Source organism: Mobula birostris, chromosome 9 (assembly GCF_030028105.1).
Source record: "Mobula birostris isolate sMobBir1 chromosome 9, sMobBir1.hap1, whole genome shotgun sequence".
Taxonomy (NCBI): Eukaryota; Metazoa; Chordata; class Chondrichthyes; order Myliobatiformes; family Myliobatidae; genus Mobula; species Mobula birostris.
Window position 1 is genome coordinate 15,864,559 of NC_092378.1, and position 54,734 is coordinate 15,919,292.

Below are 54,734 nucleotides of genomic sequence, written 5' to 3' on the forward strand. Positions count from 1 at the left end.
AGATTAACTAAAGTCAATTCAATGAATGGAACAAGATGCTATCAAGATATAGATAGCAAGATAAAAGGCCTAAGGTTCGTCTAAAACTTTGCAATTAGCCAAGGAAAAGGGCGGGGGGATGGGGCCTACCTTCTCTTAGAGATTATTATTTTTCAGCACAGTTGAGAGCCGTGATATGCTGGTGCAACCTATCATATGACGCTCAATGGAAAAACATTGAGGAGAGGATACTTTCCATCCCCATACAGGCAATTTTGGCTGATAACAACCTACAAAGTTACATAAATAATATTGACAACCTGTGGGTGAAATGGACTCTTAAAATATGGAAAACTATTATAAAAGAATATAAACTAGAGCGAGACATTGCAATTCTTAAATGGTGTGTATATGACTCGGATTTTATGCCGAATAAACTGGATGCTAGATTTAAGGACTGGACAGCTAAAGGAATAACAGCTATTTGCAATATAATGAAAGAAGGAACACTGTTCAGCTTTGAAATGTTCAAAGAGAAACACGTTAGAAAAGCAAGACTTTTACTGGTATTCACAGATGTGACAGTATGTTAATAGGATGGTTAAAAATGTAACCAAGGCTAGTACATGTCTGATAGAGCTATTTAGAAAAGCATATAATTCAGACAACAGTAGTAGAATAATTTCAAGCATGTATAAGGGTTTGTCAAATCTTAAAACATATTCGACTTCATACATTAAAACAAAATGGGAGAAGGAAGGAGAGATAATAATATGAGGAAGACTGGACAATAATATGGAGGTATCAATGGAAGTGTACCAGTTCACAGAAATGGAGTGAGTTCGGGTGGAAAAACTTGATAAGATATTTTATTACACCCTTTCAGAAATCCCATTATGATAGTAACCCCCCTGCTTGCTGGAGAAATTGTGGAAATCAAAATGCAAATCATTACCATATTTTCTGGGAATGCCCCATTATCAGAGACTATTAGAGTGGGATACATAACACCCTACAAGACATCTTTAAATGTGAAATACCCTTAAAGAGTAAGACCATATATTTTGGGTATATACCTCAAGAATGGTTGAAAAGAGATAAATATTTAATGAATGTACTGCTGGTGGCTGGTAAAAAGACCCTTACCAGGAAATGTTTATCACAGGAGAACCTAACTTTAAATGTATGGATGGAAATTACAATGGACATTTACAAAATGGAGAAGATAACAGCATCTGTTAATCATAAGTTGGAACAATTTTATTCATACTGGAAAAAATGGTTTAACTACATAACACCTCATAGGCCTGATTTTATTCTCACAAGTCAATGAATATGTTGTAAAAAAAAGATCACTCCCTACTCCGTACATAATTTTCTTCTTTCGATTAATCTTTCTTTCCTCTCCTTTCTATGGGTGTATGCCTCAGGTAAATATTATGTGGAGATTTGTGACAAATATGATTATATGATATATATATGTACAATATCTGAAATACATCTTATGGAAATGTTTGATGATGAAATTCAATAAAAAATAAATCACAAAAAAAAAGGAAAAGTGATTAAGACAATCACTCACTGTTTGACTGCATACCGCCTTTCTGCACCATCTTTGACACCTCTCTACAGCAGACAGCAACACAATCCACGCCAAGCCCAACTCCTTCAGTTTCTTCACCAATGAGCTGATGGGGTAGACTTGCAGTACTTTAAGTTCTTAACGTCCAGCAGCATTTTGCGATCGTAAGATAAAAGTTTGAAGAAGACAATACCACCTTTGTTTACAACGGGAAGCAAGGGAAGAGATTGTTGCATCATTGATGGTGATTTTTGTATCCTCACAAGCCACAGGAGTAGTAGAAGAAGATTGGAGGATGGTAACTGTTATTCCTTTTGTTACGTACCCCGTAACTGGGTTGCCAAACCAGCAGAAATGGACCACTTAGTTGGAGTCTGGATTACTGGAACTAAGAAAGTTTTATTAAAGAAACAAGTAACACAGTACTCTAATCGTAAGGATATAAATGCAACAGATTAGCAATGATAAAACACACGTACACAGAACTAGGATAATAGGAATCAATCAAGCTCTATCGCAGACTAGGGGTAAAATGATCAGTCTCAAGTGATGCAGAGTTCAGTTCAGCTTAGTACAGTTCGCAGCAATCGCTGTTGTGCCGTTGCAGAGAGAGAGAGAGAGCGAATATGCAAATTCTGATTCAAACAGACCTTTGATGTTCCTCACAGTTAGCTTTCGGGCGAGCCCTTTTAATGTCTTTTGAGGTCATCAACTGTGACCCCTCCATTCCGGATACGATCGTTCTTGCGCAGTGAACCCGGCACCCAGGCAAGGGCGGAAACACACACCAGGTTCCCGCCGATCGTACCTTTTTACCCTGTGCGTCTATGGTCAGTCCTGCGATCAGACCTCTAAACTCCCACCAACTTGTGGGGGCACACCGCACTTCCAGGGTCTCGTTATCTCATGATCTCATGGTGTCTGCCTTGCCTTAGTGAACCTGTTCCTTTTATCCCCCTGCTGGGGTATCGCCTGTCCATCAAACTTCAAACAGTTCAGGTTCAAAGCAACCGGTCTGTCAATACTCGGAACTCTGTCTCTTTTCATTAATCTCTCTCCTCTCTCATTAACATTTTGAACGCTTCTCCCTTTGTCTCTCTTATCTCTCTCATCAGCATCAATCTTCTGATAACTTGGTTTTTTGTCACACTTTGTTCAAGAAAGGTAATAGAAATCATTCTGGGAATTATCAGTGGTGGGCAAACTACTAACGCAGATTTTTAGAGACAATATGAACATTTATGAGGGATGATCTTGCTGAAAACTCTGCCATGGAAAGTCCTGAGGCTGGCTGCAGGGGTTGGGCATGGGGCTAGCAAACCCATTCCTTAAAACCCCAGTCTTACAGAAACACCCACAGAAGCTCTATAGAGCTCATCTCTAAACGTACATTAATACAATTTAAAGTAGTACACAGAGCTCATATGTCCAAAGATAAACTAGCTTGTTTTTATTCCCATATAAACCCTACTTGTGATAGATGTCACTCTGAAGTGGCTTCTTTAACTCTTATGTTTTGGTCCTGTCCTCTTTTGGAAAAATATTGGAAAGACATTTTTGATATTATTTCAACAGTTCTATGCTTCGATTTAAAACCCCATCCTATTACGGCAATCTCTGGATTGCCAATGGTAGAACATAAATCTTTGTCTTCTTCAGCCTGTCGAATGATAGCATTTGTTACTTTAATGGCGAGAAAATCTATTTTGTTGAACTGGAAGGAAACTAATCCTCCAACTACATTCTAATGGTTTTCTCAAACTATATTAAGTTTAAATTTGGAAAAAATTAGAAGTGATATTTTTGACCCTTTGGTTAAATTTGAAGAAACTTGGAAACCTTATACGCAACATTTTCATATGATGTAATCTGACCTTTCAGAATCTTTTTTCTAAACTTAAATTATGTGATGAGAGGAGCGGAGTTAACAACATTACTGAATGTGTCTGATACAAGCTATTGGTCTAGCCCTGTTTTGCTTTTTTTTGGGGGGGGGGTTCTCTTCTTCTTTTGGGTTTTCTTTTGTTTATATGTTTTTTCTTTTTATTTCTTTTTTAATGACTAATTTCATTCTGAGTTTGGAAGTCTTTTATATCTATGTTACTTAAAAATCATTTTATATATGCTAATTAACGTTATTCCAATCTCTTTGTACCGACTTTTTTATTGAGTTTATAATTTTGAAAATTAATAAAAAGATTTAAAAAGAAAGAGCTCATCTCTCAGAGAGGAAGCATACACCAAGAAAATGGGCTACACCTGGGGACAACGTGAAAGACTGGCCCAGGACAGAACACTCACACGAGCTATTGTCAGCAGCCTATGCCGCAGTAGGGGTGATGGAGCTCAAACTAAAAAAAAATCTCATCTCGAATATTGAAAGGCCTGGATAGAGTGGATGTTCCCGATTGTGGCAGAGTCTAACACCAGAGGACACAGCCTCAGAATAGAGGGACGTCCCTTTAGAATGGAGATGAGCAGGACTTTCTTTAGCCTGAGGGTAGTGAATTTGTGGAATTCATTGCCACAGATGGCTGTGGAGGCCAAGTCATTAGGTATATTTAAAGTGGAGGTTGATAGGTTCAATCGTTCAATAGTTCCATTTAGTATCACAGAAATGTATGCAATATACATCCTGAAATTCTTATTCTTCACAGACATCCATGAAAACAGAAGAGTGCCCCAAAGAATGAGTGCCAGTAAAAATGTTAGAACCCCAAAGCCCCCTACTCCTCCCTCCCATGCACTAGCAGCAGCAAAGCAACAATCCTCTCCTTCCCTACTTACTTCAGCAAAAAAAAGCATCAGCACCCTCCACCCATCAAACAAGCTGTAGCAAAGCCCCCAAGAAAGACCATGATCTGTTGTTCAAGAAAAACTAATCGTTCATCAGGGAATTCAACATACACAGGCTCTCTTTCTCCCAAAAAAAAAGGGACAGAGAGGTTATGGGGAAAAGGCAGGAGAATGGGGTTGAGCAGGATCATAAATGAACTATGATAGAATGATTGTACAGACTTGATGCGCTGAATGACCTAATTCTGCTCCTATGCCTTACGGTCTTATTTGGAGAAGCATAGTCTGATTAGGGATAGTTAGGCTTTGCGAGCCTGATGGACATTTATGAGGAAGTGACAAAATGAATTGAAGGCAGAGTATTGGATATGGTATACATGGATATAGTGCATAAGTTGTTCAACAAGGTTCATTGTGGTAGGCTCAATCAGAAAGTGATGAGGCTTTGCAATCTGTCAATGTGCTGATGTAACCTATGATAACTTCCTACACTATCCACAAGACCACCAATGCTTCATTTCATCTGCAAACTTTCCCTGAATGATAGGTCAGAGGGTGGAGCAGTTGGTGTAAAGAGATATGCAACATGTAGAGAAACTGTAGGCAGGATAGGCAGTGGATTATATGCAGTTAGTTGGATCGGTTGAAATATGTCTACTTTAATGCAAGAAGCATCAACCACAAGGGTGGCTGGATCAGTACATAGAACTGCTGCACTGTTGCCATTACAGAGACTTGGCTGCGCCGTGGGAAAGGAATGGCTGCTGGACATCCCAGTGTGTAGGTATTTCAAAAAGGATCTAAGAAAACTTCTATAGAATACTTTCAATAGAATGATTTCTCACTTTCTATTTCTGACTTCCACCCACGTTGATTCAGTAGACAATGGCTCCATGACATTCTCGCTTTCTGCAGCTGTGATAATACACCTGATTGGCAATGCCACTCCCCGCATTTCTTTTACCTCCCTCCCTGTCCCTTTTGATTATTAAGGTTGTCAAAGGTTACAGAGGGAAAGCAGAAGAGAGTTGAGAGGGAGATAAAAGTCAGACTTGATCGAAATGCAGAGTAGACAATAGGCTGAATGGTCTATTTCTGCTTCTATATTCCACGGTCTTATCATGGAATGGGTATAGATGACTTTCTGCTTCTATGTTCTACGGTTTTATCATGGAATGGGTATAGATGATTTTTTATTATTATGCTTCATATTATGCACCTGAAAACTGTCATATTTAATGGACTTGCTTATGCCTGAATTTGATGTACTACCTCTTTAGGGACTCTTCAGATTCAGCTAACTTGCTTAATTTTCCTATTTCCCCCTAGCAGATCGTTAAATTGCACATTGAGGAACATGTTTTGCTCTGGCAGTTTGTTATTATTGACCTTCCATGACACTGCATGGTAAAGCTAAATGCTATCCGCACAAAACCATGGGTGGATACTTGGAGGACATTTTGATGATGCAGCTAACCGAGCTGGTGCTTCACAACTCTGCAGCCCAGGTTCAATCCTGACCTTGGATTCTGTCTGCATGAAGTTTGCACAACTTCTGTGTAACTGTGTGGATATCCACAGGCGGTCTGGTTTCGCTGCACATTCCAACGATGCGTGGGTTCAGAGGTTAATTGATGATTGTAGACTGTCTCTGGTATCTAACTGAGTAGCAGTTTTAGGAAAGTGGGAGAGGAGTAGAAAACTGATGAGTACATGGGACGAATAAAATGGGATTAGTGTGAAAGCAGGGGTTCCTGACCTTTTTTATGTCATGGACCAATACCATTAATCAAGGTGTCCATGAACCCCAGGTTAGGAACCCTGTGTGAAAGGATGATTGTTGGCTAGCATGGACTTGTTAGGCTGAAGAACCTGTTTTCCTTCTGAACAGTACTATGAGAGTATAGATTGCTCAAATTGTGTAATGATAGCCTTTTCTTCTTCTTCTTCTTCTTCTTCAGCCATTCACCCCTACTGAGGCACAGGCTGCCAACAGCAGTCCTCTATCCTGGGCCATTCTTTCAAATTTTCCCAGGTGTAGCCCATCTTCTTGGTGTGTCTTTCTTCGACCATGGACAAGGTGCTTGGAGCTTCTTTTGGCGTCACTGTAGCAGTGTTTTTATGGGATAGGGTTGCTAGCCCCATGCCCAACCATGCCCTTTCGCAGCCAGGCTTGGGACTGTCCATGGCAAAGTTAATAATAGCTTTGTAACTGGTGAGAAAACATGGAGCTTAAAGCACTCAATCACAAACGTGAAAGCATCAAAATTTCTCAGCTACTTAAGACATAATAATGTGTCTCAGCCATCTAAATATAAATCTATATCTGCTTCTGCTGTGCCATTTAAAATTGATCAATATTAGAGAGAACCTTAATTTGTCTTGTCCTTTGCAAAACCTTAATGCGTCAAGGGTTTCGCAGCCAATGACAATGTTCGAAGTGTAGTCACTGTAATAAAGTAGAAAATGTGCCAGCCAATTTGTGCACTGTGAAGCCCTCCAACAGCTGTGAAATCTTAATAATACTGTGTTGTTTTGTTAAGCTGTATTGGTTAATGGATAAATATTGGTTTTGATTCTGGGAAGAGTTTTCTTCCTGTACTTCAGACAACTCTCTAATTTATGCTTCCTCTAAGATTGAGAAATTCATATTGTACATCTAAAGTTATTATTTTAAATTTGTCATTCTTGTTTCTCTGTTCTTTTTAATCTTTGGCAGACAGAAAGAAATCTCCTGTAAATAAAGCAGGAACCTAAAAAGGATACATTTAGAGAAAAATCGGTATAAATATGTGGATTACTGACTGCTGTGGTGGCGGGGTGGAGATGCATCTCTACCAAAGGAGGTGTGAGGTGCTCCTTCTCTCTACTAACCTGTGGGTCACCCTTGGCAAAGTGTAGCATCCGCTTAGCCCTCTGATCAGGGTCACATGAAGCCATTGGAGCAGGAGATGGATGGCTGTATGAGCAGCTTGTGCATATCACAGGTCTTGGTTGTGCAACCACTGATGTCAGGCACAGTCTCTGAAGTGTATTGATAATGACTGGGGTCACCTGCTTTGTAAAGACACTGACCAGAAGAGGGCAAAAGCAAACCACTTCTGTAGAAACATTTGCCAAGGACAATCATGGCCATGAGACCATGATCATCCACGTCATATGACACAGCACATAGTGAAAATAGAAACAATTGCAAGTAGCAACTCTAACTGATTGGATTTAAAGATTGGTTCACATCTGTAGGGATAGTGGTGATGTAACGTTTAATCTATCAAATCTTTGTTCGAAAACATTTGTAGAATTCTAATGTATTTCTGGAATCTACCATAAATTTACTGATGCAATGTGGGAAGTGCTTAGAAGATTTGGATTTTAGATGAGATTAGATTAGATTATGAGGACACTCAGTCCTCGTTTATTGTCATTTAGAAATGCATGCATGCATTAAGAAATCATACAACATTCCTCCAGAGTGATATCACAAAAAAAAACAAGACAAACCAAAGACTAACACTGACAAGACCACATAATTATAACATATAGTTACAGCAGTGCAAAGCAATACCATAATTTGATAAAGAGAAGACCATGGGAATGGTAAAAAAAAAGTCTCAAAGTTCCGATCGACTCCCGATAGTCCCCGATAGCAGGCGGCAGAAGGGAGAAACTCTCTCTGCCATAAACCTTCAGGCACCGACAACTGTTGATGATGCATTGGAAGCAGTCTGAAAACTTCGAGCCTCCGACCAGCCCTTCAATACCGAGCACCGAGCACCATCTCTGCCGAGCGCTTTGACCCCGTCCCGGCCGCTGAGCAACAAGCAAATCCAAGAATTCGGGGCCTTCCCCTCCGGAGATCCTGGATCACACAGTAACAGCGGCAGCGAAAAAGGCATTTCAGAAGTTACTCCAGATGTTCTTGCTAGAATTGAAATAGTTTTATATTAAGAAAACTGAAGCAGCCTTGCTAGTCTCTGAGAAAGAGAAAGCAGAGACCCTTATCAAGAAGGGTGATTAAGTGGCTGTGGAAGAACCATTTCCAAATGTGAATACTTATAACAAGGGGTCCCACTACTACAGCAGGGGTTCCCAGGTATTGTCCATGTAATAATAAGGGTTGGGAAGCCCTGTATTGCAGGTACTTTGATTAAATACCACAGCTCATTTATTTTTGCACTCAGGGTTGATGCGGGATTTGATGCCTTGTGAAGAGTTTGATGCTTTGAAAGGATGAAATATTGAGGGCGAAGAGAATGGAAGTGCAGATTGGGAAAATTCCAGCCATTTTCTGTTCCTATGGAGTATATGCATCTACGTAAGCATTGTTATGGCATGTTTGATTACAGACTGCAAAATTCTGGCAAGAAATTAAAAGCAATTAAGCTGTTGGATAACTGATAGATAATTTTGGGAACACACACCACATTATACTATAGGTCTCTGCTGATCTCAATGTTTGTATAAATACAGAATGCTGTCATGTTATTTTAGCAATATGCAGCATATTTAAAGATGACCTTAAATGATTGGGATTTATTGTAAAAGAGCAAAACATCATAGAAATAGATATCATAAAGTCTGTCAATTCGAGGCCTAGTGTTCAGTGATTGACGCAGACATCCCACCTCTCCCGGAAGTTCTGGGAGTCTCTTGCATATTAATAGTGGCTCCCTGATGCCCGCAAGTTATATATAATATCCTGGAAATCGATTTTTTTGAGAGCCAGCGAGAGAACGAGAGAGAGAGAGAGAGAGAGAGAGAGAACGAACGCGCCATGGCAGAATGTCCCAAAAAAGGAACATATAAAACGTACATCACCCCAGACTACCCTAAAGTGTACCCCTGCCTAATAGGGGTCAAAAATAATTTCAGTGTTGCTCGCTGCACTGTTTGCAACAGTGACTTTTCCATTGCCCATGATGGTTTAAGACTGTAAAAGACATGTTGAGGTGAGTTTAACAGGTGTCATTTGTTCATTAGCATAGCTAACGTTATTTAAACTAGCTCTGTCCCTCTGACTATACCCCTTGCCCATCCTCTGGGTTTTTCCCCTCTCCCCCTTTTCTTTCTCCTCGGGCCTCCTGTCCCATGATCCTCTCATATCCCTTTTGCCAATCACCTGTCCAGCTCTTGGTCCCATCCCTCCCCCTCCTGTCTTCTCCTATCATTTTGGATCTCCCCCTCCCCCTCCCACTTTCAAATCCCTTACTCACTCTTCCTTCAGTTAGTCCTGACGAAGGGTCTCGGCCTGAAACGTCGACTGTACCTCTTCCTAGAGCTGCTAAGGAGCTACTCTATTGCAGACATTCCACCTCTCCTGGAAGTTCCAGGAGTCTCCCACAGGTTCCGGGAGTCTCCCGCAAATTGATGTTGCTACCTCCTTGAAATGAGTTTTTGCAGGGTGGGATGCCTGTTGACGTGTCCTGGGTTTGATGCTGGGACCGAAGCCCAAGGATCAAATCGGAGTACGAAAGTCGAGGGCCGTTGACTGGAACCAAGTCTGCGAATCTCTACCAGCCCACCGGGGAGGTTGACACCTGGTGTCTGAAAGCCAGAGTCTGCTGGAGGCCTGTCCTGAGGTGAAAGGACTGTGTATGTGAGGGGCCGGGAGGGAGGAATGGGGCTTGCTTTGCTGTTATTGCTTGGTTGTTTGTTGTATTCTGTGTTGTTTTGCCTAGCACTGTGGACATGCTAATTTGGCACTGGATGTGTAATGTATGGCGACATTTCTGGGTTGCTCCCAGCATAGCCTCCGGTGTGCTGGTTGTTAATGCAAGTGGTGCCTTTTTACTGTACGTTTCGATGTACATGTGACAACTAAACTTGAATCTTGAACTGACGTCTATCCTGATGCATTCATTGTACATTCTGAGTGAAGGATATCTCCCTGTTAGAATACTTTAGTGTGCCTGCCTTTAGTCCAAGTATTTCTAACCTGTATTGTGTTTGATTCTGCCATCCAAAAATGATCAAACAGTCCCTGGACTGCCTTTACGAGAAACATTCAGTACCTTCCCTCATTCATGTCAAATCAAGTTCATTGTAATTCCAAGCAAGCTCGTCTCCAAACTCCTGGGACTCAACCTCAACTTCCTGACCAACAGACTGCAGCCAGTAAGGATGAGCAGTGACACATCTGCCATCGTTATTCTCACCACTCTTGTCCCACAAGGCTGTGTCTTCAGCCCCTCCTCATCCACTCTCTGCATCTCCTTGACAGTGTGGCCAGATCCTACTCTAACTCCATTTGCAGGTGATACCTGATGCACTATCAATTACTCCAAAAGACTGGAAGTAGAGTAAATACTGAAAGGCTTTTATTAGCAGTAAAGTGTGACCTCGACCATGCTGAGTATCTGCCCTGGACTGAGAGGAGGAGCAGTGACACAATCGCCTTTATTCAGGGGTCTGTGGGAGGAGCCACAGGAGCAGTCAGCAGAGGGGCGTGTCCAGTCAGGTAACCCAGTTACAACATATATATAAGCAACACACATCAAAGTTGCTGGTGAACACATGATCAAAAGATCCCACCCACACCCACCCAGGACGTTTTCTCCTCTCATTGCCCCCCCCACCCCACTGCCTTTGGGGGGGGGGGTCAGATACAACTCATGCAAAATGCTGGAGGAACTCAGCAGGCAGACAGCATCTATGGAAACGAATAAACAGTCGATATTTTGGGCCGAGACCCACTTCAGGACTGAAAAGGAAGGGGGAAGATGCCAGAATAAAAAGGAGGGGGGAGGGGAAGGGAAAGAGGCTAGCTGAGAGTAATAGGTGAAGCCAGGTGGGTGAGAAAGACCAAGAGCTGGAGAAGACGGTATCCGATAGGAGGGAAGAATGAATTATAAGAGAAAGGGAAGGAGGAGCGGACCCAGGGGGAAGTCATAGGCAGGTGAGAAGAGGTAAAATGTCAGAGGGGGGAATAGAGGGACAGGGAGGGGAAGGGAGAAATCGATATATATGAAAGAGGCTTACTTCCGTCTCGCTTTTATGAGCCTATTGAACAGTCCCCTAGTACTAGAGGATGGTTTCTTGTTCTCACAATCTACCTTACACTTTACTTACCTGCACTGTACTTTCCTGTAACTGTAACACAATTTTGCACTCTTGTACGACCCCAGTGTATGGTTGTGATGATTTGAGCTGTATAAACAGTATGTAAGACAAGCTTTTCCACTGCACCTCAGTGAATGTGGCAATGATAAACCTAAAAGGATCCAGTGCTTTCCCAGTGTATAGCAAAGGTCCAGTTATTATCAAAGTATACAACTCCGACATTCTTCAATTCTCCGGGTAGCCATGAAACCAAGAAAGAAATGAGCGGCAGCACAATCATCAAGCCCCAAATCCTACCTCCCCGCAAAAAAAAGATGGTTCAGGCATATTACCCCCAAATCCCTCCTCCCGCACAAACAAACAAAATGGAACAGGCACATTGATTCCCAAGTCGCTCTTCCCACACAAAAAAAAATGAATAAAACAGAACAGGCACATCAACCCCTTTATCCTCCTCCTCAGACAAAAAACTGAGAAGATTGGGCAAAGAAAACACCGAGTATAAAAACTGAAGGACTGAGAAAAAGTGTCTATTGTCCAAATCCACATCCAAAACGCAGGAAAAAACTATCAGAAGGGACGGTTGAGGAAGGTATAAATGCCACCAGCCTAGACATGCCCAGGCATCATCCCTGTTGAAGATGGCAGAGTCTGTCATTGAAACGTTGGTAAAAATTGATACTTGTACCGGGCTGGAAGCCCAAGAAGAGTTTATTCTTTATAATAAACCAATTATTAAGCAGCATCCATTATTAAGGACCTCCAGTGCCCAGGACATGCCCTTTTCTCACTGCTACCATCAGGTAGGAGGTACAGAAGCCTGAAGGCACACACTCAGCGATTCAGGAACAGCTTCTTCTCCTCTGCCATCCAATTCCTAAATGCACATTGAAGCTTTGGACGCTACTTCACTTTTTTTAAAAAATATACAGTATTTCTGTTTTTGCACATTAAAAATGATTTCATTATATGTAATTGACTTATTTGTTTATTTATTTTTATTTTATTTATTATTATTTTCTCCCTGTGCTAGATTATGTATCACCGGCATGTGACGTGATTTGTTAATTTAGCAGCAGCAGTTCAATGCAATAATAAACCTGATTCTGATTTACCAATACGCACGGTACAATGAGGTACGGTGAAAATTTTGCTTGCAGATGCATCACGGACACTTAGGAACAGACAACACGCAGTATACCTATTATATAAAACAGTGCGTAGGGAGGGAGAAAATGTCTGCAAGAACAAAACAAGGGGTCTCGGATCTGAAACTTTGTTTCCATTCGCAAGTTTGCTCCCTCACTTTCTGTATTTGTCAATATTTTTACCACTTTATTACATATTTTCAGCATCTATGGTGCTTTTAATTCCCTTGTGCAGATTTTCTCCCTATTTCTTTTTAATTTGTTTCCCCACACTCTCCAACACGCCGGAGTAGTTTCGCGCGAGCGATTGAAATCAGCTGGCGGCGACAGTGCGCAGGCGCGAGAATGCAAATGGCGCATGCGTGGTGACCCACGACCCCTCGGCGGGGGTTGCGCCAAACTCCTGCAGACGCGCGTTGGCGGCGGGTTTGCTGCTGTGGAGGGAGTAGAGCGCTCCGCCGACGCCGGTGTGGCCACACAGCTGCGCGCCACTGCCGCCCCTTCCTCTCTTTCCTCCCTCTCTCCCTCCCGTCCGTGAAGCCGGACAGCCGGGGCCGCAGTCGGAGCTGAAGGAAGCGTCAAGCGTGGCCGCAAGGCGCTGGGGTGAAGGCCGCAACATGGCGAGCGCCTCCTACCACATCTCCAACCTGCTGGAGAAGATGACGTCCAGCGACAAGGACTTCAGGTGACGGCCTGATGCTGCCGCTTTGTCTCCTTGCCATCGAAGTTTGCGCCAGGCTCCGTTTATTAGTTAGAGTCACAGTCTCCCTTCCCCGCCCCTCCCTTTCCGCGCCTCCCCTGCCCCCTTCCTTCCCTCCCAACCTTGCTCTCGCTTTCCCCGACCTCTCGAATGAAGTAATTGCCCATGGGTACAGCGACTACTACAGAGGCTGTAATGGCCCCCCCGGCCAGCCTCTTTTGCTCAGTTCCTAGGTCATCTACCTTTAAGCCTGTTCTTTAATGGTAAACTCCAATTTTTATGTTGATGATCAGGGTGGTGATTGAAATGGTTACATCGTTTTTTAAAAATATACCCGTCATTCCTAAATAAAAGCAATGACGCTGGAAAGTTCTGGAGGATGATTTTGTAGGAGCTGGGATTAAATAGTGATGCAGTTGTAAGTGCAGAGAGGAAAGATCTGTGACAGAATAAACTGGAGAGGTTAGAGCTATATAAATAAATAGAGTTTGTGTAAATAGATAGTAATCAGAAGTCGTCAAAGGAGTGGGAAGAATATCGGAAATCTGAAAAATAAAAATTGTATTTGAAAGATGCTGAACACAATGTTGACCTAGGAAGGTTATAATGTGACTAATTAGAAAATGAGATAATATTTCATGTGTTTGCATGAGCTTCGTTGCAGTGGTTTATCAACTGATGAAGAGTGATTGAGTGAGGGCAGATTTAAGTGAAGCAAAAAAAAATAGCTTGGGGTCAGGCCTGCAGAATTAATTGCCTATTTGGTATACAATCTTGTTAGGGACATCATATCTGATGGAATCATAAATAAAAATAAAGCTCTTTATGTGGAAATCTTGTTTAGAGCCCTGAATGATTTGTAGGTGAAGACAGAAGTACATTTATTTGCATTTCTTCTGGTTGTCCAGGAAGGTGCTCTAATGTGCGTGTATATGTAGCGCAAAAAGAGGGTGGTGAAAAAAGTGAGGTAGTGTACACGGGTTCATTGTCCATTCAGAAACCTCATGGCAGAGGGGAGGAAGGTGTTCCTAAAATGTTGAGTCTCTCTTCAGTCTCCTGTACATTCTTGATGGTAGGTTTGATAAATAATGGAAGAATAAACACGTGCTAGAAGGAACGATTCCTTTGGAAAGCAGAAAAGGCATCTGATGGTCACGTCACATTGGAGGCATTGAAAACTGTGGCCAAAAAAAAATCCCTTACTCACTGTTCCTTCAGTTAGTCCTGACGAAGGGTCTCGGCCTGAAACGTCGACTGCACCTCTTCCTAGAGATGCTGCCTGGCCTGCTGCGTTCACCAGCAACTTTGATGTGTGTTGCCAAAACCTGTTGAATGTGATGGCTGATAAATTAGGTTTTAAGTTACATTTTTGGACCAGAGCTGTGTTGCTGATGCTTCAAAATCAATTGCACATAAACAGCAGTGTTTCAGTAATGTGGTCCTTTCAGCTTGACCTGTCAAGTCATTGTGTTTTCCATTTCCCACTGCTTTTACCTACTAGAGGCAGCTCAGTATTCCATGTCTCATTGGTGGATCAATCCTGACTGCATAATCTTCACAGTAAGTGCAAGCAATCTGATTCATGGAGGGTTTTGCACCTAGCTGCATCAGTATTCTAAACTAATCTGTTCAAACATTGAAGAGGGGTAGATATGAAATTATTTGGAAGTTGAAACTGTCCTGAATGCACAATTTCACATACTGCAGTCAGTTTTATTATTGTTGCTGTGGTCCTGAGTAAACATGGGAATGATAAGGATACCTCTGGAAAAATTAGTTATTCTGGATGTAGGCAACACTTTCGTAGAGTTGTAGAATAATACAGCATGGAATTAAGTTCTTGAACCCAAATCATCCATGCTGAGACATATGCCATTCTGAACTAGTCCCATTTGTCTGTGTTTGACCCATATCCCTCAAAATCATTCCGAACTATATACCAGTCCAAATGTCTGAAAAGTTGCTATGCTCCTTGCTTCAATCACTTCCCCCGGCAGCTCATTCCATATATGCATCACCCTCTGTGTGAAAGTTTGCCCCTCAGGTTCCTTTTAAATCTTTTCCTCTCTGACCTGAAACTTACGCCCTCTGTGTTTCCTACCCCACCCCCCACTTCCCTGGGAAATACAGTGCATACACCTTATCTAAGCCTCTCATGATTGTATACACCTCTATAAGGTCACTGGTAGTGCTGTTGGTTTGCTCTTTAAGTATGTTTGTCTGGTTGCTTCATCATCATCATGTGTCGTGTCATATGACATTGGCGATCATGGACTTATCCATGACCATGATTGTGATTTTACAGTTTGGGTGACCTCAGCCATTATCAGTGCTTTTCATTGATTGCCTGGCATCAGTGGTCACATAACCAGGACTTGCGATATGCACCAGCTGCTCATACAACCATCCACCACTTGCTCCCATGGCTCCACCTGACCTGATCAGTGCTATACCTCGCCCAAGGGTGATCTGTGGATTAGCAGACAGAAGGAGCACCTTACACCACCTTTGGTAAAGATGCACCTCCACCCTGCCATCAGCACATCCAGTATAAAGAAAGATGTCATAGCTGTGCTATCTCAGGGATGGTATTGAATTGTTATGAAACAGCAACTGATGAGAGGAAAGTGGAAGCCCATGCGACAGAGGTCACAAGTTGTTTGTGCATTGTTTATTATAGAGTTCCTTTGCTCAGAGCATCATCTTGTTTAGTGTGTATTTTGAGGCGAGATAAATGGTGCATATTTAAAGGGTAATAGAACGAAGATTAAAGCTACAGGCTAAGTTAGAATTTATAGATTTACAGAACTAAGCACTACTTTCAAGTCTTTAAACCTCTGCCTTAATCTGAGCCAAAATTATGTCTAGTTCTGACATTGTTCTATGGGATGGATTCGAAAGACTGTGTGAAGGGGAATGCAGTTGATGAGGATTCAATTTAAACACTGAAAATGGAAAAGCTGGATTCAGTTCCCGGGCTGTCAGGAGAGCTTTAAAAATGCAGTGGGATGCACTAGAAATAATACACTTTGGCCCAATTAAGCAGCTGCCCCAATTAGCCAAAGTTTTATGGAAATATTCAAAGTATGTAGAAAGACAAATTATTGTTTAACTGAGTAAAACATTATGTATTTAAATGAAATGCAGGCAAATTAGACCATTACCCTTACTACAGTGCATCAGAATTGTATATAGTTCCCAATGGCATACAAGAAAAAAATCTGCAGATGCTGGAAATCCAAACAACACGCAAACTGCTGGAGGAGCTCAGCAGATAAGGCAGCATCTATGGAAAAGAGTAAACAGTTGACCTTTCGGGCTGAGACCCTTCATCAATCAGTCCTGATGAAGGGTCTCAGCCTGAAACATTGACTACTCTTTTCCATAGATGATACCTGGCCTGCTGAGTTCTTCCTATGAGTGTGCTTATAGTTCCTGATAGTTATTGGAGGAATTCATCCAGTGTGTGCCGCTGTGTTCTTTTGATTGACTGTAGATGAACAAAATCAGCGCAGGCACCTATTGCAGATAATGGACTGCCTTCATACAATGGTTTCGACGATGCATCCTCCAAATCTTCATTTTAATTGTTATATTCAAGATGATTGTTAGTTCCTCCAATTTCTTTGTAGTTCCTAACATGTTGAAGTTTAATTTTCATTTCTGGCATCTCTGAACCTGAATGCTTGAATCCGCAGTGAAAACAGTTCCAAATTGTCTTTCTGTTTACTTCTTGCCAACTATCAGTAATAAAAAAAGACTGCTTTCTGAGCAGGATGGTGTGTTTACAGACATTTAAAATCTCTCCCTCTCCCAGTGTGTCATGCGCTCCTGTTCCAAATCATCTATCATTGTCCCTGTACATAAGAAAACCAAGGTAGCATGTCTGAACGATTAGCACCCTGTTGCACCCACCTCAATTATAAGCAAATGCTTTTAGAGGCTGGTGAAAGTTTACATCTGCAGCATGTTGCTGCTCACATGGATCCCCTACAATCGGCCAACCGACGGAACTGCTCTACTGATGATGCCATGGCCACAGCATTACACACTGTCTTCATTCAGCTTGAGAATAGTGATGTATATGTTAGAATGCTGTTTCTGGACTACAGTTAAGCATTCAACACCATAATTCCCTCCAGATTTGACAGGAAGCTCAGAGACCTTGGCTGGCACCTCACCTTGTGACTTCCCCTAGACTTCCTATTGGATCACTGACAGGTGGTAAGGATGGGCTCCCTCACCTCTGACCCTCAACAGAGGATCCCCCCCACCCACCCACCCAGGGTTGTGTCCTGAGTCCCCTCCCCTACTTCCTTTACACCCACAACTGTACTGTCGCACACAGCTCCAACCTGCTGATCAGATTCGCAGATGACACAACTTTGATCAGCCTTATTTCTAGTAGTAATGAGACAGCCTACAGAAGAGAGGTTGACACCCTGACACAGTGGTGCCAAGATAACAACCTCTCTCTCAATGTCCAAAAGAGGTAATTATGGATTATAGGAGGAATGGAAACAGGCTCACCCTGATCAGCATAAATGGGTCTGCAGTTGAGAGGGTGAGTAGTTTCAAGTTCTTCGGTATACACATCTCCGAAAATCTCACCTGGGTTGTTCATGCCAGCTGTGTGGCAAAAAAGCACAACAGTGTCTCTTCCACCTCAGGTGACAAGAAGTTCAGCATGAGCCCCTAAATCCTCAAGACCTTCCACAGGGGCACCATTGAAAGCATCCTGACTGGCTGTATCATCGCCTGGTACGGGAACTGTACTGACCTTGATTGCTGGGCACTGCAGAGAGTGGTACAGACAGCCCAGCGCATCTGTGGGTGTGAACTTCCCTCCACTGAGGACGTTTACAGCAGCACATGCAGAAAGAAGACCTGGAAGATCACGCAGCATTAAAGCCAGGACCAACAGGCTACAGAACAGCTTTCTGCAAGCCATTAGCCTTATAAATTCACATGTCTGTACAATTGTGTTGGGAGTCATAACACAAAGATTTTTACTCCCTCACATTGTGGGATGGATGTAAGATGTAAATAAATTCTTAAAAAATTCTAATAGAAACACACAACTAATGCTATTTAGGAACTGTTTGCACTAAGCACAATGTAGTGTGGCTGCCACACAAGTACATGTGACTTTCACTATTTAGTAACTTCGGCAACAGTCTCCTGTCCGAATTATGTGACATAGTATCCCAAATAAATGAAGAGAATCTGCTCTTTTCTGGATTTGTTTTTGTTTGTTAAGAGTTGTCACAAATAAATGGCTCCCCTGATTAACTGATGGTTCAATTAACTGAAATCAACTGTATTAAGATTACTTGGAGTTTCATTAGATTAAACATGAAAGCGGGAGAAAACGGTGAGGTAATTGACAACTAGCAGGCAGTGAAAGGTGAGAAATCTGAATGCAGCCTTGAACTCTGGTACCAATATTCTGGCACAGAGATTTGCTGCCAGTAATCACTCATTTGCCATTAGTGTTTGCCTCTGATCCCCATGAGCTTTACTTGGGGTTTTTGGTGTAACACATATAGGAGTGCAGTTTTTGATGTCAAAACACTTTCCCCATAACTTGAAGTAGGACCAGAAGATTTCAAAAGAATATGGAAGGAACTTTGTTACTTTAGTTGATAGTTTAATTTTAAGTTTTTGTATTAATAATTTTGGTGTCATGCATTATTTAGAGAACTATTATGCAGAGAACTATTCTGGGGTATCATTTGTTTTCACTTGATTTTAAATGCCTTGTGGTTGTAAAATATCTCAATAGTAGGTTTAAGACCATAAGGTATGGAAGCAGAATCAGGTGATTTAGTCCATGGAGTCTGCTATGCCATTTCATAATGGCTGATCAATTTTTCCCGTCAGCACCAATCTCCTACTTCTTCCATATCCCTTCATATCCTGACTCCCTTTGCGTCTCAGTTTTTTGTATTTTCTCTCCACTTAGAAAATAGTCAACCCTTTCATTTCTTCTACTGAAGTGTATGATTATACACTTCCCGACACTATATTCCATCTGCCTCTTCTTTGCTTATTCTCCTAATCTACCTAAGTCTGTAGCTTCTCTACTTCCTCAAAACTACCTGCCCTTATACCTATCCTTGTATTGTCTGCAAACTTTCCATCAAAGCCATCAATTCCATTACCCAAATCATTAACATATAGTGTACAAAGAATTGGTCCCAAGAAAGACCCCTGTGGAACATCAATAGTCACTGGCATCCAACCAGAAAAGACTCCCTTTATTTCAGCCCTTCCTGCCAGTCAGCCATTGCGTTATCCATGGTAAAATCTTTCCAGTAATACCATGCGCTCGTAGCTTGTTAAGCAGTTTCATGTGTGGCGCCTTGTCAAAGGCCTAAAAATCCAAGTACACAGCATCAACTGGTTCTCCTTTCTCTATCATGCTTATTTCTTCAAATAATTCCAACAGATTTGTCAGGCAAGATCTTCCCGTGAGGAAATCATGCTGACTATGCCTATTTTATCAGGTGCCACTAAGTACCTTGAGACTTCTTCATTAATAATTGACTCCAATATCTTCCCAACCACTGAGGTCAGACTAACTGACCGATAATTTCCTTCCTTCTGCCTCTCTCCCGTCTTGAAGAATGGAGTGGCAGTTGCAATTTTCCAGTCTTCCAGAATGATTCCAGAATCTAGTGATTCTTGAAAGATCATTACTAATACATCCATAATCTCCTTAGCTGCCTCTTTCAGAACTCTGGGGTGTACTTACCTACCTTCAGATCTCTGTTTCCCATGTACCTTCTCTCTAGTAATAGTATCTTAACACATCATGACCCCTGACAACTGGAACTTCCACAGCACTGCTAGTATCTTCCACGGTCAAGACCGATGCAAAATACTTGCTCAGTCTGCCTGCCATTTCCTTGCTTCCCATTACTACCTCTCCAGTGTTGACTTCCAGCGGTCCAATATCCACTTTTGTCTCTCTTTTATACTTTATTTATCTGAAGAAACGTGATACCATCTTTAATATTATTGACTGGCTTATTTTCATATTGCATCTTTACGTTTGTGATGACTTTATTAGTTGCTTTCTGTTGATTTTAAGTCTCCCAATCTTCTAACTTACCTTAACTTTTGCTCTGTTATATGCCCACTTTGACTTCTATGTTGGCTTTGACTTCTCTTAGCCACGGTTGTGTCATCTTGCCTTTAGAATTCCTTTTTGTTATGTATATCTCCTGTATCTTCAGAATTGTTTCCAGGAATTCCACGCATTGCTGCTCTGCTGTCATCGCCGCCGGTGTTCTTTTCCAATCAATTCTGGCCAACTCCTCTCTCATGCCCCTACACCCTTTACTGTAATTCCGATACATCTGACTTGAGCTTCTCCTTATCAAATTTAAGAGTGAATTCGATCTTACTATGATCACTTGCCCCTAAGGTTTCCTTTATCTTAATCTCTCTTATCAATACCGATTCATTGCACAACACCCAATCCAGAATAGCTAGCTGATCCCCTAGTGGGCTCAACCACAGGCTGCTTTAAAAAGCCAGTTTGTAGGCATTCTAGAAATTCTCCCTCTTGGAATTCAGCACCAACCTGTTTTTATCCCAATATACCTGCATATTGAAACACCCCATGATTTCAATGTTGACCAGATTCTGGCATGCATTTTCTGTCTCTTGTTGTAACTTGTAGACTACATCCTTACTACTGTTTGGGAGTCTGTATATAATTTCCATTAGGGTCTTTTTACCCTTGCAGTTCCTTAGCTCTACCCACAATGATTCAACACCTTCTGACCCTATGTCACCTCTTTCTAGTGATTTGATATCATTTTTTACCAACAGACCAACGCCACCCACTCTGCCTTCCTGCCTGTCCTTTTGGTACATTGTGTATCTTTGGACGTTAAACTCTCAGCTATAATCTTCTTTCAGCCATAATTCAGTGATGCCTACAACATCATACATGCCAATCTATAACTCTTCTACAAGTTCATCCACCTTATTCCATACACTCTGTGCATTCAAATATAATACCTTCAGTCCTGTATTCACCATTTTCGATTTTTATTCACCTTTTATGTTGCAGCTCATCCTGTTGACTGCAATTTTGTCATATCATCAGCCTTGTTTATCGTTTCACTGCTCATTACTTCTGTTTGTAAACCAACTACCTCATCTTCAGCGCTATCTCTCCGGTTCCCATCCCCTTTACAAATTAGTTTAAACCCACCCAAACAACTTCAGCCAACTGACCTGAAAGGATATTAGATGCCCTTGGGTTCAGGTGTAACCTGTCCCTTTTGTACAGCTCGTACCTTCCCCAGCAAGAGAGGGTGAATAGTTTCAAGTTCTTTGGTATACACACTACCGAAGATCTCACTTGGACTGTGTACACAGGTTTTGTAGCAAAAAAAAAAGCACAACAGCGTCTTTTCTACCTCCAGCAACTGAAGTTTGGCAGGGCTCCCAAATTCTCATAATTCTCATACCATCTACAGATGCACCACTGAGAGCATACCGACTGGCTGTATCACCGCCTGGTATGGGAACTGCACCAACCTTGATCGCTGGGCACTGCAGAAAGTGGTACGGGCAGCCCAGTGCATCTGTGGACATGCAGAATGAAGGCCTGAAAGATCATCAGGGACACCAGTCACCCTGGCAAATGCTACCGCAGCATTAAACCCAGAGCCAATAGTCTACAGGACAGCTTCTTTCTACAAGCCATTAAACTTTTAAATTCACATGTCAGTATATTGCAGCAGAGTCATAAGGCAAAGAGTTTTACTCCAATCACTTTGTGGGATGGATGTCAGATTTAAATTAATTCAAATTCACAGAAGAGATCCCAATGATGAACTCCTGCCCCCTGCACCAGTTCCTCAGCCATGCACTCACCTGCCAATTCATTCTAGTTTTGCCTCTCTGCCATGTGGCATAGGCAGCAATGTGGGTTTACTACCCTGGAGGTCCTGTTTCTCAACTTTCTGTTTTCAGGACCTCCTCACCTTTCATTGGTGCCAATATGCATCAAGACTTCTGGCTGCTCACCCTCGCCTTGAGAATATCTTGGACCTGATCTGAGACCTTCCTGATCCTGGCACCAGCGAGGCAGAATACTATCCGGGTGCCTTTCATGCGTCCACTGAAGCTTGTTTCAGTTCCTCTGACTAAGGAATCTCCTATCAACACTACAGTCCTTTTCACCTCTGTTTCTCTGAGCCACAGTACCAGAGACCCAGTCACTGTTGCTCCCTCCTGGTAGGTCATTCCCCTCATTAGTATCCAAAGTTCTATCATTATTATTGAGGAGAATGGCCACAGGTGTTGTCCGGTGGGGCGGCATGGCTTATTGTGCCTGTCAAAAGTCGCTTTGTCTTGATTGGTTAGTTTAGAAACTGCGGCTCCTTTCCCATTGGTTAGCTTCCTGGTGTCCAGTTTCAAATATCCCAGGTATAAAATAGCATGTGGAAGGGCTTGCTCTCTCTTTCTTTGTTTAAGACAAGTGCACATAGCCATTGGGAAAGTGTGCTCTGCATGCACTTTTAACTAAGTATATTTTGTTGAATATTCTGCTTGTAGTTTCTGTAACTTGGGGAACATGAATGTTTGATCAAATTTTTACTGTTGGTAAATATACTTATTCACAACCAATGTTTTCTGTCTCACTCACCAAACTTGCAAATTTGATTCAATGTTACAGGTGTACTCTGCACTGGCTGTGCATTTCCCCTCTTTGTCTTGACATTCACCTAGTTACCTGTCCTGTGCAATCTAAGGGTGACTACTTCCCTATAGCTCCTGTCTGTCTCCACCTCATTCTCCCATATGAATCGACGGTCATCAGTTCCTTAATGCATTCTCACAGGAGGTTTATTTGTTCTAAAATTTAAAGCAGCTGAAACACCATTACAAATGCATTTTAGCTGCTGTTTGCTAGTCAATGAAAAATGTGCAATATTCAAATTTGCCATGGTATTTGTAGTCAGTGTTAATAGAAAATTAAACATGTAATTGTGTTTTATTTGTATGATTTTTAGATTCATGGCAACCAATGATTTGATGACAGAATTGCAAAAAGATTCCATTAAATTAGATGATGACAGTGAACGAAAAGTGGTCAAAATGATCTTGAAGTTACTGGAAGACAAGAATGGTGAAGTACAGAATCTTGCTGTTAAATGGTAAAAGATCATTCTCAATTCAGAAAACAAAGTTGCATGAATCATTATTTTATACTTGCTTGAATAGTTGGTTATTTTAGAAGTATTTCCTGTGAGGCCTTTATATAATATCTGGTATGATACAATGGATTCTGGACCTTAGTCTACCATATAATGATTTGGCAAGTTATTACTTTCCTGCACTTTATTTGTGGCTGTTACATTTTATTCTGCATTCTGTTCTTGTTTTACATTGTACTACCTCAAAGCACAGTTTAATGAATTGATTTGTATAAACAGTATGCAAAGCAAGCTTTTTACTGTACCTGGGCACATATGACAATAATAAACTAGTTCCCTTTCCAATATGCCATACTATTACGATGGGGTGTGTATGACCTATACCCTTACCTAGAATTGCAGTCCTCAGTTTAGGCAAATTTCTGCCAGGACTTGAATTATGCAGCTATTTCTTTGTTAGTTTGTGTCCTGGGAATGGGTGTTATTGAATAAATCATCACTGAGTAGTTTTATGTTTTGTTTGGGCTCTGCTCAAGAAGGCTTGCTATTCATTTCTGCAATCGGGTGCCTGAGATTGCTCAACTTTAAATGCTAGATGATAGTGTTGAGGAGTGGGTGCATTCTTCTGTGCCATTAGTAGGTATTTTATTCGGCTCTATTACTTGTGTATGCTTATCCCACAAACAACTGATCCTGATTCTTTCCGATAAGACTGAGTAATTCCAGAATAATTTTGAAACTTATAGCATTAGGATCTCTAATATTATGGGAAGGATCAAAACTAAATAACTAGCCATCATATTTAGCTGGAAGAATTAATTTGTCTGAAGTGTTCATATTTTTATATTGTCTTAAGCAATTTTATTAAGACATATTTCACAATGTTCTATTTTTGTGGATATATATTGATAATATTTCCTTATATCTTAATCTCTACTTGCAGTTTTTATTGGACCCACTTTATTACTAATGGAATATTTGTACCAAGCCATTAAAAAGGCCTAACTACATAGTAATTGTATAGAAACAGAAAGCAGATATCTTAATACCAACTTAAGGCCATTGGCAAAATAACCAGAGTTTGGCATGAAGATTTTAGTGCACAACATATTACTATTTTCAAATTATTACCCTTAAAGCATATTGGAAGCAGCCTTAAACTCCAGAAAAAAAGGAACGATCAAATTTGTCCAATCTCTTTAAAGCTAATGCCCTCTAATCCTGGCAGTCTCTTCTGAACCCTTTCCAAGGCTTCCACATCCTTTCTGCAATGGTCACCTCCTCACTTGCCAATGGGCATGTGGCCAAGTGGTTAAGGCATTTGTCTAGTGATCTGAAGGTCACCAGTTCGAGCCTTATCTGAGGCAGCCTGTTATGTCATTGAGCAAGGTACTTAACCACACATTGCTCACTCTGTGTGAGGAGTGGCGCGCCACACAGTCTTTCGTCCTGTGCCTTGTAAGGCATGAAAATGCCCAATGCTGGCCTCTTAGGCCTGAGTCGACGATCCCTCCCCCCTCCCCCCCACCTCCTCAAATAATCAACTTTGTAAGCCATGACTTGCCCCAAGAATCTGTGTTGATTGACCCTAATTAACCATGTTCTTCCATTGCTTCCCTACCATTGATGTCAGGCTCTTTGGTCTTTAACTTCCTGGACTGAACTAGAACTGCACATACTACTCTGTAACTGTTATACGCTGTGCTCCTCGTGGTAAAGGCAAGCGTACCATGCACAACTTTTACCACTCTGTCTGCTTGTGTTGTAATTTTCAGGCAAGTATGGATTTGGATCCCACTGCTGTCAATGGTGCTGCTGTTAATTATTCTTTTTAAATATATTTTGGCGATTATTTATTTGATTGCCCTAAGTGCCACATCTCGCACTTAACCAGATTAAACTCCGATCTGACATTTTCCCACCCATAACTGTATCCATTTGCTTCCTTTGACGATTTTCTTCACTGTCTGCAACTCGACCACTTTTTGTGTTTGTCTGCAAATTTACCAGCTCATCTAGATTTTCATCCATTCCACTTGTTTATGTCATAAGCAGTAGGTGTCCCAGCACTGATCCTGTGGTGCACCTTTGGTAACAGACCTCCAGTCAGGATAACACCTTCAGCACTATCCTCCTGTCTTTTATAAGCAAGTCACTTCTGGATCCAAACTACCAATTCACCGTGGATCGTATGCATCTTCCGGATCAACTTACCCTGAGGATCGTTGTCAAACATCATACTGAAATCTATGTATACAACAATCACTTCTCTACCTTATCATTCATTTTGGTCATTTCAAAAAATACAAAGCCGTGCTAACTGACCCCAATTAGTCCATATTCTTCCAAATATGAGTAAATCATATCCTTAAAAATTTTCTCCAAGCCGTTCCCTATCATTGAAGTCAGGCTCTTTGGCCTGTAATTTCCTGAATTATCCCTATTTTCTTTAAGCAACGAAACATCATTGGCTACTTTCCAGACCTCTGGGACCTCCCTGTGGCTAGAGAGGATGCAGTCCACGGAGTCTGAAATCCCAGGCTTCTGCATTTGACAGTGCACTTGGAAGTCTACTTTCAGTTCAGAACCATAGTCAAGCAGATATACTCTGTCCATTGCTATAGCTGTGATCCCCTGGTGGTCACCCATTTCGGTTCCTCTTGCCGTTCCTACACTGACATGCCTGTCCACTCAGCCTGACAGCATGCAAATTGATTTTTCTAAGTTCCAGTAACCACTCTCCTATTTTCCCCCAAGCCACGCCTCCTCATCCCATTTATTCCCCCTTATTCTAGTGGCCCTTTTACCCTGTCTCTTCCCCTGCCCTACCTTCTGATCCCCCACTTCTTTCCCTTTATTCCTTCTTCAGCCCTTTACCTCTTCCACCTATCACCTAGCTTCTCACATTCCCTTTCTCACCCATGTGCCTTCAACCCTCCCCCCCCCGCCACATTTTATTCTGGTTTCTTCCTCCTTCCTTTCCAGCCCAGATGAATGGTCTCAGCTTGGAACTTCCAATTTCATTTCCCTCCACAGATGCTGCTTGATCTGCTAAGTTCCCCCAGAATTTTGTATTGTTGCTCAGAACCACAGAACTTGTGGAATCAGTCCCAATATATTTAGTTCAGTATGTCTTCTTGCTCTTCATGTGTGCAAGTACATTTCACTTATTATCTTTTGACAATCTGTAAATTTAAATCATGTTGTATATCACAGATGGTTGTTTTATGTATTAAACCATAGTGCATTCTTTGTGACTGCTTGCTCCAAATCAGTAATCTTAACTCTTGCATTAATGGACAAAATTTTGGGAATAAGGGAATTCATTGATCTATTATTTAATGATTTACTACTGGCTGTGTTTTGACGAGACTTTTATAGTCATTGAAACAAGTGTAATTTTTACTTTACAAATCTTTTAATTTAGTATTAGCAGTAGTAATCACATTGTTCTCACAAGAAAAACAATTGTGTTAAATTGTTTAAAAGTTAGTGGAAAGAACAGAACAAACAAAAGCTGCTGGAAATACGCATCAGGCAGCATCTGAAAAGAGAAAATGTTAATATTTTAAATTATAGAGCCTTTGTCGAAAGGAGGAAACAAGTTACTATTTAGTTGCAAAATAATTTAAAACTAACTTAATTTATCCCTTTCCAGTTTTGAGGAAGGATTTTTAAATTTGTTGAGCATTTCCAGTATTTTTATATCATATTTACAGCAACTGCAGCTTAAAATTTTGATGAGTATTTTAGAAGAGAAAATTTTGCATTTAATATCATTAAATATGAAGTATATAGGTTATTTTTGTATCAAAATATGCTTTTGAGTATGTTCCAATCTATTTTTCTATTTAATTTCTAATTAAATATTTGTCCTTTAGTCTTGGCCCATTGGTCAGCAAAGTAAAGGAATATCAGGTGGAAACAATTGTGGATACCTTGTGTACCAATATGCTGTCAGATAAGGAACAACTACGAGATATTTCCAGTATTGGACTGAAAACGGTGATTGGAGAGTTGCCTCCAGCCTCTAGTGGTAAGCTTGTACTCAAATGATCCAGAACTCTTCATTTGAATTCCTCATCAACAAGTTTTAAGGTTACCATCCTTCCCAGGAATGAACGATACCTACACCTTCACTTGCGGAAATCATCACCACTTTGGATTACGTTAGCACTTGCATCACTGATCACCCAGATCTGTGTAAACTACTGACTGAATAACATTCTTTTTTAAATTCAAAGCCCGATAGTGGGGGGAGAAGCTATTTTGATGTTAGTCTTGGTAATATTTAAATATGGATATAGAAATAATTAGTGGTTAATTGTCATAAAATGGTTAAAATTATAATTTGCCACTGCTAGCCGATTCAACCCTTCAGATCATAATGGATGATCAATATTAGAATATCATCTGTTTAGTTTAGAGATGCAGCACATTAACAAGCACTTCCAACCCAACAAGCCTGTGCCACCCAATTACACCCACGTGACCAATTAACCTACGAAACCATATGACTTTGGAATGTGGGAGGTAAATGGAGTAGGAGCATCTGGAGGTAGTCCACTTGGTTAACAGGAGTACGTACAAACTCTTACAGTCAGTGGCGGAATTGAAAACACGGAGCTGGTGCTATAACTGCTAAGCTACAGTGCCACCGAAGCAATTGAAGATGTCAAAATCCCATGCTAATGGTTGGGAATGTTTTTGAGACACATGAACCCTCTTCTTTTCACAAACTGGAGAGTTTGGGAATAGGGATCCTAACATACAGATGCAAGAAAACTTTGTAAACCCTTTGCAATTACTTGTTTTTCTGCATTAATTACTCGTAAAATGTGGTCTGATCTTCATCTTAAGTCACAATAATAGGAAAATGCAATCTGCTTAAGCTAATAACACACAAACAGTTGTTCTTTTCATGTCTGTCTTGAATGTTTTTTAATCATTCACAGTCTAGGCTGGAAAAAGTATGTGAAACCTTGTATTTAATAACTGGTAGCACCTTCAGCAGCAATAACCTCCACAAAATGTTTTCTGTAGCTGTTGATCAGACTTGCACATCAGCAAATTGGAATTTTAGACCATTCCTCCATACCAAACTGTTTCAGTTTATCAATATTTCTGGGATACCTTGCATGAACAGCCCTCTTCAGATCATGCCATGGCATCTCAATTGGGTTAAGGTCTGGACTCTTGACTTGACCATTCCAGAACAAAAAATTCTCTTTTTAAACCATTCTGTTATTGATTTATTCTTGTGTTTCAGATCATTGTCTTGTTCCGTCATCCAACTTCTATTAAGCTTCATGACTGCTACCCTGACATTCTCCTGTAAAATGTCTTGGAATTCATTGTTCCCTCAATGATTTCAAGCTGTCCAGGCCCTGAGGCAGCAAAGCAGCCCCGAACCTTGATGCTCCTAACATCGTGTTTCACTGTTGGGATGAGGTTTTGGTGTTGGTGTGCGGTGCCCTTTATCCGCCAAATATAGCAGTATGCATTTCTGTCAAAAAGTTCAACTTTTGTCTCACCTGGCCACAGAACATTGTTCCAGAAATGTTGTGGAGCATCCAGGAAGTCTTTTGCAAGCTTGAGATGTGCAGCAATGTTTGTTTTTGGAGAGCTGTGGTTTTCTCCATGGTGTCCTTCCATGACTATCATTCTTACTTTTCTTGTAGTGGAAACATGAACAGAGACTTCAGCAAGTTCTAGAGATTTCTGCAGGTCTTGTGTTATCCTTGGTTTCTTCTTCACTTCCTTCAGCATCGCACATTGTGCTCTTGGTCTAATCTTGGCAGGACTCCCACTCTGAGGAGGAGTAGAAACAGTACTGAATTTCCTCCATTTGTAGACAATTTCTCTTATTGTGGACTGATGAACACTCAGGTCTTTAGAAATACTGTTGTAGCCTTTCCCAGCTTCATGCATCTCTACAATTCTTCTAAGGTCCTCTGAAAGTTGTTTTGATTGAGGCATCATGCACATAAACAGATCTTTCTTGAGAAGAGTGGGCTCTGTCAGTAACCTGACTTTGTCTTTTTTTTATAGGGCAGAGCACCTCTGCAACCCACACCTCTAATCTTATCTCATTGAATCCAAACACGAGGAATTCTGCAGATGCTGGAAATTCAAACAACACACATCAAAGTTGCTGGTGAACGCAGCAGGCCAGGCAGCATCTCTAGGAAGAGGTACAGTTGACGTTTCGGGCCGAGACCCTGCGTCAGGACTAACTGAAGGAAGAGCTAGTAAGAGATTTGAAAGTGGGAGGGGGAGATCCAAAATGATAGGAGAAGACAGGAGGGGGAGGGATGGACAGTACCTCTTCCTGGAGATGCTGCCTGGCCTGCTGCGTTCACCAGCAACTTTGATGTGTGTTCATTGAATCCAAATAGCTTTTGTAGAAGGCATTACCCCAGAGGCTGTCATACTTTTTTGAACCTAGACTGTGATTGTTTAAATGATGTACTCAGTATTGACGAGGCATACAATTGTTTGGCGTCTTGTGTTTGTCTGTTATTGTGACTTAGATGAAGATCAGACTATATTTTATGAGTAATTAATGCAGAAAGCCAGGTAATTGCAAACTTTTTCTTGCAACAATAAAATATGGCTGGGCTTTAGAAGAGTAAAGTGAGTAAACACTTTGATGTGCAAAGCTTGGAAAACATTTGCAACTGTTCATCAAATGATAATGGATACTAAGTTAGTGTTATTTTGAGTGATGGATTTTTATTAAGTTAAGCTTTTAAGGGATATTAGGCAAAGCTAGGTAAGTAACAGCTCAGCTATTTTGTCATTGATAGATTTGACTATCTTGGCAAGTAGCCCACCTCTGATCTTGAGTTCCTGTGTGCTGGAAGTTCAATTGTTTGCTTCATGTTTTTCTGGGAGAATGCTTTTAGGTTCCTGGAACCTTGTATTGACGAATTACTGACAGTAGAAATGCTACTGAGTAAATTCTCCTTATTTATCTGGCCTGGCTGGGTTTAATACCTCCTTTGATCTAGGGGAAATTTATACATGTAAGCAATATATCTTTATCTGATTCATCTGATAATAGATATAATTCTCATAAACTTATTGTCAGAAGAACATAATTTTTTTAAAGATATGAACTTTATTATTCCATTCTTTTAAGCTATTTTGTCATTGTCTTGTGTTGCACCTAATTTATATCTAAACTCCATTTACTTGGGAACCAAATTGTATACCATTCTAATAGTTGATCCAGCATTCACAGCCTTTAAGGGAACCAAGTTCTCTTTCCACTTCTGTTTGAATGAAAGCATGATTCCTAATCTACTTCAAAAGATCTCCAGTACAAATTTAAATACTTAACTCCATTATTTTAAATCAACCCTTCAAGCTGATTGTTAAATTTTACTTAAGCAAAAGTACTGATGAATATGAGGGTAGATAAATGTGTTCATGCAACAGACCTCATAATATTGACAATTATTACATGAATAATGTGGATAAATAGTTTAGAAGTGGGTCAGTTGTTAGAGGTGATATTGGAAAGTTAAGTTCAGTGATGAATAATTCTATCATGCACCATAACATACAAACTCATTGCATTCAGCAGTTTAGTTCCTGCTGCTATCAGTAAAGAGTTTGTATGTTCTCTCCGTCACCGCATGCTCCAAGTTCTCCAGTTTCCTCCCATGTTCCAAAGACATACAGATCAGTAAGTTGTGGGCAACTTATGTTGACGCTGGAAGCGTAGCAACACTTAAGATATTTTCAGATTATGTTGGTTGTTGCTGCAGATTACACATTTCACTATGTTTGAATATACATGTGACAAAGTTAACCTTATTGTAAGAAATTATTTTAAGTAGTCCTAACATTTCAGACAAGGTCCATTTTTTAAAATTCTTTATGCATTTTGCTCTTTGCTTTTTCTAATGATGCTTTTATTTATTTACTGAGGTACAGCACGGAATAGGCCCTCCTGTCCCTTCAAGCCACCCCAATTTAATCCCAGCCTATTCACAGGACAATCTACAATGACCAATTAACCTACCAACTGGTACATCTTTGGACTGTGAGAGGAAACCATAGCACCAGGAAGAAACCCACAAGGTCACGGAGAAAATGTAGAAACTCCTTTCAGGCAGCAGGAATTGAACCCGGGTCGCTGGTACTGTAAAATGTTGTGCTAACCATTATGCTGCTATGCTGCCTTATTATTTTTATTTAAAGAATTTCATATTTGACCAAAGAACTTGGTTATTTGCTTATGCATTTGAAGTAATAAGTAATGTTAGGTTTGTTGCTGGCTGGAAAACCAGATTTCAAATGTGGTTTTAGAAAATGTATTCCAAGTAGTGGTATCATATGACTGACACAAATTCCTATGTTACATAGAACACTGGCAACACTGAAGTTCATTCACATTATTCATGTGAGAGCTGTTTGGGAATGTGTATTTATTTTCCAGGCTCTGCTTTGGCAGCTAATGTTTGTAAAAAGATCACAGGACGTCTCACTAATGCTATTGCCAAACAGGAAGATGTCTCTGTTCAGTTGGAAGCTCTGGATATCATGGCAGATATGCTAAGCAGGTAATTTTATCTTTGGATGTCGGTTGAAAATCCATACTTTGTAAAGCTCTGTAATAAAGAAATAAACTTTAGTCATTTCTAGAGATAACACCACTGGTGTTCATAAACTGCTTAAGAAAGTCATTTTTAAGAATGTGTAAAGTTACTTGAGGGTAGAAAAGAAAATGGATTTTGCTTTGGAAATTTACAGTAACAATGCTCTAATGGGAACCTGCTGTAAAGGCTAAAGATTAATAGGTACTGCAAGAGGGTAGCCATTTTGAAGTATAGATTAGCAAATTTAAATAGCATAGATAATTCTGAACTTGGGTTTCTTCCTAGAATCATCATCCACAATTAACTGGCTTGACACAAAGCGCCAGAATTGCTGCCCTTCCACAGTTGCATGTTGGGTTATGAGATGAAGGGAGATCTCAGCAGTGAGTATGTATTGGGCAGTGTAATTGTGAAGCACTGTTCCTGCAACACCATTGCAGCCTTTCATCCAAGGCAAAACAGATGATAGATACTCATCTCATGTCAAAGTAATTTTTTTTTAATGCCTGGCACTTCAAAGACACTTTGAACAAAGAAGAGGCCCTTCAACCCACAGTGTTGTACTAAACCAATTAAATTAATAATCAAAGGGCTAACTAAACTAACCTCCTGTGCCTAAACTTTGTCTCACAATAATGTGTCTGTCTTCAACGTCTCTAATGTTTCTGTCTATCACCACAACCCCAGGCTGCGCATTCTGACATCCACCCCTCGCATCTCCTTTGAAATTACTCACTCTCAACTTCAATGCATGCCTTCTGGTATTAGACATTACAACCTTTGAAAAAAGAAAAATATATTGCCTGTTTACTCCATCTACATTATGCTTCTCATAATCTTATCAGATCTATCAGATCTCCCCTCAGCTGCTCAAGGGAAAACAACCCAAGTTTATTTAGCCTCTCGTGATAACATATGCCTTCTAATCTAGGCAGCATCCTGATAAACCTCTTCTGCACCCTGACCAAAGCAGCAACATCTTTCCAATAATGGGGTGATCAGAATTGTACACAAAACTCCAGATGCGGCCTAATTTAAGTTTTATAAAGCTGCAACCTGACTTCTGAAATCAACGTCTCAATTAATAAAAGCAAACATACCATGTGTCTTCTCAACCACCCTATCAACCTGTGTAGCCACTTTTAGGGAGCTACGAACTTCTACCCCAAGATCTCTCTGCTCAACCAAACTTAAGGGTCTTGCCCGTAACAGTGCGCTGTCTCTTTGCATTTGTCCTACGAAGGTGCAACACTTCACATTGGGCTAAGTTAAACTCCACCTGCCATTTCTCTGTCCGCATCTGAAACTGATCTATATCCTGGTGATTTTTTTTTTTCCTCAGTCTTCTATAGAAACATAGAAAATAGGTGCAGGAGTAGGCCATTCGGCCCTTCGAGCCTGCACCGCCATTTATTATGATCATGGCTGATCATCCAACTCAGAACCCCGCTCCAGCCTTCCCTCCATACCCCCTGATCCCCGTAGCCACAAGGGCTATATCTAACTCCCTCTTAAATATAGCCAATGTACTGGCCTCAACTGCTTCCTGTGGCAGAGAATTCCACAGATTCACCACTCTCTGAGTGAAGAAGTTTTTCCTAATCTCGGTCCTAAAAGGCTTCCCCTTTATCCTCAAACTGTGACCCCTTGTTCTGGACTTCCCCAACATCGGGAACAATCTTCCTGCATCTAGCCTGTCCAATCCCTTTAGGATTTTATACGTTTCAATCAGATCCCCCCTCAATCTTCTAAATTCCAACGAGTACAAGCCCAGTTCATCCAGTCTTTCTTCATATGAAAGTCCTGCCATCCCAGGAATCAATCTGGTGAACCTTCTTTGTACTCCCTCTATGGCAAGGATGTCTTTCCTCAGATTAGGGAACCAAAACTGCACACAATACTCCAGGTGTGGTCTCACCAAGGCCTTGTACAACTGCAGTAGTACCTCTCTGCTCCTGTACTCGAATCCTCTCGCTATAAATGCCAGCATACCATTCGCCTTTTTCACCGCCTGCTCTACCTGCATGCCCACTCTCAATGACTGGTGTATAATGACACCCAGGTCCGGTTGCACCTCCCCTTTTCCTAATCGGCCACCATTCAGATAATAATCTGTTTTCCTATTTTTGCTACCAAAGTGGATAACTTCACATTTATCCACATTAAATTGCATCTGCCATGAATTTGCCCACTCACCCAACCTATCCAAGTCACTCTGCATCCTCTTAGCATCCTCACAGCTAACACTGCCACCCAGCTTCGTGTCATCCACAAACTTGGAGATGCTGCATTTAATTCCCTCATCCAAGTCATTAATATATATTGTAAACAACTGGGGTCCCAGCACTGAGCCTTGCGGTACCCCACTAGTCACCGCCTGTCATTCTGAAAAGGTCCCGTTTATTCCCACTCTTTGCTTCCTGTCTGCTAACCAATTTTCCATCCACATCAATACCTTACCCCCAATACCATGTGCTTTAAGTTTGCACACTAACCTCCTGTGTGGGACCTTGTCAAAAGCCTTTTGAAAATCCAAATATACCACATCCACTGGTTCTCCCCTATCCACTCTACTAGTTACATCCTCAAAAAATTCAATGAGGTTCGCCAGACATGATTTTCCTTTCACAAATCCATGTTGACTTTGTCCGATGATTTCACCGCTTTCCAAATGTACTGTTATCACATCTTTGATAACTGACTCCAGCAGTTTCCCCACCACCGACGTTAGGCTAACCGGTCTATAATTCCCCGGTTTCTGTCTCCCTCCTTTTTTAAAAAGTGGGGTTACATTAGCCACCCTCCAATCCTCAGGAACTAGTCCAGAATCTAACGAGTTTTGAAAAATTATCACTAATGCATCCACTATTTCTTGGGCTACTTCCTTAAGCACTCTAGGATGCAGACCATCTGGCCCTGGGGATTTATCTGGCTTCAATCCCTTCAATTTACCTAACACCACTTCCCTACTTACAAGTATTTCGCTCAGTTCCTCCATCTCACTGGACCCTCTGTCCCCTACTATTTCTGGAAGATTATTTATGTCCTTAGTGAAGACAGAACCAAAGTAATTATTCAATTGGTCTGCCATGTCCTTGCTCCCCATAATCAATTCACCTGTTTCTGTCTGTAGGGGACCTACATTTGTCTTTACCAGTCTTTTCCTTTTTACATACCTATAAAAGCTTTTACAGTCAGTTTTTATGTTCCCTGCCAGTTTTCGCTCATAATCTTTTTTCCCCTTCCTAATTAAGCCCTTTATCCTCCTCTGCTGAACTCTGAATTTCTCCCAGTCCTCAGGTGAGCCACTTTCTCTGGCTAATTTGTATGCTTCTTCTTTGAATTGATACTATCCCTAATTTCTCTTGTCAGCCACGGGTGCGCTACCTTCCTTGGTTTATTCTTTTGCCAAACTGGGATGAACAATTGTTGTTGTTCATCCATGCAACCTTTAAATGCTTGCCATTGCATATCCACCGTCAATCCTTTAAGTGTCATTTGCCAGTCTATCTTAGCTAACTCACATCTCATACCTTCAAAGTTACCCCTCTTTAAGTTCAGAACCTTTGTTTCTGAATTAACTATGTCACTCTCCATCTTAATGAAGAATTCCACCATATTATGGTCACTCTTACCCAAAGGGCCTCTCACGACAAGATTGCTAATTAACCCTTCCTCATTGCTCAAAACCCAGTCCAGAATAGCCTGCTCTTTAGTTGGTTCCTCGACATGTTGGTTCAAAAAACCATCCCGCATACATTCCAAGAAATCCTCTTCCTCAGCACCTTTACCAATTTGGTTCACCCAATCTACATGTAGATTGAAGTCACCCATTATAACTGCTGTTCCTTTATTGCACACATTTCTAATTTCCTGTTTAATACCATCTCCGACCTCACTACTACTGTTAGGTGGCCTGTACACAACTCCCACCAGCGTCTTCTGCCCCTTAGTGTTACGCAGCTCTACCCATATCGATTCCACATCTTCCCGGCTTATGTCCTTCCTTTCTATTGCGTTAGTCTCTTCTTTAACCAGCAATGCCACCCCACCTCCCCTTCCTTCATGTCTATCCCTCCTGAATATTGAATATCCCTGAACGTTGAGCTCCCATTCTTGGTCACCCTGGAGCCATGTCTCTGTGATCCCAACTATATCATAATCATTAATAACAGTCTGCACTTTCAATTCATCCACCTTATTACGAATGCTCCTTGCATTGACACACAAAGCCTTCAGGCGCTCTTTTACAACTCTCTTAGCCCTTATACAATTATGTTGAAAAGTGGCCCTTTTTAATGCTTGCCCTGGATTTGTCGGCCTATGCTATTTTGGCTATGCTATCCATTACACCAATTTTAGTATCATCTGCAAACTTAATATCTACATTTTCATCCAGGTCATTTATATACATGACAAACAGCAGAGGTGCCAGTACAGATCCCTGCAGAACAGTACTAATCACAGACTTCCAGCTAGATTAAGTCTGTTTGACCACTATCATCTTTTATGTCTTCTACGGACAAGCCAGTTTTGAATCCAAATGACCAATTCATCATGGATCCTATGCATCTTATTCTTCCAGATAAACCTTCCATGAGGGACCTTGTCAAATGGCTTATTAAAATCCTTTAAACAACATACCCAGCTCTACTTTCATCAATCAGCCTCCTTGCCTTGTCAAAAAAAACTCAATTGTTAGTAAGACACGACTTGCCCTGCACAAAGCCATACTGGCTCTCACTAACTAAGCTATGTTTTTCCAAATGCTCATAAATTCCATCCCCAAGAGTTCTCTCCAGTAACTTCCCTGCCACTGGTGTGGGACTGACTGGCCTATAGTTTTCAGGATTATCCCTGGTTCTCTCCTTGAATAATGGAACAACATTAGCTACTTGCCAGTCCTCTGGGACCTTGCATGTGGCTGGAGAGGACACGAAGATATTGGTCAAGGCTCTAGCAGTCTCCGCTTCTTTGATAACTTGGAATATGTACCATCAGGCACTGGGGACTTATCCACTTCAGTTCTCTTTGAGAGATCTAACACTACCTCCTCCTTTAACTCAAAGAGTCTTAACGCATCAGTACACTCAACACTGAACTCCCTATCTGCCGTGTCCTCCTTGGTAAGTACTGATGTAGAGTAGTCACTAAAGACCTCACCCACATCCCCTGCATCCAAGCAAATGTTCTCCCCTTTATCCGCGGGTGATCCTACCCTCTCTAGTTATCTTCTTGCTCTTGATGTATGTATAGAATGCCTTGGGATTCTCTTTAATTCCACTTGCCAAGGATTTTTCATGTCCCCTCCTGGTTTCCTAATTCCCTCTTGCGTTCTTTTCTGGTGTTTGTATAATACCCGAGGGCTCGCTTTGATTCTGTTCCTGAGCTTTACGTACTTAACCTTTTTCTTGATTAAATTTCCTCACTCTCGACATATCAGGTTCTCACCTTGCCACCCTTGTCCTTCCTATTCAGTAGCTAAAAAATATCGTTTCATCATTATCCAAGCTGATATTTCCTACTGACCTAAATGGTCTCTGATTCTGCTGTCATGTTGGACAGATTCTTTTGTAGCACTTGCAACTCTTGCAAGTTTGTACTGTACCGTTGAATACCACGTGGAAGGTTAGATGGGTAATATATGTTTCTCTGTAAGTCACAAACTTGCAACAGGGTCAGCTGAAGTATGAGACTAAGTACCGCTGAATGCTGGCAGTTCTTTCTGGAACCACTGGCCGTAACTAGCACTGTTTAGCCCATTGAGTCAGTATTACAACTAAGCTCAAAGACCATATACAGCAGAAAGGAGCAATGTGATTTAATTTCAAAAATTGACACCAGAGTAGCTAAAATCCAGCTGATGTAGGGAGTATGTTTCTGCATTTTACCCATCTTTTTTAATTAAACAGAGATTGGTACAATTCTGTCTACGAATTTTATACTAGTCACGACATGCAGAATCAACATATAATCCTTAACAGCAACAGAGAATACTAGAAACAAGCAAATATCAGGCAACAACTGTGAAGAGTAACAGTTTTCATGTTTTCTGAAGAAAACAGTTCGTCTGAACTGGATTCCAGTTTGGTCATTGATCTGAAACATTACCTGTTTCAGTTTCCATTGATGTTTACCACGTTTTCCGTTTTTTGTTTCAGAATTCCAACTCCAGTTTTTTAAAAATTATTTTTGAATATCCCTTAACTTCAGTATAGAGGTTTAAACCTTGCTTTGTTAGATCATTCCAAAAAATGGTTGAAAACTATTGTCAGGCCATGTTTGATACAATACAATAAAAACTTAAAATTTCGGTACACTAAATAGAAAAAGTTAATATGTAGTAAATTAAAATGCCCTTTATGAATTTTTTTTTATAGACTGATAATCTGTGAAATCTTAAATGAAAGTATAGTGGAACTTTTTTTTTTAACTTCAAGTAAGCGGAACTGAAAGATACTCCAGCTCAAAGATATCCAATCATTTTCCAACTGTTTTCCAGCAGTATTTATTTAAAATAAAAGAACAGAAGTGGTAAATATTGAATAATATGTAAACAATGTACTGTTTATTAATCAGTTGAATTTGTCTTATTTATTTAGTCCCATATTTTTTCTAATGTACAGAATAGAAACCCTGATTTGGTTTGAAGCAAATATGTCTTGCAGTTCCATTATGAAAATGGACGAGAAATATCAAAGTTTATTTTTAAAACAAACATGACTTTATGAAAACCATTAAAATATAAATGTGTTTTGTTTCTTGCACTTTGTACTGTTACTTGGGATGTCTGGCGATTCCTGAATTGAAAGAACACTTAAGATAGGTTGATGAAAAGTAACTATTTTTGGTTGAACTGTAACTGGAATCTTCTATCTTTTCTAGGCAAGGAGGTCTGCTGGTTAATTTCCATCCATCAATTTTGAACTGCCTTCTTCCCCAGCTTACCAGTCCTCGGCTTGCTGTGCGGAAGAGAACGATTATAGCCCTTGGTCACCTCGTTATGAGCTGTGGAAACTTGGTCTTTGTTGACCTGATTGAGCATTTGTTGACAGAACTTGCTAAAAACGAATCTATGTCTACAACCAGGACCTATATTCAGTGCATTGCTGCTATTAGCAGACAGGCAGGACACCGAATAGGTAACATGAATATGCAAAACTTATAGTAGTTAGCGAAAGTCATTGTTTGTGAGAATATTTGAAACTTTGTGTTCTCTTTAGGAGAATATTTGGAAAAAATCATTCCATTAGTTGTTAAATTCTGCAGTGTTGAAGATGATGAGCTGAGAGAATACTGCATTCAAGCTTTTGAGTCATTTGTGAGAAGGTAAGATGTTAATTGATAACTTGGAATTAATAATAAAATGCTACCATCACACTGAAGTAAATTGCTGCCTTAGTGTGGTGATGGTATACAACTTGTTTCATTGTTGTAAGTAGAGCTTATGTTTGATTTGCCCTTTAGATAGAAAGTAAAATGCAGCTTTCTTCATAAGTGGTTTTGTGATTTAGATGTTGGATAGGTTTAAAATCGCTAACTTAATTTTAACATTAAACATTATTTTAATGCTCATGTTTCTTAGGTGCCCAAAGGAAGTTTTTCTTCATGTCACCACCATTATTAACATATGCCTGAGGTACTTGACTTATGACCCCAATTACAATTATGACGACGATGATGACGAAGATGATGCGGCAATGGAGTCCGAAGGTGGAGATGATGATGATCAAGGTTAAAGTAAAACTGATACAAATGTTCTATCTTTCCACATTAAAATTGGATGATGTATTTGGCATTAAGTAAAATGTGAGGAAATATATTGGCATGGATAAGGGGAGCTAACCAATAGGATAAAAATGTCCAAATACTCTAAATGGTCATTTAGAGTAATTGATGTCTGAACTGGCAAACACCAGCATCAGCACTGGAGCCTCAGCTATTGATAACATATATTGATGGATTGGATGTAGAGACTTAAATGTACTGTAGTCAACTTTGTTAATGATACAAAAATAGGTTTTTGCAAGATTTGATAGGTTAGAGAGGAATATAGAAGGGTTAAGTGTATGAAATTCAAGTTATTGCTTTGCAAAGGGATATGGGAATCCCAGTAGATCAAAAATTCAAATAATCCAGTACCCAGTTTTTGAAAATCCCAGTAGTTCAGCATCTGACTTGATCGGTAATTTGGTGTGTTAAGTCTGGGTCTAGAGTCTGCAGGTGTGCAGCTAGAGTCTTGAATCTCGACTGTGGGCCACATATGTAGCTGGTGCCCATCTCTGAAATTCCATGAGTCAGGAATGTTTATGGCTGGATCAGGGTGTTTTGATTTCATGAGCTGAAGCTGAAAATGTGAAATTTACAGAAGTAAATTTACCAAGTTCTACTTTGTGTCCCCTTTAAAGTCTGTGGATTCAATAAAAAATTCTTTACACATTATGTAACTTATTTAAATAAAATAAAGGTGCGTGAAGTATTAATGGGAGTCTGATGCTCTGGAAAGTTTGCTGTTCCAGTGCCTTCCTAATATAACACGTCTTATTGTATGCTAGTATTTTGCTAAATATTTATAGGGTGCTGGTGAGAAAGCACCTGGAAAACTTCCTTTGGATGTGGTTGTGTTCTAGTAAGTGCAGAGGAAATTTTAACTTTTCCTCAGATGAAGGAGTTGATTTATGAAGCAAGATTGGGCCTACGTATGTAAGATGTAAGAGTTCAGAAGGATAGAGTTAGTATTTAAATACTTTTGAGAGGAATCGGCACTGCTGGGAGTCGAATGGATATTTGTAACTTGGGACAGTTTCAGAATAAGAGGTGACATTTCAGATGAAGAATTTCTTTTGAGGATTGTGAATCTTTTGAATTGTGAAATCCTGAGTTCTATGGAGGTAGAATCAATTTATTATTAATAGGCATTAACAGTCATTTTAAGTAACAAGGGAGTTGGTGATATGGGGAGAGAACATGAAAGTGGTATTGAAATGGGGTCATCTGTGATCTTATTGAAGAGGCTTGCAGGAGCAACTCTAAAGGCTTGTAGGTGTCTTAAGTATGTCTCCCTGGTCTTCAGGAATGTACTTTTCTGTTCCTGTTCAAGTGTTAGTCCTGTCTTGGTTGGTAGCTTTCTCAAAAGGTTGTGCATCCAAATCCCAAGTGAGTAATTTGTGCACAAAATTTCAGGCGGGCATGTCATGTACAGCACCGAGGGTGCAACAACTTCTGAAGGAGATATTAAGTTGCCCTCTAGTGGATGAGAATTTGTGCATGGCTATGCTAGTATCTTGGCCAATATTTATCTCTTAAATTTACTAAAACATCAATGAATAAAGACCAGATGCTCTATTTATAAATAAAGAGCTTGGCTAGCACAAATTAATTACTCCATTGGTTGGAAGTCAAAAAACAAAACTATTGTGCTGGAAATCTGAAATAGAAACAGGAAATGGTGGAAACATTTGTATCAGGTGGCATCTGTGGAAAGAGAAATAGATGAAGTGTGTTTAACCTTGGGCATCAGCTATATTTCTTTCCACAGATGCTGTCCTAACAAAAATGTTTCCAGCCTTTTCTGTTTTTATTAAGGCTGTTGTATTTGGTACATCACAATTTTGTAAATTGGTTTGGGATTGCCTGGGGTTGTCAAAGGCTTTCATGTTGAGGAACATGCTACTAAATTAATGTTATAGCACTGTTAATTAGGTACTAAGTAATTCTAATAAAATTAATTCTCGTGAGTTGTTTTTATGTGGACTTTTGCATATTCCTTTAATAACGTAACATCTAAGTGATGAATGTTCTTCCTGTTCTTTGTGCTGTTCTGCATTATGATGTACATTAACAACCATGAAAATTCCAGTTGAATTTCTCTCCTTTCTTTCTACTTCATGATGTTTTCATTGATCTAAATATCTGTTGTGTCTGGATTCATGGTGCTATATATTAACTTTTTCTGCATTTGTCTTCACCTCTTACTAGGGAGTGATGATGAGTACAGTGATGATGATGATATGAGCTGGAAGGTGCGTCGTGCTGCTGCCAAGTGCTTAGATGGTGTGGTCAGCACTCGTCATGAAATGCTACCAGAATTTTATAAAACTGTATCTCCAGCATTGATTGCGAGATTCAAGGAACGTGAGGAGAATGTTAAAGCAGATGTTTTCCATGCCTATCTCTCATTGCTAAAGCAGACCAGGCCTGCTCAGAGCTGGCACCTTGACCCAGATGCAATGGAACAAGAAGAGACACCTTTGGTTATGCTACAGAATCAAGTAAGTTTAAAGACTGCATTTATCATAATGGGTGCTACTTCATTGATCTGTATTCTATCACATTGGAAGGTGCAGAACATCCAATCTGAGCCTTCCATTAATTGCAACTGTGCCATCAGATGGACTGAGTCTTGCTTTACAGTCACTATGTGCTTCATGCAAAAAGTGTTTCTCTTCATTTGAATGATGTATTCGCACTGGTATTAAGAGAAGTCTTGTAGATTGTATACCATTCTTATGAAAAGATAGTGACTCGAAAAGAAAATTCTTCTATCTATAATTTCTTCTATCTGGCTGATGTAAAAAGGCTTGGGAAAATTTATTTAACCTGTGTGTTATTGAATTGGGGTATTGAATGTTTGATTACATGATTTATTATTATGTTCCATCTTTCTCATTTGTGTAGCATTTAAGGAGCTTAATTCAGATCTTGGTTAACTTTTCTTTTATAGGTTCCCAATATTGTAAAAGCGTTACACAAGCAGATGAAAGAGAAGAGTGTGAAAACTCGCCAGTGTTGTTTTCACATGCTGACCGAGCTGGTCAATGTGTTGCCAGGGGCTTTGACTCAGCATGTACCAGTTCTGGTTCCAGGTGAAGATGTCTTTTTGTAAAGTTACTTTTTAAGATCTTTATAAATTGTTGCAGTCTGAAAATTTACTTAAGACTTAGAATAGATTCTTTAAATATATTTGCCCTAACATAAATTAGAATGGAAGAGTCTTGAGTTCACGTTGTGTGAGTTGACACTATTGCAAATGAATGCTGATTTCCAGATTTTAAAACTATATTGCCCTGTTTTCCTCATGTCTTAAATCTGCCTGATAGCTTTTGGTCATCTCTCCTAATGGGTAATATCCCACTGGAATGATGTTAATTGGGTCAGATATGGAGGTCTGAATGTTCTGACTACTTGTCCCTGGATGTTGGGCAGCATGATGTCATAAGATCTTGGTGGAGACTTATACTTAGCCAGGGTACCTTTGGGACATTGACAGCCTTCAACAATTCTCACCCTTGGGCAGAACCTTGTCTATTAAAGCCCTGAAAACTTACTAAGATTTAAAATTTACAATATCACTTCGAACAATTTTAATAGTTTAAAATATTTCATCATCATCATTGTGCTGTGTGGCATGACATGGATGATCATGGTTTTTATGACTATGATTGTTCTTGGCAAATTTTTCTACAGGAGTGGTTTGCCATTGCCTTCTTCTGGGCAGTGTCTTTATAAGGCGGGTGACCCCAGCCATTATCAATACTCTTCAGCGACTGTCTGCCTGGTGTCAGTGGCTGCATAACCAGAACTTTTGATATACACCAGCTGCTCATACGATCATCTGCCACCTGCTTCCATGGCTTCATGTGACCCTGATTGGGGGGGGAGAGGGGGTTGCTGAGCAATTCCTGCACCTCATTTGGTAGAGATGTATCCCCAGCCCGCCACTCATGAACTATTTAGTTTTTAAAAATAAAGTATATATTATAACATCAAGGTGTAATAATGGCTTTCCCCACATTTATGAATTAAGAATGCTTATTGAACTGAATATGGATTCCGATTCTGTGTCAGGTCTGGCTGGCATATCATTGCCAATTTGGAATGATGCTAGGCATTACTAGTGTGCATGCCCTGATGAATTTATTAACAGAGCAGATAACCATATGCTAAATGCTGGTAGATCCCACCAGACCATTGGCTACAATAAGTAAAGTTTTGCTTATTATTTTCTTAGATAGTTGAAAGTCAAATGTCAATTTATATTTTTATAATTTATATGGAAATCAAAACTTGTATGATTAGTGTGGGACCCCATGGGAATTTCACCTGGAAAGGAACATTAATTAGGACAAGGTTAGCATAGGAAATAGAGATTTTGCATCTGCAGAAATTTAATAATCACAAAATCGAATAAAGGGAAGATAAAGTCTTTAATAAAAAGGATGAAAGAAATGCTTGTAAAAAGCAAATGGCACAAAAATGTAGATGTAAGGAGCCATTTGAAATCACTTTAAAATGACAGTTAATGGAGCAAGAACTTTAAAACTGGTATTATTGAATGTTCCTCTTCTAAGTATTTAATTTAGATTATTACATTTGTGATTTATCCAAAGGAGTATAGCGGGTTTACAAATTGCTCTAAATTAATTCTGCTTTTGGCAATAGCAAATAATATTTTTATTTGCTTTGAAGACAGTTTGACATTTTGATAAACACAATGGTGGAGGCTGATTGTTGGTGCAAGATCGACAGTTGAGGAAAAAATGGACAGTTAATTTGCTAAATCAAAAAATAGCAAATTGCAAATGTTTTCTCATATTATGAAATATGCACATTTCTCAATATGATCCTTCTGTGCTTCTGATGAAATGCATTATTATATTTACTTGAGATATGCTAATATTTTTCATATTTGTAAATTAAGTGTTAAAATTATTCTAGACTGTTAGCTGATGTTTTTTTTTATTTTGCAGGAATAATCTTTTCCTTAAATGATAAATCTAGTTCATCCAACCTGAAGATTGATGCTCTTTCATGTTTGTACGTTATCCTTTGTAACCATTCGCCTCAGGTCTTCCACCCTCATGTAGATGCCTTAGTTCCACCGGTTGTGGCTTGTGTAGGTGATCCTTTCTATAAAATCACTTCAGAAGCTCTTCTTGTAACTCAGCAACTTGTAAAAGTAGTAAGGCCTGTTGATCATCTCTACACGTTTGATGCTGCTCCGTACATTAATGACTTATTCACTTGCACTGTCAAGCGATTAAAAGCTGCTGACATTGATCAAGAGGTGAAGGAAAGAGCGATTTCCTGTATGGGACAGATAATATGTAATCTTGGTGACCATTTAGGCAGTGATTTACCTAGTACACTGCAGATTTTTTTGGAGAGGCTGAAGAATGAAATTACTAGACTGACGACGGTGAAAGCCTTGACGTTAATAGCTGGATCTTCTCTCAAGATTGACCTGCGACCAATACTAAGTGAAGGTGTACCAATTTTAGCTTCGTTCTTGAGAAAAAACCAGCGGGCATTGAAGTTAAGTACCCTTTCTGCTTTGGACATCCTAATCAAGAACTATAATGACAGCCTGACACCTGCTATGATTGAAGCAGTCTTAGTGGAGCTTCCACCACTTATTAGTGAAAGTGACATGCATGTGTCGCAGATGGCCATAAACTTTCTTACAACCTTGGCCAAGGTGCATCCTTCTTCTCTTTCAAAAGTCAGTGGTTCAATTCTTACCGAGCTTATTGGGCTTGTTCGGTCCCCACTACTTCAAGGAGGAGCTCTCAGTGCAATGCTGTATTTTTTCCAAGCCCTTGTTGGAACTGGAACTGCAAATCTGGGTTACATGGAGTTGTTACGAATGTTGACTGGTCCTGTTTATTCTCAAAGCAACGCATTGACTCACAAGCAGTCCTATTATTCGATAGCAAAGTGTGTAGCAGCACTAACTCGAGCCTGCCCGAAAGAAGGGCCAGCAGTGGTTGGGCAATTTATCCAGGATGTAAAGAATTCCAGATCCACCGATTCGATTCGACTCCTGTCTTTGTTGTCCCTTGGAGAGGTTGGTCATCATATTGACTTGAGTGGGCAAACTGAGCTTAAGTCTGTTATTTTAGAAGCTTTCTCTTCCTCAAGTGAGGAAGTGAAATCTGCAGCATCCTATGCCCTAGGAAGCATTAGTGTTGGAAACCTTCCGGAGTACCTACCTTTTGTTCTGCAAGAAATAACAAGTCAACCCAAAAGGCAGTACCTGCTTCTGCATTCTCTGAAAGAGATTATTAGTTCCTCTTCAGTTGGAGGTCTCAAACCCTATGTGGAAAACATTTGGAGTTTGCTGCTGAAACACTGTGAATGCGCAGAAGAAGGAACTCGAAATGTTGTTGCAGAGTGCCTGGGGAAGCTTACTTTGATAGATCCAGAGACATTGTTACCACGGCTTAAAGGGTACTTGGATTCGGGTGAGTTATTTCTTCAGAAAATGTATTTTGACTTAGATTGTAACTTAGTAATGGAGGGTAGACGAAAAGAATAGAACTTTGCAATCTTGTTTAACACTAGTAACCAACTACTGATCCTATGAAATGCAGGTAATCATAAATTCCATCTTTGTGTGTGATATCTTTAGCTCTGTTAATAGGGGTAAGTACAGTATGTGATAGCAAAAAATGGGAATGAAGTAACATTTGAATACAATAATGATAGAGTTTAAATGTTTATGAATGATGTGTCATTTTTCAGCCTGTGCCACAAACTCCCATTTTCTAGCCCCTTACTCCACTCTTCCCAGCAATGATCTGAGGCTGAACTATATTGCTGCATTGTCTGTCATCTCATGCACCACATCAGGAATATAGAAGGCCCAGCACCTGTAGATTCCCCTTCATGATCTACACAGTCCCGATTTGGGCAAATATCACTGGTCTTCCGTCATTGATCCTGTAAGCCCCAATTGAGCAGCGCAATGGAAGTGCCCTTATCTGAACTGCAGTAGTTTAAAAAGGTGGACCATTTCCATCTTCAAGGTCAATTAAGGATGGGTAATAAATGCTGGCTTTGTTAGTGTCCATATTTTGATCAATAAATCCAACTTCGATTCTGACGGCTTGAATATAATTAACTTAGTTGCTTCACTCTGGGAGTTGCTGTACCCTCAAACTCAGGCATTCATTGTGCCCTTTTGCCATTTTGGTCTTCTCATCCCTTCAAAGCCCAAATCTTTAACTGATCTTTAGGTTGGTCAGTAACATGTTTTGGAGCTCTTTGTTAAATCCATGTACATTTGTAAGTAAATATTTTAGAGGAATCAATTTCAGTACAAAAATATTAATGTAGTGTAATAAAGTATGATTCAATCATAGAAACTCCAGCTGTTAAGTAAAGTATTAACAAGCATTTTATCCAGCATTCAGTTCATGATGTGCTTTGATCTTGTTACTCTCATATAGGGTCGTCTTACGCTCGAAGCTCTGTGGTTACAGCTGTGAAGTTTACTATTTCTGATCACCCACAGCCAATAGACCCTCTGTTGAAGAACTGCATAGGTAAACATTTCATTTTCAGACTCTGCTGTTTAAGTTTTTTTGCAATACCTCTATATAATTATTTTAAAAGCTTCTATATTTGCCTCACTTCAGCATACTGGCTAAGATTATACCCATTAACACACCCATCCCCGGGACAAAGTACAGCTATTCTATACAACCTATGGGTGCAGGATCAACTGGAAAATATTGTGTGGTATTTCATGAAACTGTTCTCCTTAAGACCCAGTGGGTAAAGGCATGTCTGTTTCACCCAAAATAAATGAGGGTTCATTGCAAAATTCTGCTGCATTGAGTGATATTGGTTGGCAGTAGTTATGTTGCTGTATGAGGCAGTAGTGCCATTGCGTGGGATGGGAAATAGCGAGGTATGGTTCTTCCTGCAGATTTCAATTGATTAACATTTATTGGCTAATGTAAGAGTAGAAGTGAAGTCTCTACTGCAATTGTAATCTGACCATGGATGCCAGAAGTTGGGAGAGTTAGGTATCTATTTCAAGTTTGAATTTATGATAGCACTCTAGTGATTTTTGGAAAGACCAAAAAAAAATTGTAGATAATGCATTAATTTTTGACTAAATTGCTCTTTCAGGTGATTTCCTAAAAACATTGGAGGATCCGGATCTCAATGTTAGAAGAGTAGCTTTAGTTACTTTCAATTCAGCTGCACATAATAAACCATCGTTAATCAGAGATCTCTTGGATACTATTCTTCCTCACCTTTACAATGAAACAAAAGTTAGAAAGGAGTTAATAAGAGAGGTTTGTGTATTTAATTTTAAAGTGACTGCAAAAATTTTATAAAATTTGTACTTTTAAGCCAGGCTTTGTCACATTCTGTCTGTTTTTTGACAGGTGGAAATGGGACCATTCAAGCACACTGTGGATGATGGTTTAGATATTAGGAAAGCAGCTTTTGAGTGCATGTACACGCTTCTAGATAGCTGTCTTGACAGATTAGACATTTTTGAATTTCTAAACCATGTTGAAGATGGACTCAAGGACCACTATGATATCAAGGTAATAACCTGAATCTCATTTATATTTTTCAGTAATGATTAGCAGCTGTCTGAAGCAAAAGCTGATGGCTGTTTTACTTTGCAGATGTTACCAGTGTTAAGTATTTATTTCAGCCTTTGAAAATATTCACTGATGTGTAGTTTTCCACAGATATCGGGGAATAAAGATCATGTAACCATCTGTTTATTTTGCTTCCCTTTCATAGTGTGTAAAGGACAGTTTAAAATTTGGTCCATGTAGAGATAAGATGTAAAATAACTTCATTGTCAAGGCCAAATATCAGTGTTTCACTCATGGCTCAGGTACACAATAGGAGTAAAAGGGATTTTGTGTACTAATTGGGTTTTTTTTAAAGCAAGTTAAAGACTGGTTAATTAAATCGTTGTTAGTAGAGCTCTGTAGAAACCTACTTTTTATTTGACAGATGCTGACTTTCTTGATGTTAGTACGGTTGTCAACTCTTTGTCCAAGCGCAGTTCTGCAGAGGTTGGACAGGCTGGTGGAACCTTTACGTGCTACATGTACAACAAAGGTAGGCTGATATGCTTAAAAGTTACTATGGTAGCAAAGTTTATTGGATTACCTTTTGCTGAACATGAATGTAATTGTATTCTTAGTTTTCTAACATAGGCAAGTAAGGAATTACTTAGTCCTGGCATTCTGTAATAATGCTTAATTTGAGTATTGATGTTTTTGCCTAAAGACATTTTGATTTCTACTGTATTGACCAGTGCTTAATCCTCCAGTGACTTAAATGTACGTCAAAGAAATTATGTAATTAGTTAACTTAGAAGAAAGTGCCCACACCTTGTGGTTTTTAAATTGATATTCATTCAAAAGGTAGATATTGTGGAAAACATTTTGCTCATTATTCATATCTGGTTTGAATTGACAAAGATATCAAAGTTGGTGTTTATTTTTCTTTAATGTCGGGTCATTTTATACCAGGAGTATGACAAAGAATAGTTATTTTTTCATAGGACTTGCAAATTCTGACTGGATTAGAGGATAGTGATAATGTTTTTACTTTTTAAGGTTAAGGCTTTAATTTCAAAAGTTAAATTGGTGTGTACTAGATGAACAAGACTTTAAGTAACTTGCAGTCAAGGTTGAAAATTGAACATGTGATCATTAAACTTGGAATGCATTCTCTTAGGCAAAATGTACACCAATACTGTCCTTGCAAATATCATCAGGCACGCTTCCTCCTAAACCAAAGGAATATTGCCAATATATTATTCTTTTCCCTCCTGTTACTATTCTTCTCTACAATCCAGAAATAAGTTTATCATCCAGTATGTTGAAATTATAAACCTGGTCAATTTTGAAAATTAATATAATTATGCAATTCCCTTTACAACCTTGTGATGACTTGTGCATTTATGCATAGCTAGCTTTTACAAGAATAAATTATGATAAAAATGTTGCAGTTTAAATATTGATTAGCTGGGTAATTCCCCAGCTCTTCAGTTGTCGTCCATCAGTTCTGCACTGGCTGTGTCAGACTAAATTTTTGTACTGAAGTCTCTGAAGGAGGATATATTTGTATTAATTTGATCTGAACAACACTTAAAGTTAAAACAGAATCTTCGGAGAATGTTTAGTATACTTTAATGATTTTTTTTCTCTATCAGGTAAAAGCCAATTCAGTCAAACAAGAGTTTGAGAAGCAAGATGAACTGAAACGCTCAGCAATGAGGGCAGTTGCAGCATTATTGACCATTCCAGAAGCAGAGAAAAGTCCACTTATGAGTGAGTTTCAGTCTCAAATAAGCTCCAACCCTGAATTGGCAGCTATCTTTGAAAGTATTCAGAAGGACTCATCTTCTACTAGTTTGGAGTCGATGGACACTACCTAAATCTTCTCTTCCAAAGAAGGAAACTCTAATTTTATTGTTGTAATGCACTGGAATTTCAGTCAGTACACAAGCAAAAAATAATCTGTACTTTGAGCTTTAAGCTTATGAATTTATTTTTAGTTTCATGGAAATACGTTTTTGTTTATTGTTGCTTTTTTTAGTGTTTAACCCAAACGGTCCTTGTAGTTAAAAGTGGGAAAAAGTGTAAATTTCACAGAATTCTTCATTGTCATACCACATCCAATTCAACAGTATTTTAAAAAGGTAAAACAATTGTAGAAGTAGATTGTGTATAGATATGCAGTAAAGATACTGGTGCGCTGAACGAATGAACTTGGAATATAAATGTTGAACTTTACTCCTGGGAGATTATCATTAAGGAAACTTCATGACATTCACCTTATTATTTGACATATTTTGTAAGGATAAAAGGTCTGTTTATCTGTCCACTGTTTGTTTCCGCTTGCTAAACAATAGTTAAAGAACTCTGCATTGTGGAAATTTATTATATTAAAATGACAGTTCTTAAATCATAGATTCGTACTTCCTATTCTTGAAATAACACAATTATTTCCATGAATGCTTCAGTACTCCGTAAACATTCCAAAATGTAACATGGAATTTGTATTTTTGTTTAGGATCTATATCGTGAACTCAACGTTTTATTCTGTGCACCACTTAAAGCCTTCATTTTTTTTATTTGATCTTATACATTCAAAATTTTTTTTTCAAGTTAAGTCTAATAAATCTGCACTGAGGTTCTAGATTCGGTCCAATTCTAATACAGTGATATTGACTTGAGAAGTCTCATTTTAGTCTGGCTGATCACAGCATTGGAGTAAATACTAATTTATACATTCCTTAAAGCAATTTTTCAAAGGCAATCTTGCATCTCTGAATAATGGAGTCATCAATTTCACTTTCTTTATTCAATCCGTGTTATTTGGGAATCTTGGCACATATGTTTATTTTGTTGATTGCTGGAGCCATAATGAATGGATAAGGTATTGAAAATACTAAACTTAACTTGATTCAGGTAGCAACTTGCATTTAAATACTTCATTTCATGTAAGGAAACCTCCCACATGGTTTTCTGACAAATTAAAAGACGTTAAACAGGAATTTAAGGGTAATGAAGAAGACAAGTGGAAATTAAGAAAGATGACCTTAGAGAAGCTGTTTTTGAATGGTACAAGTGAGGTGGAAGAAAATTAGATAGGGTATGTGTTTGTTCATTTGGGTGGTAGTAAAATTGTGATGCATAAAGGAAGGTCACACTGCTCTTAATTCTACTTTAGGTATTCAAATTTTAAGAATGTTGCATTTCTGTCATTTGTTACACCTTGTGTATATAATTTATCGACATTTTAGAAAATGATTCCACTGCAAACAAATGAGTTTTTATTACATATTTCCAGTGATTTCCTAGTTTCCATTGCAGTGTTAACATTGAGTGATAGGGTTTGTTCTGTAATACCTTGATAAAGAAATTTAAATTAAATAGCCATATTCTGTAAGCTAATGGCCAACTTGAATATTTGAGTTCTGTATTGCCGTCAAACAGATTTGTTTGCTCCAAGTGGCTACAATGGCTTTTTTAATAATGGCCAAACATCTGTTTTGTTTAAAGAGATAACTGTTCATTAGCAGCAAAGCTATTATAGTACCATTTTCCCCTTCAGGATGAGATGAGAAGAGAGGGAACAACTTTTTTTCTAAGTTGCAATTTTTAAATTCAGTATTGCAAATAAACTTGCTGTGTAGCTGAGGTTTTGATCCAAGATTACTTTCTAAGACTGGATTACATTTCATTTATACTATTTGAGTGGAAGTTCATGGGTTCATTCATTTATCTCTGAAATGCAGATTATAATTTCACATTTGCTTCTTTGTACAAGGACCCATACTTCCCTAAATTGTTGCTGTGTTTTGTATAGCAGGTATTTTAAATATTATTTGATGCATTAATAATGATCAGTAATGTTTTTGAGGGGGGAGGGGTGCAAAATAGTATTGAATTTGTTATAATCTGCTAAATTGTACATGTCAGAGGTTAACATTCTGTGAAGTCACAATTTTGTTTGTTAGCATTCATTGATGCTATTGGTGGTTCTGAAATATGCATTAATGTCTTTGGTTTATTCACTTTAACTGTCCAGAGATTTGCAATTCTTTTTGGTGAGTATGGATTTAGTATGTTGGGATGTGTACATTTTGTTAGTTGCTGATGTGTTTGATTTGGTTCAAATTTTTGGTTTGCTTCTACATAAACTAAGGCTAATAGCCGAGGAAATACAGATCTGCTTACAACAATAAGAGAAAGAATTGACCTTTTGAGTTGTAGTTCATGGCCAATGCATGTTTTCTTCCCAAAATATTAAATAAATGTTTTGAAAGAATGAATGGCTGTTTTAAAATCTGTCCAGTTGCAACATAGGATCATTTCTTAATATAATTGTACACATTAAGAACACATGGAGGGAGAGAAAAGAAACTTGAATTTTGTGATCCAACTGGAATTTCACTGTCTTCAGAACATCTTTACATGCCAAGATACTTGACATCTACAGACTTAATCAGAACGAATATACTTTAGTGTTGTTGTCAGTTGTGTGGGGAAAAATCCCTTTAAGCTACTTTTTGCTCTGATGCAGTGATTGTTGAACAGTGCATATCAAAATCTCCTTTCTCCTCGTGTCATATGCCAAGGGGTTTAACTTATTATTTGAAAAATTATGTGAGGCAATGCTCATTCACTAATCAAAACATTGGATGTCCTGACTCATACTGTGTATAGAAAATACTGTACCTCTTGGTTTCTTCATCTTTGGTTCCTAAACCTTTGATTTTTTCACTTGGAAGGTCTAGGAACTTCAATCATCAATTTTCCCATTCTTTTATTGCTGAGCAAAACTAACAGTGCTTTGAGCGTGCCCTCACACTTGATAAGGTACCTCCTGAAGCTACAGTAATTAACATCTTGGGCACAGGTGGAAAATTAATGCTGGATTTGCCTGTAGCCTGAGAACACTTTAAAGATTCTTGCCCCTTTGGTCAAATATAATTAATGTAGTATTTGAATGTAGCAATTTAATTTGTGACTACAGCTGCCACTGCAGTACGTTTCAAACCCTAAACTACTGCCGATTTTTATATAAAGCAAATTGTCATGTCACTTCAGATACTTTGTACAATTTTTCATGTGACTTCTGATAATTATTTCTAGAACTTTTTCGTACAATTTTTCATGTGACTTCTGATAATTATTTCTAGAACTTTCCTCACATTGATTGAACTGCATGTGCTCTGGTTGTAAGGGAGTAATGTTTCCAGCATTCTAGTTCTTAGTAGCATTCCTGAATCTATTGATGCTTATGATTGGGGCTTGTACAATTTTTTCCCCCTTTCCTTGACAACCTAGGATTCATTTTGTCTGTGTTGGGTGCTTTATCCAATTTATGTACTACTATCGCTAAGTAAACATTTTTAGCCACCCAAAACCTCAATTAAAACTTCCTTTGGTGAGATTCCAGCATATGATCCTTGGTGAAGACTGATGTAAAGTAGTTAGGTACCTTAGCCATGAGTAGTCTCTCTTTTGCTGACACACCACTTTTTCTTTCTAACTTGCAAGGCTGGTAAGTGATCACTGAATTTATGAAATGCTAGAGGATGTATATTTGAGCTGCATCTTGGTTAAATGAATCTGTTACAATTTATCTAGATTATACATGTCAAGGTGTCACTATTAACTATACCTTAAGGAATAAGAGTGAAACGCAGTGTCATCCTGCAGCTGGTGGATCTCCACCAAAAAGATGAGTTTTGCTTGGCCAAACATATGAACTATGCATGGTGTTTTGCTGATTCTGGTATATGTACATTAACAGTCCCTGTGTCTGTGGTTGCTACTTGTAATGCTGTAAGCACCAATGCCCTTGAATGAAAAATCCTAGAAAAAGTTGTAGATATGGCCCAGTCTATCACTAGTAAAGCCCTTCCAACCATTGAACACATCTACATTAAACGCTGTTACAGGAAAACAGCGTCCATCATCAAGGGCCCCCACCACCCAGGACATGCTCCTTCTTGCTGCCCTCAGAAAGAAGGTACAGAAGTGTCAGGACTCGCATAACCAGGTTCAGGAACAGTTGCTCAACATTCAGGTTCTTGAACCAAAGGGGATAACTTCACTCAACTTCTCTTGCCCCATCATTGAAATGTTCCTACAACCAATTGACTCACTTTCAAGTAATCTTCATCCCTGGTTTCATTGGGCACGTGGCCAAGTGGTTAAGGCGTTCGTCTAGTTACCTCAAGGTCGCTAGTTCGAGCCTCAGCTGTGGCAGTGTGTTTGTGCCCTTGAGCAAGGCACTTAACCACACATTGCTCTAGTCTGTGCGAGGAGTGGTGCCCCACACAGACTTTAAATCTGCGCCTTGTAAGGCATGAAAATGCCCGACGCAGGCCTC

The 54,734-nt window shown here is 39.6% G+C and overlaps 1 protein-coding gene across 4 annotated transcripts; it reads left to right on the forward strand.

The window, feature by feature from the left end:
• Positions 1–12,940: 12,940 nt before the first annotated feature.
• Positions 12,941–52,635, forward strand: cand1 (cullin-associated and neddylation-dissociated 1). Of its 4 annotated transcripts, none has more exons than XM_072267525.1 (15): positions 12,941–13,249; positions 23,305–23,448; positions 27,330–27,484; positions 31,898–32,021; positions 38,943–39,199; positions 39,281–39,386; positions 39,643–39,791; positions 42,036–42,328; positions 42,781–42,922; positions 44,807–46,300; positions 47,288–47,383; positions 47,976–48,145; positions 48,239–48,403; positions 48,828–48,935; positions 50,038–52,635. In XM_072267525.1, the coding sequence occupies exons 1-15, from the start codon at positions 13,182–13,184 to the stop codon at positions 50,260–50,262; spliced, it is 3,696 nt and encodes a 1,231-aa protein (XP_072123626.1). In that variant the 5' UTR covers positions 12,941–13,181; the 3' UTR covers positions 50,263–52,635. The 4 variants fall into 4 exon arrangements, with proteins under 4 accessions (XP_072123626.1, XP_072123627.1, XP_072123628.1 ...); XM_072267526.1 differs by having other exon boundaries at positions 39,643–39,770; XM_072267527.1 differs by lacking the exons at positions 12,941–13,249; positions 23,305–23,448; positions 27,330–27,484 and adding an exon at positions 31,475–31,597.
• The last annotated feature ends 2,099 nt before the right edge of the window (positions 52,636–54,734 follow it).

Bases quoted from the DNA above. Each gene is read 5' to 3' on its own strand.
- cand1 (XM_072267525.1), top strand. From the start codon at position 13,182: ATGGCGAGCGCCTCCTACCACATCTCCAACCTGCTGGAGAAGATGACG. The intron at 39,200-39,280 runs GTAACATGAATA...TGTTCTCTTTAG, and splicing joins ACAGGCAGGACACCGAATAG to GAGAATATTTGGAAAAAATC. The intron at 46,301-47,287 runs GTGAGTTATTTC...ACTCTCATATAG, and splicing joins TAAAGGGTACTTGGATTCGG to GGTCGTCTTACGCTCGAAGC.